The 52,877-nt window shown below is 39.6% G+C and overlaps 2 protein-coding genes and 1 long non-coding RNA gene across 5 annotated transcripts; all 3 read right to left on the bottom strand.

Moving 5' to 3' along the window:
• Positions 1-4,904: 4,904 nt before the first annotated feature.
• si:rp71-1g18.1 (uncharacterized protein LOC559922 homolog) lies at positions 4,905-15,665 on the bottom strand. Its single transcript, XM_036596863.1, has 4 exons — positions 14,958-15,665; positions 14,095-14,249; positions 11,944-12,034; positions 4,905-6,688 (listed from the first exon to the last, which is right to left on the bottom strand). Exons 1-4 carry the CDS (start codon positions 15,229-15,231, stop codon positions 5,877-5,879), a joined length of 1,332 nt encoding a protein of 443 aa, XP_036452756.1. The 5' UTR covers positions 15,232-15,665; the 3' UTR covers positions 4,905-5,876.
• A 4,979-nt stretch (positions 15,666-20,644) lies between these two features.
• LOC118826299 lies at positions 20,645-24,993 on the bottom strand. Its single transcript, XR_005008733.1, has 4 exons — positions 24,803-24,993; positions 24,298-24,692; positions 24,049-24,217; positions 20,645-23,457 (listed from the first exon to the last, which is right to left on the bottom strand). It is a non-coding gene; the product is annotated as an uncharacterized LOC118826299 (long non-coding RNA).
• Positions 24,994-25,086: 93 nt separating this feature from the next.
• LOC118826298 (laminin subunit gamma-1-like) lies at positions 25,087-52,052 on the bottom strand. Of its 3 annotated transcripts, XR_005008732.1 has the most exons (8): positions 51,565-52,052; positions 44,172-44,476; positions 37,368-37,498; positions 34,631-34,797; positions 31,934-32,122; positions 31,715-31,808; positions 30,012-30,126; positions 25,087-25,769 (listed from the first exon to the last, which is right to left on the bottom strand). XR_005008732.1 is itself a non-coding variant. In XM_036597228.1 (7 exons), the coding sequence occupies exons 1-6, from the start codon at positions 51,941-51,943 to the stop codon at positions 31,726-31,728; spliced, it is 1,254 nt and encodes a 417-aa protein (XP_036453121.1). In that variant the 5' UTR covers positions 51,944-52,052; the 3' UTR covers positions 28,972-30,126; positions 31,715-31,725. The 3 variants fall into 3 exon arrangements, 2 of the variants coding, with proteins under 2 accessions (XP_036453121.1, XP_036453120.1); XM_036597228.1 differs by lacking the exon at positions 25,087-25,769 and having other exon boundaries at positions 28,972-30,126; XM_036597227.1 differs by lacking the exon at positions 25,087-25,769 and having other exon boundaries at positions 28,972-31,808.
• Between the last annotated feature and the right edge of the window lie 825 nt (positions 52,053-52,877).

Below are 52,877 nucleotides of genomic sequence, written 5' to 3'. Positions count from 1 at the left end.
CCTTCGCCTGGAGAGGTACTTTCCTGCAGAGTTTAGTTTGAACCTGTATCTAACACGATGCCCCATCCCATTTACCTAATACTAAAGTATCTGATCCAGCCAATCAGGGATTTGTGAACATTTTAACCCCCTTAAAATCCCAGGTCTTTTGCATGCTAAGGCTTATTATTCACTGATTACAGGGACTTCAGTGTAAACTGTCTGAGCTATTCTTAAGTTATAAAAGTGTTATAAAGCCATTTAAGGGGTTAATGGGCAGGAGCAGGTGTGGCAGATTATAGTTGGACTTGCATTCTGAAGCGAGGTAGAACTCCAGGATCAGGGCTGGTAACCACTAGGCTAAAGGGCAGGGGCTCAACCCCTCCTGTCCAGATATGTATGTGCACATGGCTGCTACCAGAGAATTTCTAATGAGGAAAATTACCATGCAGTAATGGGCGCCCTCTAGAACTTAGCAGTCAGTTTGAAGGGTCCAGGCCCCCCTTTAGCTGGCTCTGCTCCTGAGCAAGCAGCATTGTTTGCAACTATCTGACTTTTGTGTTTCTAGAGGACTGAAAGGTTACGGAGAGGGGAGATCTACGCCATCTGCTGGTTGTGTTCAGAACATATTGAATCTCCATTCCTTTCTCCATAGGGTGGCGCCATAGTCATTTTGTGACCATATAAGCACAGCACCAATAAATACTATATATCGGCAGATCATATTGCAGAACAATATAACAGTAGAGATTTAAGTACAAAACCCATGGCTTAATGCCAGCGTTCTGCTGAATTGGCCTTGTCGAAGTCCTCCCACAGTGCATTTGTATAGGGAGCCTCCTACATAAAACTGCATGTAGGATAGTTTAATAGCCTAAGTGACCTTAGCAGAAAAGGCTCCCAGCCTGTAGCCCCTGTGATGGTCCTGGCCAGAGAATTTGTAGAGAGAATCGCTGCTCAGTAATGTCTTCTGTGCGTGTCAGATGCTAGAGGGCGCTGCTGAGTGAGTCCAAAATGAATGGGTTAAATATGGAGCGCTTGAGCAAAATCATGGTTTGTAAAGGCTTAAACATTTTTATATAGAAGCATGCATTAATTTCTGAACACAAACAGCATGAAATGCTATTATATTTTTAAGTGCTTTTGAACTCCAGTTATAGGAACCAATCAGCACTGAGTAGCAGTAATGCTAACCAGTCAGCACTCAGTAGCAGTAATGCTAACCAGTCAGCAATCAGCACTCAGTAGCACTAATGCTAACCAATCAGCACTGAGTAGCAGTAATGCTAACCAGTCAGCACTCAGTAGCAGTAATGCTAACCAGTCAGCAATCAGCACTCAGTAGCACTAATGCTAACCAATCAGCACTGAGTAGCAGTAATGCTAACCGGTCAGCACTCAGTAGCAGTAATGCTAACCAGTCAGCAATCAGTAGCAGTAATGCTAATCAATCAGCGCTCAGTAGCAGTAATGTGAGGCAATCAGCGCTCAGTAGCAGTAATGCTAACCAATCAGCAAGTTTTCTCTGATTTTTTTAGTGAAGCACATCCTTTTCTTTCTAGAATGAATGAAAGGTCCTGGATAAATTGTTAGAAACTATTTTAACTTCTCATTTTTGGCGGTTTAGCTACATCTGCCCCTGTTCATTGGGGACTCGCTCAGGCGCCCTCTGACATTAGGTTTTTTATATAACTAGAGAAATAGGAAGCGGTCAGTCTCCCTTTTAAACTGACTCTGGTCCTGGCTATTGGTGAACAAGCTAACATGGAGAAACAGATGGACTGCAGTCTAACTGTAGAACTGCAAAGTGCTCCTATAGGGTAAGTAAACTGGATAAAATGGACAATGAGTGTAGATACAAGGTAGCCGTACCTAAAAAGGGAATTTTAAAATGCTAATTTACAGATATACCCAAAAAACGTGACAGGACAGCAGGACAGGCGAAGAACAGTCTTAAACCATTTTCGGTTCCCCTCCATCAGCTAACACAGTCACAATACCCAACACTTGCGCTTGATCTAATGTGTGTTGGGTAATTTACTACAGCTGTAACCAGGACAACAGCATAGAAACTTATGAAAAACATCCAGTCATGATTTATGTGAGATACCCCAAAAAGACCACGAGAGACGGAAATGAAAGATTTGATAGAATACGTGCCAGAGATAACATATTTAACAGAAAATAACGTAATTTTTGTTTAATCAGATACATTTAATTAAAATTAAATGAAATAAACCAATTTCTGCTGCCGAAAAAATGAAGTGGAAAGAAACTCCCGGAACTTTTAAAACTGGAGTTCAAAACAAGACCTGATAGACCCCAAAACTGACAGTGTCAGATAAACAGCACTGAAAGCTTTCATCTTTCAGAGAGGAGAAAATGAAGCTGCTTCAGATCTGAAAACATCCACAGGTGTTTCTGTCCATCCTTCCACTGTGAGAAGACAGACAAGAGTCTGAAAGGACGTGTAGCTGTCAATAAACTCTTACTGAGAAAAGGAAACAGACCAAAAAGAAGGTTTGCTCTAGAACAGTTGAGAAGTAGGGTAAGGTCTAAATTTATAACTGGGATTACTCAGCTCAGAGGGCGGCAACCCAAATGTTAAGAAGAGCCATTTTGTCTTTTCAACAAATATTTAACCGCCTTAAGAGTCACATTTTATGTCCATTTCACCATCTTGGCTGTAAATATGTCTCAGTATGTGCTGATGTGCCAATATATGCTAAAAATATAACATAAACGAAAATCCAGACTTTGCTCTGCCTTAACTCAGCTATAGCTGCTTTTCTTGCATCTCTGGCAGGAAACTTTTCCTCAAAAGTAGAACAGTTTTCTTGTAAAATGTCTCCGAACGTTCGACTTCTTACGAGCTTGAGAAGTCAGCTTCTCATTCGGCAGCTTGTATGAATTTTCCCGCTCCCCCTTAAATAAATGTAACTGCTGCACCTTTTAAGGTGGAACGGAAAATTCGAACAAGAAGCTGCCAAATGAGAAACTGACTTCAGCCTCGTGACTTTTTAGTGTTTGACGGTTTCTCGTTGCAGATTAAACGTATCAGGAAACCAGCTGGAGTAGTTATAAATGCAAATAAGTCCATTGGTCTCCAAATTATCAATGTTTGTCTTAAATCTGTCTCTTTGCCTTTTCGTTATCTACTAGCTAGGCAAGACTGTAATCTTCATTACTATGGTGACCAGCAGTCTGCGCACCAACCTTCAGGGTTAAATGGTGAATTAGCAGTTAAACACTCCAGTGTTTAAGACCATTTATTGTTAAAACTGTGCTGAACGATCAGCAGAGCTTTATTTTACTGCAGAGGAGGGATTATTTTATTTTTATCTACAAATCTAATTCTAAATCTGCTGTGGAGCCACAACAGGGCAGTAAAAGAGCCACAAACAGCTCCGGTTGGTAAGAAGCAGAAAATAACCCTAACTTCCAAGACTGAACTTTGGAGGAGTGGAAAAATATCCCAGCGGATTTCTTTGAACAACTTCAAGCAAGTCTCCCAAAACGAATAGTAGCTGTAATAAAGCCAAAGTTTGGACACTAAACACACACAAAAAAAGATAATTACTAATTAAGACGTCTGTGTAATTTTCTGTTTTTTGTTTTTATGGCTTTGATTCAACAACGTAAAAAATGAAAAGGGGGTCTCTGACTTTTGCCCTCTAATGTAGGTGTTACTCAGTGAAACATACACAAGCGTGGTTCACCAGACTTTCATCTTGGACTGTGTAAAGCACTGTTACAGGTAGGCATTCGCCAGAAGACTTAATTCCACAATCACTCATAGCAACAAACCTTTTTAATGCTCAAAACCTTCTGAAAGTGTACAGTGTATTTAAAAAAGTCATTTGTAAAAGTGTGCAAAAGTGTACAGTGTTCAAGTCCACCTAACGGCTAAAACCCAAATGACATAAAGGGAAAAAGTTCAGTGTCAAACAAAAGACAAAGGACAACATGTAAATACAGTAATCAAGAGGTACAAAGTGTATTAATGAAGCCAAAAAACAGTAAACATTTTTTACAGTAGCAGATTCTTATAAAAAGCAGTAATATACAGTTTTAAAAATGTCTCTATAAACTATATGTGAACAAAAAAAAAAAAAGTTTGGCAAAGTAAAGTACAAGATCTTCCATAGGTGGAAAAAAACAGAATGGGCCTGTTTAAAACTACTGCTAAGTGTAATTTTTCAATGAGAGAACCGAATACATCAGATAAAAGACTAAGTAAAACTACAAATTATTTTGCAGTGAACAGTGCCAACAGTACTTTTACTAATTAGTAACACAAAACATTCTCTATATTTAATGCATATTCAGTCTCTTATATGTAGATTTCTCTTTTAGTCACATCTTCAAAACAGCCCAACTCTCCATTTGTTTCTTTGGTTTCTGGCTCATATTGACTTTGGGGAAGCTGTACAGTTAAGACATGTTTGGCATCCAAATTTCACTTCTTCTACCTACTTAATTTAGCACTGGAGCTACGAGGCCAGTGTTGCTAACACTAGAAGTCAACAGTCACCCAAAATCGTTTTCTGCAAACACATTTGCTAAATTTTTTTTGGGCACCATATAACAATAAAAATGCAAAAACCCTCTCTGTCTAGCTGAGAGCGCTGTGAGCAGCCACTTTAAACCACAGGCTCTGACCCCGCTAAAAAATGAATAGCTTGTACTCATTGGCTGTTTTCTTTAAAAAATGAAATAAATAAAAAGTTGGCCTGGGATTTTTATGCATTTAGGGGTGTAGTTCATTTACCAGACTTGCATCTCAGACTGTATGAAGCACTGCTGCTATTTTCCACAATCATTCACAGCAAAAAAAAACCACTGTTTTTAAATCTTTTTTAATGCTCAAAACCTGAAATCATACAGTGAATTTGAAAAAAAGGCACTTCGGTTTACTTAAAAGATTGTACAAAGTATTCAAGTCATTCTAATTACCAAAAAAATATAAATAAAAAAATATAAGTGTCCAACAAAGGACAACATACACAGCATAACGGCTTCAAAGCTAACGTCGCTAACAAAACACTCAATGTCAACAGGCACCCAAATCTTCGGTAAACGCACCCTTTAAACTTCTCATCCTGCTTAAACCACATTAAGGTCTGTCACTGTCACAGAGTTAAGAACAGAACGAAAAGTCAAGGAGAAGCTGAACGTCGTGAGCAACACAACTTTATCGAAGACCTGGATGTGGTTTGGATGGGTTGAGAGAAGTTTTCGTGATGTTTTTGCAGAAAACATTTGGGTGACTATTGACTTCTAGTGACTGTGAGCCTTGTAGCTCCAGTTATGAACAAAAGAAGATCTGGACGCCCAACATGTCTTGGTTGATTGACATCAAAACTGGTTAATTATAATTTTTGTGCCAAACCATTCCTTCAGCTACAGAACTGAAAAGTCTTTAATGGGCATGTAGACCCTGTGTGTTTACTGCAGTTTGAAGAAAAAAAGCTTCCATACATCAGTGGAATTTCCCAACGTTGGAATGAGCTTATCATTCTGTTATGTGCCGAGTTTTGCACAAACCATTTCTTTCGAACATTCAAGGAAGGATGTACTCTGCAAAAGAGACCTTGAAATACTTTGTAGTTCTTTTGATTTTAAACCACACCATACATGGACTGCAGGCTGGCACTTTTTAACCAGCCAAACATGGCGAATGACATCCTGCAACACTTCAGAACGAAGCGTACAATCCATCTTTACACTCGGTTAAATGGTATGTTATGGAATGTGACGTCTCAAGTTACTGACCGCTCCATCCATCTGTAGACAAGCTGAGAACCAGTGATTTAACACACTCCTTACCAGTTTACTGGCTATTTGTTTATCAGACAGAGTGAAGTAAAGAATGTTTGTGCAGATTCTTATGAATCCTAAACCGTTTGGAGCACAGGCTGCAGGCGAACGGCTTTTCCCCCTGTGTGGAATCGCATATGCGCCTTCAGGCTATCCTTGAGACGGAAACCTTTGCCGCACTGAGGGCAGCTATGAGGCCGCTCTCCTGTGTGGAACCTCTCGTGCCTCCTTAGGCTTTTGCGCAGAGCAAACGTCTTGCTGCATGCGGAGCACGAGTATGGCTTTTCTCCCGTATGGAAACGTTCGTGCCTCCTGAGGATTTTCCTGCGTTTGAATTTTTTCCCGCAAATCTTGCAGCCATGCGAGCGCTTGTGAGAAACGGCTCCCTGAAGACGCCACACGCCATCAGCACACTTAGTGAAGCAGCACAGACGGTGTCCGGTGTGGGCATGCTGGTGGTGTCGAAGGTCTTTGGGCGTGCAGAACTCTTTTCCACCGGGGACTTCGGTCTTTCTCCTTTTGCCGTCCGAAATCACAAGCAGGTTCACGAGCTTCACGGAGCACGGCTTCAACAGCTTGCAGTCAAAAGGTGTCTGGTTGAGCTGAAACCTCACAATGTTGATGTCAGGCGAGGAATCTGAGGCGCAGGTTTTTACATCTGCGAGTGACTCGTTTTGTAAAGCTGCACTGTTTTCGTCTGAGCTCACAGCTGCCTCAAGAAGCTCCACCTTGGCTAGCTCTTTCACAGACTGGACGGAATCGCCTTCCTTCAAGCTGAGGCCTGACTGGCCCAAAGTGTTCAGGGAAAGATCTGTGCTTGAAATGTCTACGGTTACTGAACTGAACAGGCTTGGAAAAGACTCGTGAAGAGGACTTGGTGCCTGAAGGCCTGCAAAAGAAATCACATACACTCATCAAATTTACAAGAAAAGGTAAACTAATCAGCAGAAAACACACCATAAAAGAATTTAAATTAAAAAAAATCTAAATCTTAAAATATAACTGTACATTGTCGCAGAAAATATTAAAGCATTTTCCCATTTTCCTATTTTCTGCAAATTAATTTAAACTGAGAATTGCTAGCATGATGCATGTTTTCATTAATATGCATGAATGTAATTCTTACCATCATCAACATTGGGGTAACAAAATAAAAGTAGTACAATGTATTCCAGTTTACCATTTATTACTGACAAAATTTCTTTGTAAATCAACCTTTAAGATGTAAACTAAGTCATTCAGAGTGTTTGATGTAAAGTGGCTCATTGCACAGAACGTTCTTTAAAGTGGTGGTGATAGGAACCAGGGGTCGCAATCTCAATGGAAATACAGTCATTTTATTCATTACCCAAATGACCAGTAGACCTACTTGTGGTTTTACATGTAATGTTGATGGTAAAACAGTCATAAATCCAAAAAGGTTTTCTTTGGGGACCATTTTGCCCTACAAGACCCTGCACGTACTCCTTCACCATGAATGTCTTTGAAAAAATGTGTCAGGCCAAAATCTTGTCGTAAAACTATTGTAAAAATGTCTCAGGCAGTAAGTAGCACATTCACACACGTTTCATGCAGTAACTTTTCACAAGCTTTTAGACGCTTTCAGACATCTGGTTTCCATCACCACCACTGTGAACAATTCTGACTCACTGAACAATTAATTTCTCTAGAAAAGAGCATTTCACATCAAACCACTCTGAATGACTTTATTTACATCTTAAGCATTAAACTAAAAAAAAAAAGCATTAAAAAAAAACTTGTAATTTCCCTTTAATACGAATTATGCTGCTTGCTTTACTCTTTAGAGAATGATACAAATGTTTAAAACACATTTCTTCTTTATATGTGACCTGTGACTGTCCTTACCAGTAATTTGTGCTCGCATGTGCGACCTGCAATATATTTGATACAGAATATGAGAATATTTTGTTCTTAAAGATCATTTTAAGGCTGGTGTTTTGGATTGTTTCTACTGGCAAGTTTCTCTCTTTTATCAACAGCATCAACCATTCATAATTTTAATCAAGATAACTGGCTCTGTTTTTCAGTCAAAGGCAAGGACAGTGATCAGCCTTAAAAATGATGGGCCTCATTCACCAACCGTTCTTAAAAAGAAACTTTTTCTTGAAACCCACTTATACAGTTTTCTGACATTCACCAGTGTTTTCTTGTTTGGGATTTGTTCTTAGGAAAGAACAGAATCTACACACACAAGAGCACAAAGGTACGAAGAGTTCTGCGGTTTGAGAACACGTCACGAATCTGACGGAGACTTTTTCTTAGGATCTTTCTCAAGAACACATTTAAGAAAAAACTTGGGAAGAAATTGGTGAATTGGGCCCAGTTTTCTGTGAGTACTGAAAGGATTACTTGGTTTTCCCATGTATTTTCCAACAGTTCAATATGCTGAGGTTTTAGAGAGCAACACAGAGGTATAGTAATGAGATTGTCAAGAAAGTAGCTAATAAGAAAAGTAATGCCATTACAGCTTGAGAGAAATAATTTGTCATCTGTAACGGATTTTGTAATTGTAAAGGTAATTGTAATTACCTTTTTTTGAGACACTACCCCAAATCTGAATGTCATGCAGGCCTGGGTGAACAGACGTAACTGAATATCAGCTTTTTTTGTTTGACCAAAAAAAGGCCAAAAGATTAAAGAGGACTTAGTGCTTCGAGTTTCACGATTAAATAGTTTTTACACGAACTTCAAAAAGTGATAATTAAGCTTCTTATTGTTTGTATTCCATATACCCCAATATAATATACATAAATGCTAAATATACATAAAAGCGGTACAAAGGAAAAAACATCTTGGCGCGATAAATGCCGCCTCAGCCAGACCTATACGCTGCCCCTAGTCACTGTTTTACTAGTCTTAAACACACTCTTCATGTTGTCTGTCCACCTGCACGGCCTACCTTCCATTGTGTGTGCATCTTATTCCCCACAGTTGACAGTGTTGCTGCATTTATTGTTGACTGCAAGCACACGTTACCACATACCCTACGGCTAATCATAATTCTATAACAGCTCACTAACGCGGTAACAATTTAACAAACTTATGTAGAACTAATGTAAATCTATTAACTTGATATTTTGCTACTTTAATTAGTAGAACAGAATGTTGGGGTACAACATTAAAATGCTCAGTCTAGTTAATCAGAACACGAACGTGATTAACTTGACTTCACTGAGTAAACATCACTCAACTGAACACCTTAAAAGCTACTTAACATGGCTGCAGGGAACCACTTCATCATATTTTAAAATAAATCCACTATTTCATTCTTTTTTAGTGTTACCCCACCTCCCCGCCTCAGGCAAAGGGCCCCATGAAAATACAAGTTAGATACGCTACATGTGTACAGTATTTTTTGGCAAGCAGTGTTCAGCACATGCAAATGAGAGAAAGGGTGGTAGAGCCACACATCACACTCAAACAGTACAACAGGCCGGTCATACTCGTTTACGGATGACAAAATACCTGTTGTGTAAACAGTGTGCGAAGAAGTGGCCAAGACAAACAGTAACATCCAACTTCCTCGCACACTCTGTAGATAACATGAACAACTGGCCTCGATGAACACAGTTATATCCAGCGTCCACGCATACTCTGTAGATAACACTGGACAGTATGTTCCCATTAGAAATGTAGGCTATTGTCCATTCATTTTGAACTGAAAGTTCAGTTTGTTGCTGGAACTGTATTATTTCACCTGATGAAACAAATTCGGATATTATTTTGATTGAGGTAGCGAAGTTACAATTATGGTCATATCTCTTCTTTAAAAGGTTGAAATCTACATTCGTTCTTTACTTCGGATTAAAAATGTTACACCCTAGTCAGTTCCAATATTCATCAAAAATGATCCTCAAAATTGCTGTCAACTGCGAAAAAAAGTATAATTCCAAAAAAAAATTAAAATTACTGCCTCGAATGACCAGCTGTTCTCTTATTGAGGATGTTTCATGTTTAAAAAAAAAAAAACAAACACAAAATATTACAGTGCTTGATAAAACTGCATGGTTGTGCAGTTGAACCTTTATCCATTTTTATGAAACAGATAATTTCTAAAAATTTCTACGCTGAAAGTTGTAACAAACAACATACATTCATATGACCATACAAATCAGCCGTATTCTGCAATCGTGTGGACGGTTCTTCAAATATAATCCTCAGAATGTTGTCAATTGCAACTGCCACCTACTTGAACTCAGGAAGGGCTTGTTAATTAGCTGAGTAGTTGGATAAGGTGTGTTGAGCAGTGAAAACACTAAAATGTGCAGGGCAGGGGGTCCTCCAGGACTGGGGGTCCTCCAGGACTGGGGTTGGGAGCCTCTGCACTGGGCAAAGGTAGGCACAGCTGCCTACATTAAAAAAAATTAAAATCACCCAACAGTAAAATAGAGCACAACTGGCACGCTCTCTCTGTGGGTGGGTAGGATGTTTCATGTTTGAAAAACCCACTAAAACAAGTTTAAAATATTACAGTGGTTGATAAAACAACCTGATGTAGACACTTAAAAGGCAATAATTGCCATGTTGGAAAACTAAGAGAGAAAGAGAGAAGCCTGATTAAAATGGCTTGCTAAACATGCTGTGAAACCGGGGTCACATACTTTAGGAAGTGTGCAGAGAGAGACAGAGAGAGAGGTTTGTTAAGAAGGTTTGTTTGTTCTTATTATTAATGCTTGAGCATTTCTGGCCGATAAATGCAGACATGCTTCAAACTTGCTTCAGTGTGACTTGCTGCAGTAAAGCAGCCGAGCTAAAGTGACTAAGCAGAGCAGCTCTGTTAGTTTCAGCCGTACTTGTCTATGGCCGAGAATCAGGATCAGAAAAAGGTAAGAGAAAAAGAAAGGTAAAGAGAAAAAACTGCAGTATTTTCAATACAGCTTAAGTGTCCTGGTGGTTTAGAGGAATTAAATTATGAAAACTGTGAAATTATAACATTACATGGTTTTCAAAAGAGATATAATCAATAATTATTGTGTTAATTATTCTTGGATACTGTTCAGACCTGCATTTAGATATACAAAAGAGATGGGGTCTACTTAAGTATGCATTAATTAGTATTTTTTTTTTTAAAAAATAATAGATTTGGTGATGTTGAAATGAAAATGTTTATTTCACTGAAGGCACACACTGCACACTGTTTAATCAAGAAAACACTATGCGCTATTATAAAATGCTGGGAATTTTTAAGATCATTTATTAGTACATAATCTAGCATAAATGCAGCTATGAAGAAAAAAAAAATAGAAAATCCTTCAGTAATATCCTTCTGAACATAGTTAGGGATGATGAAGTAAAATTTTACGAATGCTGGTTTTCCATAAACTGATCAGCCTCTGAACTGCAGTGAGATCTTGAAAAACGCACCATTTGTGTAAAAGCTGTCGTAGGTACAAAGGAAATGGACACATTTGGATATTGTAATTAGATTCTACAGGACAAAAGGTCTTCAGTGACACATGCCATCAATTACTCAAAACTTCTGCACAATTCAGTTGTTGATGTGCAAACCAGGGTCACTGCAAAGGTAGGCCTATTACTGTGTGCATCGTCAGATCATAACCAGTTGGTAACTGCCCTGACAGCAGATTTACAAAGTAAAACTGTTCACACGAAGTAGCAGACCTTTTCTGTGCTGAGTGCATCACTGATGATAGCTGTCTCACTTTTTTTTTAACTGAGGCGGCCCGAGTGAAAGGATGAAAGGATGGCACCAGCCACTCCTGGCCACTCCTTTGCTGCAGCCCTGGTGCAATCCAAGTCATTCAGAACAGTTTGATGTGAAATGGTTCATTTTAGAGAAACTTACCAAACTGGATTTCTTGGTATTGATAATGGTGTTAATAGGAACCAGGAGTTGCAATGTTATTTTGAAAATTGGTGGAATTCCCTTTAAAATTTGCTACCTTCTGGAAAATATAGTTAAATGTGAATAAATGTAAATACATTTAAAAAACAACTGACAGGACCAAAATAGTCATTTCTGCCTGTAGTGTTTGTGTTGAAGTGACACAGGTTGAGACTGCAAACCCAATAAAACAGAATGTTAAACATTACTTTAAATATGAAAATGCAGTTTTTAATAAAACATGAGATGACTTAGGTACAGAATCATGCTGTACATACCGTTCTCCTGAGTGGCCAGTTCTGCTTGTGGGTGGCCAACCCCTGCAGTTTGAAGCACCAAGATGTTCTGTCTTTCCTCCTTAACGGCCTGCTAGAACATTAATCACAGCATTTAATTCTTATGATGGCATCAATAGGACTGTAGGATCAATCATGCAATAAAGTGTAGGATCAATAAAGGACAGGATATAACATATGCATTCCGACCAATGTTGATATTGAAGTGTCTGTCATCATTGATGAACAGGTGCATGTCTTATTTTTTAAAAATAGATATAGAAATATCCCTTCCCTTGCAGATGAGTTAATTATCTAACACTGCTACTAGAGCTAACCGGTGCAGTGGTAGATGGTGATGACTCATCTTCTATATTCAAATAAGAGTTTTTCTCTTATGTGAATGATTTTTGAACATGTTTGTCTAAGTAACACTAAGAATAGACATATTCTTTTACTGCTTTTGTTCCTATTTACTGTAACCTAAAGTAGTTAGCTTGTTATAGCTACACCTCCGCCTCCTCAACCAGCATATATTGTAGCCTGCATTTTGATAATAAACAATACAATCCAGATCTCAAAATGTTATTCTAAACCTCACACACTATACAAAGCAGACATAAACTAACTTAAAATAAAGAAAACTTTGGCCATAAAATAAAAAGAAAATGACAGAGGCGGATATAATCTGGTTAAAAAGCAATTCAGGTTTTTGTAAACTTTTTTGGTACTGATTATACACACATTCATATTATATATATATATATATATATATATATATATATATATATATATATATATATATATATATATATATATATATATATATATACACATATATACATACACATATACATACATACACACACACACACACACACACACTTTTTATCTTGGGTTTACTCGCCAATTTAGTTAGCCCTCTGGGGTCAACGAACACGCTGGCGTGTCAAGTTAGATGCTTCCAAGTGTTTCTGTTAATATCTTTGCGATAATACAGCACAGAAATACAGTTCAAACAGTTTTGATTCCAGACTCACATCCTAAGTAGAGATACACACCATCTGCCTCTCACCGTGTGTAACTGCTGGATTTGTGTGTCCGTCAAAATTTTGTGTGCAAACCAGACCAAAGGACACTCAGGAAATCACTAAGGACTGACCCATCACATCAGAAACCTTTCATTTTTCATTCAGTCACCTCGGACACAGACGTGAAATGGAGTGTATAAAGTTTATAGCTGCTGAAGTTGCTGCAGCGGTTTTGGAAAGCAGTGATGAGGAGAACATTTATCCATTATTTTACTGACTTTGGTAAACCCGTTTCAAACACCAAAGCAATTTGACCACAAGAGTACAACTGTGTTTCCACAATAGATATCAAGAACTTCTAAATCCGGACATTATTTTTTTTCGCTTTAGGGCCGAATTATCTCTTTGCACGGTGCTCTAGATCAGTACAGAGAGAGCTGAACATTTTGATATGTAACATGGGTATCATGTCTTTTAAAGGTGAAATTAAGAATATATGCAAAACAAAAAAAAAACATTTTGACCCCAGAGGATTAAATTCTATGGTGTTTGTTCTGAATGATCACTATTGCTATTTGCCCTATTTGCTCTATAGACTGCAAGCAGGAGATGATATTGTGTCATGGAGCTGCAAAGAACCTGCAAGGGAAAGGGCAAATGTATTAATACTTTTAAATGCCTAAAAAGTAGAAATACTTTCATATTTTTACTTTTTTATTGTAATTTTATTTTCAGTGCGATTTCGGAGATCATCCAGTGTTGTGGAACCGAGGACGAAACGCTCTGAGCTGTTGGAGGTTCACTACCCGACGAAAATCACGTTGCACAGTTATGACAAGATTCACTCTTATTGAAGTGGAGAACGCAAAACGCTTTCTGCTCAGGGGTCTCATCTCCTCCCAGACTGAAGGGAGCCATCTTCTGGTGACAGTCAGAAACTCTATGACCCCCTCTTTCAATTAGTATGTGATTGGTTCCTAGGCGCCTCACAGTTGTAAAAATATGGCGCTGCACATAAAAGACCCTGGCGTTGTTTACATCTTTACTCTGTGCAATTTGGTATAAAATAACACACAAAAAAACTATAGTGAAGTGAAACTATGCACTAGATTATGCCACCGACCTTTTCTTTAAAGATGTTGCATGGAAGGTCAACAGTGCACTGCAAATCAACAGTCTCAACCAGGCCCAAGTAGGGATTTTCTGTGGGGAGCAGCCCATCCCCCATCTGGGAGTCTTGCAGACAGAGCTTGTTTCCCTCCCTGTGTGAGCCTTTATCTGTGAAGTGGAGGCCGTTAAAGAGTAGACAGATCACCAAGCAGCATGCAAGGGCTTTTACACTGAGTTAGAGAGATATATAAACCAGACTTATTCTCTTAAATGGCTGCATTAACATTTTAGTTGCATATAAATGATCATAAATGAGAAGTAAAAACTTCTACATTCTGTTAGTTAAACGCTTTAAGGCACTTGTGACTCAAACTGGCTCTTTATTAGCCAGCTTCTTGTTGGAATTATCCGTTCCACCTTAAATGCTTAAGCGCTGCAGCAGCCACGCCAGGGGCCCGAAAGTAACTTCTGCACGATATAAGGTGGACTGGAACATTTTGATGAAAAAGTGGCGAAAAATAAGCCAAAATCAGCTTCGAAATGAACAGAACCTTAAAATAATGCTAACAAACCGTAACTGCTAAAACGTCTGTACCTCATTTTAGCACATAAATGCTAAAGCCTTGCAAACAAACACGAGCTTGAGGTTCCGTCCCACCTTAAAAGACACCAGAATGAATGTAATGTTAACTACAGCACCGTTTAAGGTGGAATGGGCAAATTCAAGCAAGAAGCTGTTGAATTTGGAGCTGACTAAAGCTTCGTCAAGTAGACTATGACCGCAGAAAGGCGTGGGAATGTTTACGGCTTGTTTACTTTTTACTCCCCAAGCACAAACGTTCAACAGACGAAAGAAAAACAAACAGCCTAACTCACCACGAGGGTCCAGCTCCACGGAGGGCGACTCTTCTCCCACTTGCACACCGACACTGCAGACAGCTTTCTCGCTATGTCTCAGTGCGCCTTCCAGACAAGCCCCGAGGTCAGGTAAAGACTCCAGGTCCTCACAGAGCTTAGTTCCTCCATTGGCGGTGCAGGAAACAAACGAGCGTCTTTCGAAAACCTTGGTTATTTCCATGACGGCCACCTTCAGCAACAGCTGCATAACAGCCGCCACCTCGGCCTGAAACTTGGACACAGAATCAGACATCCTGCACAGTCTTCGCGCTCACAGAATCCGTAGGCCAACTTATAAACAACGAGGCCGCGACGACTCCGCAAGTACGATCACAGGAGTAGCCACATGGTCAACACGGTCAACAAGGAAGTGGGTGGGCGTTTCTGCTGACGTCCCTTAAAAAAGTCTTTCCAGAGCCGGTTTAAAGGGAACAGGCCCGCTTCCTATTCATCCCTCAATACCCAAACAAAGCGCTAGAGGGCGCGAAGGAGTCGGGGAGAGAAGTCACTACTAAACTATCGATGAAATGTGTCACTGGGTCGTTTTCAGCACGCTGTGCTTTTGGGATCTCATAACTTTTAGAAAATGACTGATTTTTTAATTCATTTGAATATTCATCATAGATATAAAACTGCAGGGTGGTTTGATGTGAAATGGTTCATTGTGGAGAAACTTAGTGACTGATTTCTTTTCAGTGGTGGTGATGGGAACCAGGGGTCCGATATCTACAACACAAATATACGTTTTATTTACTATGTAAATCCACCAGTGAACCCACATGTGCCTTCTGAGTGTTTATATGTAATGTTTATGATGGCAAAATAGATGAATAGATTAATATAAATCGATTAAAATATGTTTTCAGGCCAAAACTTTAGCACAAAAGTATCGTTAAACAAGTTTTCATTCTGACAGACACAGAGAGACTAATGCTGGAGACATAATAATGTAGGAATTAAGAAGGTGTACTATGTTTGCCATACCATTGTGAATATAAAGATTATGACTATAAGGTAATAATTTATGTAATTCTGCAGATGTATGATGTTCCTTCAGTTCACTTCCGCCATATAATTTCATTGCAGGTAGTTTAAAGTATGAGACAGGCTAAAGGCGAAGCTGAAATTCCAGGTGGATCTTGAAGGCTTCACGTTGGGCCAGAATAATTACATATCCTAAAAAGAGATTCAGTCTCCCACTGTAAGGAAAACCTGGTTTTAGCCTGGCCCAAGCTGATTTAATGCATTAAAATACTGTCAATATGGCACATTATGCAGTAATGCACACAGGTAAATGCATAGGAAGCTGAAATTCCAGGTGGATAATGAAGGCCTTATTCACATCGGGCCAGAGAAACTATATATCACAGATAGATATCCAGTCTCCCACTGTAAGGAAAACCTGGCCCAAGCTGATTTATTACTAAAAAAATAATTGGCAACATGGCAAATAGAGCAGTGGTACCCACAGGAAAATGAATAGGAAGCTGAAATTCCAGGTGGATATTGAAGGCCTTATTCACATCGGGCCAGAATAATTCCATAGTCAAGACAGATGTCCACACTCCCACTATAAGGAAAACCTAGTTTTAGCCTGGCCCAAGCTGATTTAATACATTAAAATAACTGGCAATATAACACATTGAGCAGTAATGCACACAGGTAAATGCGTAAGAAAATGACATTCCAGGGGGATATTGAAGACCTTATTCACGTTGGGCCAGAATAATTACATATTTTATATAGAGATTCAGTCTCCTACTGTAAGGAAAACCCCCACAGTGGGAGACTGGATCTCTTTCTTTAATTTGTAATTATTCTGGCCCGATGTGAATAAGGCCTTCAATATCAATATGCATTTACCTGTGTGCAGTACTGCATAATGTGCCATATTGTCTGTTATTTTCACGTAATAAATCAGCTTGGGCCAAGCTAAATCTAGGTTTTCCTTACAGTGGTCATTCCAATGGCGATTACTGCCGTATATGAGCCAGCATCCTCCAGATCATTTGCCACAGCAAGCAGGGATACACAGGTCAGCTTCATCAGTCATTATTAAATATTGCTATTCATTATTGGTCATCATTAAATATTGATATTTTGAAGTCAGAACTTTGTGTCAACTATATAAAGTGCATTTCTATATATTTGAGTATATAGAAATTGTTACTGACATGGCACTGCTTCTATCAGTGTGCTCCTGGTTACTACGGTAACCCCTGAGTGGGCCGGTGGGGAGTGCTGAGTGTAATGGGAATATAGCGGCCGAGGAGCCGGGCACACATGGGCAAAGTGCCAGAAGTGTCTGTACAACACAGAGTGCAAGCCTGGTTACTAAGGCAATGCACTGATCGGGACGTAAGTACAGCCATAAACCTCTCTGATGCTCTTTGCTATATACTTATCATATCCACTTCCTTAAAGATGGAAACTGTAAATCTGATCACTTCACTGGACTATTGTTCATTTATTAACTCTTACAGCACAAAATTATTCGCAAGTATTTACATAATTAAATCGTTATTATGTGGCAACTTATACAGTAAACTATACTTTCTTTCAATTTACATTGTGTATCTACAAGTTTATGTCTGCATTCCAGCTTATTTTCTGTTTTGATGAGACACAATATCACAAGTATATATCGTTATAATTTTGATGAAGCTGCTGAGGAATTGGAAAAGAATAAACCTGCTTTTTACTATGTGCTTCAATGATTGCCCTGTTATGCTACACAGTTTCCTGACCTTCTCACGTTTGGTCTGTATTCCCCTGCCCTGTAGGCTGTACATGTATGACGTTAGGGTCGCAGCAGGCCTACTGCAGTGACGGGTTGTGTTACTGTGACAGGTAAACTGGTTCGTGTCCCTGCACGACCAGTGTTGATGGCCACAACTGTGACTAGTGTGCCCCAACCACTGGAATCTGGGAATGGACTGGGGCTGTGAGACCCACAGAACTCCCTCAGCCCTCAGTGCAACCTGGTATGACTAACTTACTATAACTGACTTAACATACTAGCTGACTTCATCATAACTGACACAATGTATTAGAGAGAAGTGTTCCAGCCCTGTATTGCAGACAATCTGAGGAAAGGTTTGATTTACAAAACGTTCCCTCACCATCACTCCTGTTCTCCCTGTATGTGTGTAGATCAGTGGTCAGTGTCACTGCAGGCCTTAAGTTTAAGGGGTTAAAGTTGCCACACCTGATAATTTAACCACGTTCGGCAGATGGCAGGTCTTAGAGACTCTTCAGTAACTCTCATTAAATGTCAAATCTGCTTTCACTTGTTTTATTGATCTTCACTGTGTTGTATCTGTGTTGTGTTTCACAGAGTGTAGGTGTGACCTGCTGGGTGCAGAGGCTCTTCAGTGTGACCGCACCACAGGGGCATGTGTGTGCAGAGAGGGCGCTTGTGGGTGCCGCTGTGACGAATGGGCTCGTGGTTTTACTGGAAGCTTCCCCAAGAGTGTGTCCTGCCACTCCTACTTCCACCTGTGGGATGATATTGTCTGCCAGGTCCAGGGAGATCTGGACAACATCTGCCTTAAAAATGAATAAAATCAGTGCAGCTTAATGAGTGGAAGATCCTTTTCTTATGTAGCTTCTAAACTGTGGAACTGCATTTCAGAGAATTTGAGAAATGCAAACCTTCAAATCCAGATCAAAAACATATTTGTTTAGGCGAGCATAATGTCCAGCATCTTAAAGTCACTTTTTCCCTCTATTGCTGTTTTTCATATATATAGGAGTCTTGCTGGAACTCTTATTGGTACAGCGAGGGTCCTCCCTCTTTACTTTTTCTGACCCTCGATTTCACTGCAGCCGAGCCTTTACAACACAAAGGAACTGAAAAGAAAATAAAATGAAATTTAATCAGTTGAAACTAAAATGTGCAGTACTACAGAATTAAGATCAAATAAAGAAATGATTTTTTATCAGACTAACAAAATAAAAAATAAAACAAAATTACTGGAAAAAATAAAATGAAATAAAAAGAATAAAATAAATATAACTAAAACAGTTCCAGGCTGTCTCAAGGTGGCTAAAAAGAGATTAAAGGTTTAAAATGAGTTTGAGAGACTCCTGTAGTGACACCACCTCACTGTTGTTCTGTAGTTAAAGCAGATTTTACCAGTTCAGTAAAAATGGAACCTGACAGGTGATCCAGTCATTAGAGCAAGTCTGATAATCACTGTTCTTTACAGAGATTATAGATGATATATGAGCTGGAGAGTTGACTTATAAATTAAAATAAGTCAGTGTGTTTCCCAGCTTAACATCATGAACAAATACATAGATATTTTAATAGCCACCGGTTTCTACAATTAATAATAAAGGAAGCAGATTTGCAACAAAACTAAACTCAACCTATACCTAACTAACTAACTAACTAACTGACTAACTAATGAACTGAATGAATAAATAAATACATACATAAATAATATAATCATGGATGCAGTTATTATAAAGAGCACTTATAGCTCCGTCAAGCTCGTCCTGTTTATTGAACTCTACAGTGTAAATGTCGCTGTCATGTAAACATGTTGTGAAATAAATGAGGTTCTCAAGGTGAAAGAGGGTTTATTTTTTATTTACTGAAATATTTAATAAATAAATATTTGATATTTATTTTTAATATTTATTAACATATTTTTGAGATTTTTTTTGTTGAGATTTTGCTGTGTTTTGCACCTTCTCTATCTAGTACTGTTAGCTGATTTTAAAGCTAAACTAAAGCTTGGTTTGTTATGACAACAGGTCACCATAGCAACAAACCATCAACGCTGTCTTTCCTTCATGAGAACTACAGTTAGTCTTTATGCTGCACAAACCTTTCTGAAATATTTCAGTGATGATTTTAACGTTTTCTTCAGGAATGGAGGATCACCGTGCCCTCTTTCTTTAGTTTAAATGGAGCAATGTTTTTTTTTCTTAAGCCTCCTGTAAACATCTTCTTTTTCTGTCATCCATTCCTGTAGCAGTGCAGCAGAGAGGTGGACCGAACAGACAAGCAGTTTGCATCCATGTATAAAAAGTGGTCTTCTGATGGCAGAAAGGTTCCCTTCGGTTTTTGTTTATAAGACACTTTCAGACACAGACAAACCTTATTAGTTGACTGTTGTAGACTTTGTCTAAGGCGACAGTAAAGTTGAGATGTTTTCCCACATGGTTTCTGCAGCTGGTGGAGGTGACACTGCAGCACAAGGGGACCTACAACGGGCTGGAGAGTGAGCACTGGTGGGTGCTCACCAATGAATTCTATCATGTGCGCTCACTACAGGCACGTCTAAGGGTGGTTTTCAATTATATGTTTCTTTCTGGCACATGACTAAATGCAGTGTCTTGTTCACACCGTCAGTTGGGCTTGTTTGGTGTGTCAGGTGGAGATTCACAAACATTCTGACAATCGTGCTTTAAAAGTAGCTAAAGAGTAGTGCACTACTTTTTCTGGAAAAGTAGCTAAATTGTAGCTGCTGCAAATTTTGGGAAAGTAGCTACAAAGTAGCTAGCTACTCATTTTTCAGTAGCTATTCCAACCCTGGTTTGGTCTGAACAAAAATAGCAGGTGGGAAAGGTTCCTCGGACCACGGATCAAACTGAAGAGAGAGAATTATCTCCATTCAAACAGAAAAGGCTACCCACTGAATCGAGGGCACGCTGATGTTGGGCGCCCGCTCCTCTACAAACCAGTCAGTGTCAAGTATAGGGAGACGCAGCCCACATGGGTGATGACGACAGCAGAGAACTTGCTATTTCTAATCACTTGCCCAGAACTTTCCTTTAATTTTACAAAATAAACGGATGTGTTTCACTAAAAAAGCAGCTCATTGGCTATTTGTGTTCACTGACGTCATGAATGTATATGAGGCGCCTTTTCATTTTTAGCCGTTTATCTCCACTCACCCCCATTCGTTGTGGACATTGTGGATGGGCACCCTCTGGTGTTTTGCATGTTTTTGATGTAATGGGGGAAATAGGGAGAGGGCAGGCTCCCCCTAAACTGGCTCTAATGACAGGACATAGGCATGTCATGCAAACTTCTTTAGTGCACTCGCTAAATTGCAAAGTGACACCAAAACTAACCAGATCAAATGTATACAGTGTAAGAAATACATGAAGCTTGGTTCGGTCTTTCAGGTGTAAAAACCCCCTAATTCACTGGAATAGGTTCATAATTTCAGTGTGAAAAAAATGGTTCTACAGTCTCTTTCTTTCAACTTCATATGTGTCTTTGTATTTATAGCTTCCACCTCAGTATTTTGCCCGTGCCAGAGCTGTGGCCTGCATCAAGGTAAGGCTATAGAATCACTGGGTGTAAAAAGTTATTGGTACCAGTTTGCCTGTTTCTGATATTATTTTCATTGTTATGTCTCAGAGTCATCAGTACAGGATGTTCTCTTGGTTAGTACTTGCTTTTATCTTTTAGTCATTAGTTACATGTTATTAGAGTTTATTTGTGTTTAAATATTTTCATCGCTTCTCTTTGGGTATTTGCAGAACACACAGGTGTCCGTTACATTCGAAGGGGTTTCCCTCGATAAGGAGGGCCGCTTCAGGTGTTATGACTCCAGTGACGCCCAAACTCTTGAGACACCTTTTGTGTTTCCAGCACACCATGAGGACCACCACCAGGGATTTAATCAGCTGCAGGATACTTTAGGCTTTGTAGCAGCTTTTTGACTTTATTTCTGCAGTGATGGTTTCTGCACATCCATATGTTAACATTCTGTATGTGTTTCTGTCTGTGTGTGTGTGTCTGTGTGTGTCTGTGTTTTTCAGGTGCAGTTGGTGTTCTAATAATGGCAGGACTTGAATTTTGACCTGAGGGAGCATAGAAGAGGAGCATCACATCTGTGGAAAGTCTTAAGACCCCCCAACAACTCCCCCGCCCCAGCCAAGGCTCCTCCCTCTTTACTTTTTGCTGTTTTTAGAATTGTGAAACAAAACACATCAACCAGTTTTCATCTAAGCATGTTGAGATTATCATTTTCTTTTTTTTGTCTCTCTTTCTGTCTGTCCTCCATGTAGGGACCCAGTGCAGCATTCTTCCTGGATTAGAGACTCCAGACAACAGAGGGACCTGAATATCTGAACTCCACCAGGACACCAGACATTATTACCTACATGCTGAGACACGAAGAGGCCCAAAAGAGAGGAATGATGGTCTTTACTGTTCTGGTCACCATCAACCTTGTCATCAGCACCAGCACCGTCACCATTGACCATCGTTTTGGACATTATCATCTTTGGTTCGATCAGGACCAGAATCACCATCATTCTACTAATCATCATTTCTATGTTCTCTTTGAACAGTGGACATGGACTAAGTCAGTGGACATTACTTCCAAAAGATCCCATCAGCTCAGCAGTGTTAAAGCTGTGTATCTGAATCTAAAACATGACTTCTGTTGAGAAGCAGTCAGACGGCCTCCTAGCCTGAGTACTAGACTGTTGGTCGTAGTTCAGTTTCTTTCTATTTGGCTGTAGCTGATAGTTTGGCACTTATGCTGGGACTGATGTCGTCATCATTCTACATATTTTTATTGAAGGAAGAAAACAGAATTCTCTTAATTGCATTTTCATGCAATGCTCTATAAAATGTGTATTTATTGCAGCCTTATAAATATTTGTAATTTTTCAATTAGGCTTTTTTTTGTTTTCTCTTATGATACAACTGATATGATCATCATTCAGATGGGACTTTGACATTTATTAAAAACAATATCCAGTTCTGTATTTTATAACGAATGCATTTCATCATGTGGGTCGAACAGCTGATTACTCAGTCATGATGAGCAACATCAGGATGTGGAAGTATCTGAAATGATTTCATCTCACTGCAAGTTCCTGAAGGCAGTTCCGTTTTTCATTCTGCTCCAACACAACTAATTCAACAGATTATTATCAGCCTTTACATGTGCTGAATCTGGACAGCAGAAAGATGAAGAAACTGTGCAGACCAACACAGGATGTCCAGTGTAAAACACACACAAACAACCCTCCTATTCCTAATTTAGTCTGAACCTTAATCAGCCAAATCTGAACCAGTTTCTGCAGAAGACACCTGTAGATGGTCCGTGTGAAATCTGAGTTGTAGCTCTAAGAGAATTACATTCCCCTCAGTGATACCTGCTCTGTGTCCTTCAGGCCAAATGACGTCACAATCAACTTTCAAATCTATAATTATATATGTATGTGTATATATATATATATATACACAAGTGTTTTATTTGAACACAAGTAATCACACTGATGACAGTAGTGCCAGTTTAGTATCCTCCATGTGCTCTTGGAGCCTTGTGGGCAGTACTGAACTGTCAGTGACCTCTGGCACTTTACTGGCAGGTATTGTAGATCTGGATCTGCTTGTTGAGAGCCTCCAGAACCGGCCTCATTTTATCTTCCAGACCATCTAACTGTCTGGCTTTGCCCTCCAGTGTTTTCTGATTCTCCTTATAGTCTTTCTCGAGTTCTAAGAACAAAGAAAACCAGAATGAGGATGTCAGATGTCCACAAGAGGGCGACATCACATTATTTAATGTCACGTTAATTCTACAACATCACAGAAATAAACACATTATAAAGTACATATACATCAAATAAAGTACATATACATCAAAAAGTAGAGATAAAACATACCAGAACACAGAGAATAAAACTGGGGCAACCTGTGCTGGAGTTGATTCGTGAATATATTAACTATCGCTTTTATCTTCAGGCATTTGTGTCTTAGTATTTATTCCATTCCAATGTTTACCTAAATAACTTTCCTCTGTGGTATTTCATTGCTACAGTTTTAGATCTGATTTGTACGTTACTCTTCCTAGGACGGCAGAACGAGCATTTACCCATAACACGTCTTGGATGGGAATGTTTATGAAGAATCCACATTAGGATTATGTGGAAATGACTGGAAGGGCTAATTTTGGAAAAGAGTAGATAGTTTGAAGTTCAGCTTCATGTCTGTCTGGGTGAAACTGACCTGTCCAACCAAATTTTGTGTTGAATGTATTAAAATGGATCAGACACTAATCTTCCACCTTCCCCAGTATTTTCTCTTTACCTCACACTCTCCTGCTTGTCTCTGCAGTTTGTCCTGCATCCTTAAGCAGCTGCTTTGCATCATCTCTCAACTGCTCTGCTTTTTTCTTGGCATCCTGAACGGCATTTGCCTTCCTGCCCACCAGATCCTGAACAGGGCGGTACTTATCTGAAAGTTCACCAACCAGAATCTGAACAGAAACAGTTGAGGAGGTTAGTACAAGAGAAATAAAATACCAACAAAGATAATGAACAGAACAATCTCACATACCTGCTTTGCTTCATCATCCTTGTCTTGAGCCATATTAGCGAGTCTCCTCAGCTCATGCTGCAATCATGCTGTTGTTGGCCTGTTTAGCCTTCAAGGCTACTATCTGCCGCCCCAGATCACCCAACTTGTCCATGGCCTTGTTCAAGTCCTTCTCACTAGCTGATGTTTCTGACTGAATCTTTGGAGACAGAATGTTTGTCAGACTGAAAACTTCAACAGTTCAAGTTTTAACAGAAGGTTTAAGAAGCTGTTCCTCAGCAAGTCGGTTCTCAGTCATGCCACTGTCATCTCTTGCCCTCTGGATGGCCTTTTTAGCAGCTGTCTGGTCCTTACGAGCACCATCCAGTGCCTGTTTCACACTCTCTGCTGTGTTCTTTGCTCTGTCTGCTTTATTCCTACAGGAAAAAACATCCAACTGAAAATGACACTGCCATGCTATGTAACAAAAGACACACAAAAGGTAAATATCACTCACACAGACATACACAGCTACATATATGTATACCTGGCCTTTGAGGTCTCCATCTGCAGCTTTTCCACTTTGCAGACATCATCTTGTGTCTGCTCCAGAATGACGTCCACGTTGGACAAACTGACACGAGTAATGATGAATTTTCAAGTTTTATAAGATGCAGAGACTAAAGCATAATAAAGCCACAAATCTGTTTGATGATTTCACGCAAGTCGTTGTCGGAAACACTGGCTTTCTTCAAAGCAGCCTGAGCTTTATCTTTTGCCTCCTGAGCCTTCGTCTTTGCATCTGCTATCTGAAAAAGTCAAATAAAGATAACCTGAAAATAGTGGTACAGTGATGCTCCCCACCCAGTCTTCTGCAGAGAGGAATGGGAGAAGATCCCCAAATCCAGGTGTGCCAAGCATCAAAACCAAGAAGACTTAAGGCTGTTATCACTAACAAGGGTGCTTAAACAATGTGCTGAGTAAAGGCTCTGAATACATGTGTAAAGTATGTAAAGTATTTTTGCAGATTGATGAAAACAGAATCCATTTTAGAGTAGAGCTGTAATGTAACAACATGAGGAAAAGTGTAGGGGTATGAATACTTTCTGAATGCACTGTGAATATATTTTCATATTTAGTAGGGACTCCTACCTAGAGTCACTTACAATGGCAGACAATTGTAGTGTTAGGTGTCTGGCTCACACTCTTATTGGTACAGCGAGGGTCCTCCCTCTTCACCGTTTTTAAATTTGTGAATCAAAACACATCCACCCAGATTTCATCTCACCTTGTTCAGATTATCACTGTCTCTTTTTTCATACAGAAGAGGGACCTGAACTTCTGACCTTCACTAGGAGACCCTGGAGTTGAGGACTGTTTGTTTATGGACGACATCAGAGACATAATGACCGACAAGAAGAGGCCCAAAAGAGGAGACCGATGGACGCAAATCTTCATTGTTCACGTCACCAACTTTGTCACATCAGCACCATCAGCATCAGCACCACCGTGTTCTTGAGGAAGAGGAAAACCGGAGAAAATCACCATACCTGGTTTTCTCAACATCGTCACCATCAACCATTGGTTTGGACGTCATCATCATCAAATGTTGTTCTCATCAGGAGCAGCATCAAAATCATTCTACTAATCAATAAATCAATCAATGAATCAATCAATGAATCAATCAATGTGGAGGTGAAACTCGATTTCCTGACCATTTTCTGATGAACTCATACCTTATACATTATTTGACTATTAATTATGTTAGAACAGGCATGTCAAACTGGGGACTTTCAGGCCAAAGTGCTGCAGAGATTAGTGTTCATCCTCATCTAACACTCTGAATTCAGTTCATGAAGGCCTTGCTAATTAGCTGATGAGCTAAATCAGGTGTGTTTAATGAATGTGCTGTGTTTTGGCACATGACACCTGTGGGTTAGGAAGTGACCAGACAAATACAGATAGGGTCAGATCATCGTTCATATGTTAGAATTCCAGTTAAAGAATGACATTCACATGGTAGAGGAAAGGGGAACGCTAATTAGTGAGGAGTTATTTCAGCTTTTATAATATGCAGTCATAGGATAGAAATGGAAACTTTTTAAGGGAAAACAAAAAAAGATTTAAAAAATTGTTCTCCTAAACTGATGATATTGTAGTTTATGAATTATACCATTGGCTACTGATTAGACTGCACAAGGCTGAAGTTAGTTATTTGCAGCTTCCGATTCTTTTGGCTCCTTATTCGCGGCTTCTTATTCAGCGAACAACAGTAAAAAACAGGAATTGTTCACAATCGCTATTGGCTGCGCAGTTTTCATTCTGACAGACACAGAGACACTAATAATGGAGACATAATAATGTAGGAATTAAGAAGGTGTACTATGTTTGCCATACCATTGTGGATATAAAAATTATGACTGTAAGGTAATAAAGTATGTAATTCTGCAGATGTATGATGGTCCTTCAGTTCATTTCCGCTGTATAATTTCATCGCAGGTAGTTTAAAGTATGAGACTGTTAAAAAAAATCAGTCTATGTTTTATAAGTTAGATGTAAAGCTAATCTAAATTCAAACTTAATGTGATTAGCTATATTAGCTTTTTCCATTTTCAGACGTACCTGGCAAAATGGTACAAGGAGCAACTGTGCATGAAAGTAAATGCATAAGAAGCTGAAATTTCAGAAGGATTCATTTGCATGGAGTGAAACCAACAGATTAACTACTAAAAAAAATGTAGGCAACATGGCTCACAGAGCAGTAATGCACACAGGTAAATGAATACGAAGCTGAAATTCCAGGTGGATCTCGAAGGCTAGAATAATTACATATTACAGACAGAGATTCAGTCTCTCACTGTAAGGAAAACCTGGTTTTAGCCTGGCCCAAGCTGATTTAACACATTAAAACTGGCAACATAGCACATAGAGCAGTAATGCACACAGGTAAATGCATAGGAAGCTGAAATTCCAGGGGGATATTGAAGGCCTTATTCACATCGGGCCAGAATAATTACATATCCTAGAAAGAGATTCGAGACTTGCATTTGTGGATGCAGCGAAGAACTGTTTTCACAGACACTGTTTTTCAGAAGTGTTCCTGAGCCCATGCAGTGATTTCCACTACAGAATCGGGTCAGTTTTTGATGCAGTGCCACCTGAGGGCCTGAAAATCACGGCCAGCAAATACTGTTTTTTGGCCTTGTTCCTTCCACACAGAGATTTCTCCAGATTCTAATAATCGTTTAATGTTATTATGTACCGTAGATGATGAAAAGCAGAAGTTCTCTGCCATTTTATGTTGAGAAACGTTATTCTTGAATTGTTGCACTATTTGCTCGCACAGTCTTTCTCAGAGTGCTGAACCCCTCCTCGTCTTTACTCCTGAAAGACTCAGCTCTTCTATACCAAGACATGTTACTGTCCTGTTGCCAATTAACCACCATATCTTTTATGGAAATGGGGTTGTATATATTTAATTTTTCTGTGCCAGGTTTTGGTCTGTAATTTGCCTTTGGTTTTAAAAATTTTAAATATCAATATTTATCAGTAAATGTGTCCTGATTTATTGATATGTATGATTTGTTTAATGTCCCAGCCCAACAACAGAGCTGTGCTCTACAACAGCTTTCAGTTTTCAAGAAGAAAAAACGCTAATAAACACTGTGCATGTGTGTGCGATCACCAAACCATGGAAAGAACCAATGTTACGAGCCCAGGAACCACTAAAGCCAAAAGAAAATGGCAAATTGTCTAACTTATGTATTCTAGTCCTGACTGTAACCGAGCCACACTATCCCTGTGTTGTGATTTAGCGTGAAACATAAGCCTAAGTAAAAGTGTATGCCTAAATCTAGTTGGAAACCCCACCAAAGGCCAAATCACCTGCTGCCGAGTCTCTTGAGTCCCCTGGAAAGGGGTTGGGGTCAGCCCAAACCTCGAGCCCGTGGTCAACCAGCTCAAGCTGTGTCCATGATAGCATTCGGGTTTTATTAATCAATGGAATGGTTGCTCTGACAAAAATCCAAAATAAAGGCAAAAGGTGTCCACAAAAGGGGAACGAGAGTGTAAGAGAGAGAGAGAGAGAGAGAGAGAAAGAAAGAGAGAAAGACGCCCGCGGGTCCACCGCTCGCTGTTCGAACGAAACACAGTTTTCCCGCCGTTGGTTTCCTTCCTTCTGGCTGAGCCCCATCACCATTAATAAAGGCATACATGAGGTGGTTGGCGCCCCCGTGTGGTTCCAACATGAAAGTCAGTATTTGCCCCTTGCTCATAACTTTCCTAACAACGAACAAGTAAGATACACACTGAGGCCTAATGTTTTAAACATTCTTTTTATTAAGGATATATGTACACACACACACACACACACACACACACTTACACTCAGATGTTTCTGACTGGTCAGCAGATGGCACGTGTGGTTGCAGAAGAATTCTTTGCACACAGAGAAACGTGAATTCAACATTCCGCCTGTCATAAGTGTGAACTGGTTATGATCTGAAACTAAACATGACTAACTTCAGTGACGTTCAACCAATTGTAAGCACAAAATGTTCATGATATTAGATTTAACAGGTTTACAGTGCTGCTTGAAAGTTTGTGAACAATATCCTTTTGTGAATATCTACATAAATGTGACCTAAAATATGGTTAGATCTTCATTTAATTCATAACAATGGAAAAAGAACCCCCATTAAACAAATAACACAATTATAGAATTTTTCATCCATTTATTGAACAAAGTAATCCAGCGTTAAATGGTCTTTGTTGGCAAAAGTTTATTGATCTCTAGAATTATCAGTTTGGTATAGGTGATATTTAGGGTCAGGAGGTTATATCCATTGGTTTGAATGTGGCTGCCCCTACCCTATTTAAAAACTTGAGTCTTCACCATCAGGCTGTTAGTGCATACCATGTTTCAATCAAATGAGATTTCTGAGTGCTCATTAGTGTGGAATATGCTCCAAAACAATTTCTGACGAGTTTGGAGTTCACTGATTTACTGTCAGGCAGATAGAATGCAAATATAGGAAATTCAGCACCATTGTTACCCTTCCCAGGAGTGGTCATCCAAAAAAAAAAAACTTAGGTGTAGAATATTGCTGCTGTCTGAACAAAACCTCATATCTCCAAAATGACAACTTTACAGGAGAAAGAAAAAACATACTTTACTTTTAATGTAAGTCAATGGAACCAGAGTTTTGTTTCTTTTACAATGTAAAGGACAACAGGCATTTTCAATATATGTCAAAAAAACTGAAAAACAACCAAAATGGATATATGAGGTTTTGTTCTGACAGCAGTGATGTACTAGGAGATCACAAAGAAGCCCAGGATAACATCTAAAGACGTTTCTTACATTGGCTGATGTCAGTGTTCATGAGTCCACAATCAGACAAACACTGAACAAGGACAGTACGTATGGAACGATAGCGTGGGCAAAGTCACTACTCTCCGGGATGAACATTTCTTCCTGTTTAGAGTTTCCTAAAGACCACCTTCATGATTCAGAAGACTATGAAATAATGGTATGTGGACGGATAAGGCAATAATGGATCTTTATGGCTTAAATGAGAAATGTTAAGTGTGGCAAAAACAAACTGCATTCCAGCATAAGAACCTCATCCCAACTTTGAAACACAGTGGTGGCAGTATCATGCACTGCTGTATGGGGTGAAACTCTCATTAAAAGCTTTTTATTCTTTTATTATCGCCATCTTTTAGTAATCACTTTGTCTTTTATCTTATATTACCTCCATATTGCTCTTCCACTTCATTCTCTCTCTCTCTCAGGCATTGTCCAGTCTGTTTAAATCTTGTTCTCCTTTAATGGACGGTTATATGAAGAAAACACAGAAGTGACAGATGCTGGTGGAGAAAAAAGAGGAAAAGAGGGATGCAGTGAAAGTGAAGTAATGAGCTGATAAAGAACAGCTACAGTTCAGTCCATAAAAACGTTATCATTTCAGCATCTCGCTCTAGTTTTGAAACTGGAATATTTTCTCAAGTTCATTTTGTATTTATTTATTCGTCCATTTCTTTTATTTATTAACTATTAACTGTCTGAGAAACGTAATATGTTTTGTTTAATAATGTGCAAGCTGTGATGTAATATCACACATTCAAAATGTGGCAGAATGTGGAGTAAAATGAATGCATGAATGAATGAATGAATAAATGAATGAATAGAAATACCGTTTAAAAAAATTACCACAACACGTGGTGTAGCAGCAATGCATCGTGGGAAATTGTACACGCATATATATATATGGGTGCTGAAAAAGGATGCTTCACTCATTGCTGTTGGACCCCTGCTGCTGCTCTCTGGGACTAACTGACCGTCACTCTGTCTGTGCGGGTTCTCTGAACAGTATCAGTGCAGAACCGAGCTGTGTTCTCCTGAGAGTTTCTCAGCTCTGTGAAGGAGAGATTTACAGTTAACAACAGTTAAACTGCTGTAAAGTATCTTTATTCCCGGCTCTTCCTCAGCGCTTCTACCAACGGAGACTCCTCTCTGACTTCTGTGGGAGATGAAACAATCACTAAACCACACTCAGCCGCGCGCGCCGTCACCGTAGTTTTCCCGTGAAAATGCTTCACTCTTCTTGTTTGAATTTTCTGTTCCACCTTAAATGGTGCCGCAGTAAGATTTTTTGCACCTCAAGCTTGAAATTTTTCACTCCACCTTAAATTTTGTTCACGTTAAATGGTGCCTGAGATGTTTACTTACTGTAGGATGTTCCACCCTTCAAGGCAACCCTAAAGAACCCACATTCCCTGAAAAATGGCCCTGCTCTTTATTATTTCTGTAATATTCTATTGTTTCCAGTTTTATATCTGTATTTCTTTTTTAAAAGAGTTTATTTTAGATAAAATAAATTTTTAAAAATTTTTTTAGATTTTAAGTTAATAAACACACTGAATGGTCAGTTTAGAAATAAGAATCACTGTAAAACAGGATTCATAGGATTGTGCATAATTTTACTTATTTGACAAAAAATATGAATATTAAATAAATCTCACCATTTGACATCATCCTTTAAAACTTACTGAAACAAAATGATTCAAATTCCTGATTCTACAGGCTTTGTTTTTCAAAATTTAAACATATTCCACTAATTGTAAGTGTATTTTTGGTCATTTTATTTGGCAAAAAATCTATAAAACTCATTGATGGGGTCCTTATGAAGTTAAATCAGTGCTGACGACCAGATTAAATGTGTAAATTTAATTTATGAAAGTGTTTTGTTTGGGTAATATTAAACTTATAAATGCACAGACTAATAGCCCTACATACTTCAAAACTTAAATAGATTCATATTTGAGATTATTTTTATATACTTTTTTTTTTTTAAGGTTACATTTATGTTAATAGGCAAGTAATAGATCTTTAATGGAGATCAATAAAACTGTTTCAATGGTAATAAACGTTCATAAACAGATAAATTTCTTTTACATTCTATGAAATCAGCAGCAGTCACATTTGTCTCCCATCACGCCTGGTTTGCAGCTGCAGCGACCAGAGTTGTCACACTGTGTGCTGAGAGAGCCTAGAGAAAGAGGAAACCACATACAACATTGTTAGAACCACAACTACTCAGACTGACCACAGCTATCAGGCTAAAGGGTCCGAATCTAGCCTATGGTGTTGAGGCGGTGGCTCAAGCTCACTCACCCTCGGGGTTGCAGCTGCAGGGCAGACAGCGCTGACCCGATGCGTCTCTATAGTAATTGTCCAGACAGCGCTCGCAGTTGGGCCCGTCCGTGTTGTCGGCGCAGTTCCGGCAGTGGCCTCCATGACCAGTGTTGCGGTACAGCTCTTGGTCGAAGTAGCACTCTGCGCTCTTCCCGTTGCAGTTGCATGCTGAAACACAGGTGCGCACATGCACAAATCACGTAAAAACGCAAAATAAATTATGTATGTAAGCCTGAAATCTCAGAGGTAACTAATGTCTGCCTCCTGCATCCCATTTTCCATCAGCATCCGTTTTCAAGAGCTAAAGGGACATATTAATGCCTGTAAAATGTGATGCAAGAATGGAAGTCTAAGGGAACAGATGGGCTTTAGTCATCATCAGGCATTAGAGTGGGAACAGTCTTGAGATGCAGCTGAGAACATGGATCATATGTAGCTCGTAGCAGCAGTACTGACCAAGGATCGGTCATGGCTTTGCAGAGCCAAAAGAAAGCTGTGATGTGGATGCTCCCCGACCAGCAGCCTTACTCTGAGGGTGGAAAATTAAATGGGAGAGGAAGGGGGGGCAGGAGCCACGGGGGTGTGGGAGCGAAGAGCTCTGGACGGCTCCAAAGTCAGATGTGAGCATTAGAGTGTGTGTATGACTTTGGCCTTCTCCTCCTTACTCTGAGACTTCAGAGCGGGGTGGGGGTGGCTGTGGACCAGTTTTAGAGATGATAGGTACATACTTCTGAATATGATCAGGATGAGCTGCAACGCTGTTTGCAGATACACTGCCCATTACAAGTTTGGGTACACACTAGGCCTGGGTGACAGGGCGATGTTTTCAGATATTGTCGATGACTGATAAGCAATCCAATGGCTATTGTCGTTTTGAGAGAAGTACTAGAGAGGACTAATTTACCATTAAACAGCTTGTAAATATGCTGGGAAATTGGGGTTCACGTTTAAGACGTGCAGGCATGCGACCCAATAGTCATTTTTTTGCCTGTTTATGAGAGAGCGAGAGAGAGTTTGTTAAGAAGCTGCTTGTTAATTTTCTCTGCTACGCACTGTAATGTTAGCTTTACCGCACGGCTCTTTATCTTCTACTAATTTTACTTTACATTAAGTTTAGCTTGAGCACATGGAACCGAGCTTAAATTACTGGGTTTTACCGCACAGCAGCTAGCTCTAACCTTGGCAGAAAGTTTCCTTTGATTCAGGAAACGGGATCAGAAAAAGGTAATAATTGGGCAAGGCTACGGTAGCATAAATTCTTGCTGCATGACATTTACACAGTAAAATTTGCAGTATTTACTGCACAGCTTGTCTTGGTGGTTAGTTGAATTATAGAAATGCTGCCATAATGACAGAAAACATCTTGTTTTTTAAAAATGTTTAGCACAACATGGCTTTGGAAATCACTTGCAGTCTGAAGTTTCTCTAGCAGGGAGCTTTATGAGCAAGCAAGTCGCCATAAATTTGCACCAAACGAAGCTCATAAACGTTTACGGAAGATGTTGGGTAATATGTGGTTTTATTAAAACTTTTCATTAAAACAATTAAGAATCTAATAAACATTTTAAAAAACATGGTGTTTTCAACTTTTGATCTGCTATGATCAGAATTGGTAGATTTTGTTTGCTCCAAACATGCAATCGACCGATTTATTATTTAGATTTTTTGGCTGATCTGTGTTGCAACATAATGTCATAAAAACCACAGGCAGTTAAGTGAACTTGTGCTGTATTTGAATGCTGCTGCTACACTATGCTAGCAAAATGTCCTAGCATAATTATGCACGACTCATTGTGCTAAATAGCTGGTGGCATCTTACTTTATTTAAATACTTCATTATAAATAACTTTACTGTTATTTAAATAGGCAAATTTGGCTAATAGGAAGTACTGGAAATGTGCTAGTGTGTTTGTGTTCATTTAGCCTATTACCTGGATTAGCGCAGTGCAGTATGTAAATCACTGAACAAAAAAAATCACTGTACTCATAGTATTTTTGCCATGTTGCCTACCCCAAATCCAACACTATGAAGCCAAGCTCAAAGTAGGGGTCGGGGTGCGCTCATAAACATTGTCTGATGGACAGCGAGCCCATCATTAGCTCATGGATGTAATGTAAGTTAGGATGGAAGATAGGTCCCCTCCAAAAGTGACCTCCAAATAAGCATGTAGATCTGTTTCTTGTACAGTTTATATGCAGTAAAAATAAAAATGATCTTAAAGCAAAAATAAACATTACTAAACAAGCCCATTAGCTAATGCTAACACTTTGCTAACTACCTTTTTCAACTGTGGTACTGCTTATACTTTGAATGTCAAAAGATTTGGGGTCAGGTTTAGAAGGGGCATGCCCTAGTTTGCAGCCCAGTCCAGCACCAAAAGTTTTCCCCAGAAATGTATTCTCGTTACAAGATCATGTCTGGCTCAGTGATACTAATTTCACTGAAAAGGAATCAGAATCTGCCATACAACTCGATAGGTGCATCCTTACTTTTGATAGGAAGTGCATGTATCTTGTACTTGCTACATGTGGGGCTTAAAGCAGTGTAGAATAACTCCTGCTAACTACTAGCCTAAATGGGAAATTTCAAACAGTGTCAGACAAAGGTGTGATGGCTAGACAGAGGACCTGACCCAGAAGGATGTGTTTTTAGGTGTGTACGCGTTTCACACTCACGCAGGCACTCGTTGGCGTTGTCGGCCGTGGCTCTTCTCCAGGGACGGTCGTTATAGAAGGGCTTGCACACGCTGCAGTCATCACCTTCCGTGTTGTGTTTGCAGTTACACACCAACTTATTGTACTCGTTCTTCACGCACTCGCTGGCATTGCCGTTACACTTGCACCTATGAAGGCAAGAGCAATATGAGGTCATGCATCTACACAAATGGCCTGCTGCATTCTACAGCACAATAGTGAAGCTCTTCTACAGTGCGTTCGCACACATCCTTCTTGTGTTTTGGGTTAAACAGAGGCAGCGCTGCAAGACGAGAGCAGACACATGCGTGTCCAAAAGCTGTTCAAACAGTGAGCACGCCGTCTGTTTACAGAGCCCATCTCCATGTCTCCAACGTCACAGTGAGTGGCTGATGACTTTGTCCGGTTTTGACCTTTGATACAATTAGCAAGGTCGATCACTGCACATTCCCTTCAACAACACCGCCTCAGTGGACAAATAAGACTTTTGAAGTAATATATACCCTTTGAACTCTTGCAAAATCTCAGAAAATGCAGTAGGGCTCTGTAAATAAGTAAATGCGAAATCTACTTGCATGCATATGGTGAGTGTCATTTAAACCTTGTAACTCCATTTCTGGGGCTTTTATTTATTTATTTTTAGTTGGTAGCAACCTTTTACTAAAATTATAATTATAATTAAACTCAAGTTTTGGCTTCTGCATAGTACACAGCTGTGATTTAATATATGGAAAACATCATAGCTATTTTTGACCTCTGCAATTATAACAAGGTCCAGTACTACAGCTGTTATTGACAAAAGACTTTATTAGTCAATCAAAAGATCTGATTTTTAACCAAAGTTTAACTAAATCACCATCACCCAGAAAAAAGTTCAAAAATCAATAACACAGTATCAAAACACTGTTCTGTGGAACTTGTAACCATTTGCACTTGAAATCAAAGTTGCTATTACAAACGCTAGAATGTTACTGGGACCATTAATACACTTTTCAAGCATGACTGGCTGTAATTTAGCAATGGCTGACACATTTGCCTCTAGTAGTATACAATCAGACATCACACACAGTGGTTACATCATATTCAAAGTTATATCGTAAGTAAAGCTCTGTTTTCAGAATTGAGTTTTTCACCCCCATCTTGGCTCTTTTACACTTATTTTACAGAAACATCAATGCAATGAGTCAACTGACAGAATATTAGTTCACCAAGAATGCTACAACCATTGTTCTACTACTAGCCAGCTACTATTTAGTTGTCATTAACTATTTAGCAGCCCTATCCAACACGTCTTTTTTTGTATTTTTATCCCTTTTATTTACCTTTTAACACCAGCAAAAAAAAAAATACCGATTCCACCACACAACTATGCACACACAAACCAAAATATTGGTCGAAAAAAGTCCAGACTGCACAGTCCCTACGTGGCCTTTTTTGTGCGTTTGATTGATTCTGCTGTCCTCTATCCCTTCAACAATAGTGAGTTCCTGGCCATAGTATCACTGCCAGCTGGACATTTTTGGGAGGCGAGTTCTTCTGCATTGATTTGATGTACAACATGACTCTTCAATCCAGTCTTCAGACATCATCTAAATATTTCATTTGGGATGTCCCTTGTTGGAAAGTCACTTGCAGCAAATGGCAGAAAACAGACTAAACCACAATATAATTTCTATGAAATAATAAACTTATTCTGTAATTTATTGTTACCTTTAATATAATCATGCTTGTTGTATTTAAATTCTGCAAGTATTGTAGAAATACTCTTAATTTATTGTTAGGTTTTGTTTGAAAGCAAAACGACTACATCAGAAGTCACAAATAAGTGGACTGCGGTCTGAGCCCAGACCCAGACACTGTACTATCCGGATATAGACCTATAACCAAAAACTACTGAGAATTTTTTAATTTCGATGGAGTGTTTCTATTTTATTCAGTGTAAACTTTCTAGCCTTTACAATACCGGTTCAGCAGTTCTCACAGACTCACAGACCAGTTGCATGAGTTGTAAATATCACACATGACACTTCTCAGCCAATCGGATCTGTACATTACAAAGAGCACTGGTACTCAAAAGGAGCGACACACACACACACATAGGAGAGACATGGAAGAAACAGCAGTCAGAGAAGAAAGTGAGTCAGAGAAACATTAATTCAAATGGTGTGAGAGAAAACTGACAAATATTGTTGAAATATGACTCAGTTGTACTTGATTTGATTTGACATTCAGTTGTTGACTATGTAAGATGCTGATATAACTACTAGGCTACTTCAGTAGACAGTATATGGCACTGAATCATAAGTTAGTTACATTATGATGTTTCAGACCTTCGCTTGAGAGAATTTGCTCTAAATGGACCTTAACCTTCTGGGTCGCAGGGGGAGCTGGAGCCTATCCTAGCAGTCATTGGGCGGAAGACAGGATACACCCTGGACAGGTCACCAGTCCATCGCAGGGCAGACAGACAGACATTCACATTCACACACACATAAATAGGCCTTACTGAAATTTAATTAAAGACCCCTGGACTTCTATCTTGAAATATTAATAATATAATATCCCATTGGTTAGGATTTCATCAGGGCTAAAAGTCTAAGACTAGTTTTTGCTATATGTCCATTTCATATGACTCAAACATGTTTGAAATGTGAATACTTCTTAATAAGAGAAGCAACATACATCGTAACATTTATAATAAACTAATTAAAAGTCTCACCTTCCTCCCACAGCAAAGTCGGAGATGGCATAATAGTAGGACTTGAGGACTTTGGGATCATTGAAGACTTCATCTCCAAATGTGTTCAGCCTGTTGAGGGTCACTTGGATGTCTGTGGCAGTCACCCAGTCCTGAGGACATAAGAATGAGAGCAAGAATGTTATAGATACGAACTGTGTTGCACAGACAAAGCAAAGTAAGAAAGAAATGTATGTAGGGAACTAAGTCAACTAAGAGAGATACCAAAAGTTAACAGCTAGATAAGTTTATTGCAGCATTTTAATTCTTGTGGAATGCTTATCGGTGTAAGAGAGTGGTTGCATTTTGCAATGGTGGACTAGAAACCATCTGCTCCCTCAGTGCAGCTCTTTAAGGAAAATAAATACAGGGCTCTAATCTAAATCAACCCTGAAAGTCTCAAGGAGACAGTGAAGCAAAGCATGTCTGCAGGCTGGCCGTGGAAAGATTCAATGGGAAACGGATGACCAAATGAAAACCATTCTGTACTTCCTATACATCTAAAATATGGGTTTAGGACAGTCAATTCCCATGTGGTAATTTGTTGAAAGGACTTTAATGAATGGCCTAAACAATAGAACACAGCTGGGTAGACAAGATTTAGTCATTTGACCTCAACTTAAATTCACCCAAATAGCTTTACTCAGAGGACAGTTTCCATTATACAGTGGATAGAAAGTCTACTGGGTTTCAGGTATATGTAGCCATTTGCAGTTTCACCCCATATCACCAATGGAAAAACAACATACTCAAAAAATCTAGCCCAAAAAAAAAAAGTCTTCAATTCATTCTGACATTTTATCCATGACACACAGTCATAAATTAGTGCATGTTTCTGTACAAACATGGTGCCAAAGCCACTACAATTCTCTTCTCCTCCTTCTTTCACACACACTTTTACTTGAGTCACAAGCTTTTCAGTGTCAGTACTCTGTGTTATGCACGGGCATTTCAGTCTAATTTAAGTATGTGTGCTTGATGACTGTCAGAGTTAAAGCAGCAGCAGCCCTCAGTAACAGTAAAAACTCCTTTACTACAGGTTTAAGCAATAGTTTGGCAATGTATTGATTTGCTTCAAGCAACCCACAGCACGACACTAAGACTCCCACACATGAACGTAATTTAACTTGAAACATATATGGCGCTATGATATAATTTATTGTACCTAGATTAAATGAAATTGTTGGAGAAATGCGACTGTTGAGCTGCGCTGGTGAACTCAACACCAGCGCACCAACAATCATGACTGTGGCATGATTGTTGGTGCCAGACGGGCTGGTTTGAGTATTTCTGTAACTGCTGATCATCTGGAATTCACACACAACAGCCCCTAGAGTTTATTCAGAATGGTGCAACAATAAAAAACATTCAATAAGCGCCAGTTCGGCGGATGGAAATGCCCTGTTGGTGAAAGAGCTCAATGGAGGATCGCCAGACTAGGTTGAGCTGACAGAAAGGCTACAGTAACTCAGATGACCACTCTATACAACTGTGTTGAGCAGAAAGGCATCTCAGAATGCACAACACATTGAGCCTTGAGGCAGACGGGCTACAACGGCAGAAGACCATGTCTGGTTCCATTTCGGTCAGCCAAGAACAGAAAGCTAAGGTTGCAGTGAGCACAGGCTCACCAAAACTGGACAGCTAAAAGCTGGAAAAACATAGCCTGGTCTGAAGAATCTTGGTTTCTACTGATGCACACAGACGTTAGGATCAGAAATTGTCACGGTTTCATGAACACGACAATGACTTCTTGAGTGGCCTTCCTAATTACCAGATCTAAATCCAATACAACACCTTTGGGATGTGGTAGAACGGGAGATTCGCAGCATGAAAGCGCACCTGAAAAATCAGAAACTGCATGATGCAATCATGTCAACATGGACCAGAATCTCAAAAGCATCCTTTGTGCATCTTGTGGAAGCCACACCACGAAGAATTGAGGCCGTTTTAAGAGCCAAGGGAATCCCTACCCAGTATCACTATAATGTTCCTAACCAAGTGCTAGGTGAGTGTATATGGTTCTTATAAGAGAAAATGAACTGTTAAGAGTAAAGTTAATTTGCATATAGAAAAACCTTAATTTACTGTTCAATTTTAACTGTTTGAATAAGTGAAAAATTCTGACTCCCTACTCAGAAATCTCAGTATTCTCAGTACAACAGCTAATAAAACCTATAAAAGTGTAATGCAGACAAAGTTTCTGATCTGAAGAGCAGTGAAGCAGGAGTACAGTAGTACAGGAGTACAGTACTGCAGTCACATAGAGTCCTAAAACAAAAAATAGCTCAGAGGAAGGAAAGACACCTTAGAGGAACCCCCCCTTTCCCACTCCACAGTCCCCCTGCACTCCCCCCTGCACTAGGATACTGTCCAGCTGAGATTATGATATGCATGCTGCTCCAGAAAACTCTCAGCCTGCGTTAAACACACATATCACTGCATAAATTATCACATGGGCCAACCACATGCTTGAGCACATAGCAATAATTCAGTATCCCACAAATTAGCAGTCAACATCAAATCCTGAGAGAGATGGAATAAACGGCTCAAGTGAAAGTTTGAAGATCATCTTAAATTTATTTTATGTAAATTTATATTACACTTGTCAGAAAAATTCTCATTATATTCAGAATAATCTGCACCATGGGAGTGCTTTTAACCAGCACAACTCAAAGATTTACCTTCCAAACTAGAATAATGTGACTAGGCTATGCTTCTCGTATTGTCACCTTATATCTGTATGAGCAGTTGTTTGTGTAACAGCAGTATTTCATTCTGTTACTAATGACAGTTTGCTTTAGAATTTAAGAAATAAATTAAGCAAATGATGAAGGTTATTTAAGCCTACATGGCCGCTTGTTGCAGAGCAAACCTTTAGTGCTGTCTTCACTCATCACTTCTATTATGGAGCAGACAGGATGGCTATATGACGCCACAGAAAGGTATCCATTCCTAAATAAAGAGGTCTTGGCTTTGGTATTAATAGCTTAATGCCACATGAGAAAGTCTAATATGGAAGTATCTGGCGACAGGGCTAAATGTGTGCTTTTTGTGGAGGTAGACTGTCACATGTTAGAGGTTAAACCAACAATACACCTAGCCCAATGGCAAAAAAACAGAATGTGATCTTTCCAAAAGGTCAGCAAGATATACTGTCTATTCATCACACATAATAAGATACTGTCCAGTCTTTCCTACAGACTTGAAATATATTTTGGTACTGAGGTGAGGAGTGGAGGGAGGAGTGGAGGGAGGAATGGAGGGAGGGGTGGGGGGGGGCTCTGACTCTAAAGCATAAACAAACAACAAAATTCATCATAACAACAACAACACCACCTTTTTTTTAACTAAACAATGTCTGCACTTGGATATTACAAATGCACAAAATTTTTAATCTTCAGGATTATTTAGGTATATTAATAAGACAATTACAGGCTTATTTTATGTCTTTAAGCCTTCCTTGACATATTTTTCTCTAGTGAAACTATAAACCATATATATAAAAACGGATGGTTTGATCTGCTGCCTGGCTCAGTTCTTATCCGGCATCTTTGTTAGTACTGTAAAAGATGACAACTTAGATGTGTTATAGGGCCTTTTTTAGCAGTCGATTTTTTAACACAGTCTGTCAGGAGAATAACAGCAAACTGAAATGTTATCTGACTGACAGAAGAAACCAGAATCACTGGCGAAAGAGGTTAAACACATGTCGAAAACGAAGACATGGTGTAGACCCGAACAATGTCTTTTATTTCAATATAACCCACTGAAAAGACCACAATCCACTTGTCTAAGGTAATTAATTTCTTCTTCTCTTAGTAAGACCTAGGTTTTTTTTTTCTTGGCATTAGCCACCATTTTATTTTCTTTAAAACTGTTTTTAATACAAGCTAATGTTTCTAATGTTGTGTTTTGGCTGAAATGTGGTTCTGTGGTATGTGAACAGGTATTCCAGGACAACTACGAGTGTTCAGCGTCCACATCTCAGAAAAAAGCCTGTAACTGATGGCTGCTGGGAAAATGTAACTCTTAATTGAATGGTCCACTGACTGCTGCAATATGTAAAAAATATTATTCCATTAAAAATTCCACTGACAAGCTCTAAATATCCAGTTAGCCATTCATTTAATGTCAATGTAAATGCAAGATACTGTATAGGCACTGTATAAGAAGACTGGATTGCAAGAAGATTTCACGAAGTCACACGTTTTTTCTCCACAATAAATGTCAATAAGCTCCACGTTTCATAGATCCACACAGTGCACACACAAACAGAACACACACACACACACACACACACACACAGAACACACACACACACACGCACAAACAGAACACACACACACACACACACAGAACACACACACAGAACACACACACACTTCCAGCTGTGCCTGTATGCTGCCAAGTGCAATCAGAGCAGGGTTGGGAAACCTGGGGGGGTCACCTAGCAACATGTTGCAACTCTTGGCAGCGGTCAGTGAGCGAGAGGTTCCACCTGGCCAGAGGAGGAATGCCTTCTTTCAGCTGCTACCAGCTGGCAGCACGAACTTCACTAATCTCCTGTCTCGTCTTCCTTCGTGACTGTGTCGCACACATGGCAGCTGGGCGAACTCCGTGGACGAAGACACTACGCGACAGAGCCGCGATTGGTCGATAAAAAAGAGGCGAGCCATTAAACAAAGATGGATGACTTTGAGGAGCTTCGGCAGACACACTAATATTTCACTGAGAAACACGCATTTGGTAAATAAACTATGAATATCTCCTAAATGTAAGATAGTAAGTGTGTTATTCAGTAGTACTAACTAGTACTAAGCACCAAAACATACAGGTTCTCTTATATTTAGGTTCACACGAGGTCGAGGCTAAAGTTGGCTTTCTATTCACCAGCCTCTTGTTTGAATTCTCCCGTTCCACCTTAAATGGTGGCAGTATTCTGAACTCCAATGTCGCCATAGTAAGAACTGTGAAAGAATCATTTTCCAGCAGTCATGAAACTTATCATAAAATGTCATAGCGTCACGGTGGAGCATCCGCGACAAGCAACACGAAACCGCTGACTGTATGCGAACTTATAAGCTCGTGAAGGCGCTTCCAGCTTCCCACAACCCTCTAGAATTTCGTTTCGCAAGAAGTATGCTGAGGCCTTAAGGATGATCTGTCCGCAGGGCTCCAGTCTTTTCAGAAAAAACCCGAAAAATATCAGCCATCCTAGAGTGAAAACTGGATGTCCAAATCATTAAACTGCCTTTTTTGACATTTTCTTTCATTTTTTTTTTTAATTATGATGTTATGGATTCCCAAAAATGACAGACGTTAAGCAGCAGAACACATGCTGAGCACACGTGCACGACGCACACATATAGACCATGTTCACACCTGGTTACTTCATGTGACTAGTGTCTGGATTGTTTCCTGGTAAGATTTTTGCCACATGCATTTACAATTGGTAGTCAAACGCATCTCCGGTTAGTCTGAAATCTGATTGCTGTGTGGGACATAATATGCAAATCTGCTCATTACGCGTGGGTGCGTTTACACTTGTATTTCTCAGCTATATCCAGCTATAATCCTGATACTCAAGATGCATGAAATGACCAGGTGTAAAAGGGGTTATAGACTCACAATGCATACAAAACACATCTATGACTACACGTGTATCAAAAGCTCTGCAACTAAATCTGTAATGTTTTAAAACATCACCTTATGCCTTGTAATGAACTGCATTACTGAAATGTAAAACATTTCTCTAAATTCGGAGTGCGCATTTTAAAGTACCCCTTAAAAATATGTGTGCATTGTAATGTGCATGAGAAATGCCTAGCAAAGAGTAATTATAAACAATAATTAACATTTGATTTATCATTATTTACAGTTGCCTTTAGAATAAAATAGAGATGCGCACACAACAAGGGGGCAGAAAGCAACAGAAAGCGGCATTCTTTATGGCAAAAAGCAGCACTCTTTACGGCACAAGGTAACAATGACAGAGTTGTTGTGTTGTAAACTCCACCAAACGCAGAGAAGATGGTTGGAGAATGTTTAATTTCCCAATGGGAGCTTAACTCTGTGCAGTGCAAACTTTGTGTATTTTTTTTGATAGGGTAACTGGAAAAATCAACATATCCAAAGAGCAGTTTTAATACTAGTAGCACTTTCTGATGATTTAGACAAGGCTGAAGTCAGCTTTCTGCTCGCCAGCTTCTTGTTAGAATTTTCCCATTTCACTTTAAATGGTGCCTGAGTAGGCAGAGGCCTGAAGCGCCAGAATGTAACTGCCGCACAATTTAAGGAGGAACTACAAGCTGGTAAATAAGAGTGTGACTTCAGCTTTGTGTGATTTAGGCCATCAACATACTACCTAAAATTTTGAGTAGAGCTCTACCTATAAATATGTCTATAATGTCTCTGTCTATAGAGCAAGATCATCACTGTGCACTGGGGCATAGCTTGGCGCTGAAAGGGTTTAATGCTTAGGCACTATGAGACATTGTTGGCAAATCACTGAACGCAATGAACACTTGACTCCAGAGAAACTGCAAAACAAAGTAAGAATATCTTTTTCAAATGTCTGTTTTAGGTTTTGTATAACCACCACGCAAGCTGTAACTTTGCCTCGCATAATAAGGTATTTGTGATCAGCTAGTTTTTAGCGTTTCAATCCACTTTTGTCGTCCGATTTCAATTAGTAACCGATCGAACAGAGAGTCACGAAAGGAAAGGCTACCTGCTAAATCCAGCTGGACAATGGGAGGGACAAGACAAATGCTAAGGCCTTACCTGCAGCACAGGGCTGTTGTCGAAGTTGTATGCGCTTGGCCGACCCTCGAGTGTGGAGAAGGCCACGTTTCCTCCGGTAATTGGTGAGATGTCGCTGAACTCGTCTGTGCAAAGCGCCTGCTGCTCATCTTTTCCAGTGCGGATGAAGCCACGGTTCACCTTGCTGTAGGTTTTCTCACATGAGCCGCTGTAGTACTGGTATGGGATCCAGGGCCCATCCTCGCTCGTGCGCTTGTAGATGGCAAAGCTCTCTGGGCGGCTGGTGTGGAACTTAAGACGCACGTAGGTGATGTCAAAGGCCTTGCCTGTAGAAGAGATCAGATGATGAACAATATGGCAAAAATATCACAATAACTGGAGAGATTTTGTGAAACACAGAACATAGAAAAGTGTCAAATTTTTTAAAAATAAAAAAAACTACAAGTACAATAATATTTTTCCCCAGTTAAGCAAGACTATTGATTCTATCTTGGACATTCAGCATTGCTGGGATTCAAATTCATGTCCTAACAACAGGGTGAAACCTTAGACAGCTATGCCATTGGGAGCTAAATCTCTTTATAATGCACCATGTCATTGATCTCTGTTGTGAAAGTGCTAATGACACCCACGATATGCTTGAAAAGCTTATCACCACATAATTTATTGTGATAACAATATCGTCATACCACCCACACCTAGAGTGTTCAAACAGACACCGCAAAGTGCAGTTAGATTGTATCAGCCAGTGGGACTGACTGTCAATGGAAACACAGTGGATGTGTTCTATTAACAAGTTTTAGCAGCATATGATTGAATAAAAAAGAAAATAAAAAATAAATAAATAAGAAAAAAAACCTACACAGAACATGTAAGAAAGTGATTAGAGCCTTGTAATATATAAGCAAAGTAAGCAGTCCTGCATGGGAAATGCACAGATAACCAGAAGATGAACTAGAGATCATAAAACATGAAGACTTTACAGTACAGATGCAGACAGGGAAGACATTGTTCTGACATGAAGGGCGCAGAATGCAGGCATAAACATTAGTCAGACAGAATTGGCACCATCTGTTAGCTGGAGGGATGAAGATCAGACGCAGACAAAGCAAAACCAAGAACTATATGCACTTATTTATAACCAGTGTACAGTTTAGCGTTGCCTGTAGGTGACTGCAGGTAATTAACTCAACCAGATGGAGAAATGATCACATAGATATAGACCTTCTAGAACCCCCATGCAGAGATTAACGTTAAAACTTTGATTATTTCATTAATCACAAAGACTAGACAGATCAACATTTTCACCTGAAAACACTTAACACACTTACTACAATGACCAGTATTTCTCTTATTTTTTTGTTAGTTATTTTAGTTTTTTAAGGCTGAACATTAGATCCTCCAAAACTTCAAGAGTTTTTGTTTATATATGATGCAGGGCTGGAATAATATCAATGTGTAGAATTGTTTTTAAAACACAATGAGTACACTATACATGCGACTACTAGTTTAACGTTCTCTATACATTTATTTTCAAAAAGTGCAATTGTGTGAACAGAGTTTCATTAATCATTAGTTAACTCAGAAGAACACTACTGGAAGTTGCTTGCGCACGTCTGTAAATAGCCTGAAGGGGGCAGTGCCACAGTGGAGCTGCACGTCTATTATTAGCTCCATTCCCAACACATTTTTGCAGTGTTCAAGACACACAGGAGCAAAGCTCACACCAGTGAGTGCGAGGCATTTTTCAACAATGCAGCAGGCAAATCTGGTAAACGCTCACGTTTCTAATGAGCCGTTCAAATTCTACTCTATATAAATTGTTGGCACCAGAACAGCTGTGTATTTCACCACAACTTTTATCCTAGAGTTTTCAGGCCATGCCCTTACCTTAATTTGCCTCTGAGTCATAACACACTGCTGGGATGTGTGGATTTAAAAGCACTAGTTTTCCTGTGGACCAGGACAATTATAGCATGACTAGAAAAAGGTAAACAATGAACTTGTGATGTCTGTAAGTAAACTGGAGTTGATGCAGCACTTTTTACTTAAATTTATGAGGCGAGTGACGTGACAAAAACAGATCTTCACAATATACAATATGCATCACAATAGTTTTAATAAGGTTGGATAAGTTTAATTAGGAATTGAGAAAAAAACCCCAGTGTTGCAACACTTAAATATAAGAAAATTGTTGGCAAAAATGGTCATTTAGATTTTTCATCCGAAAGAGAAAAACCCCAAAGAAAAAGCCACTTTAAAAGGAGCTGAAGAGATCTTTATTTTGGTGCATAACTACTGTGTATGGCCAGGAACCACTTTAGCCGAACTGAAAAAAACATGCCGAAACAAGCCAATCTTGCTTATTTTATGTATTTTTGTATTTATGTATTTTAGTTTAAAAAGTTACAGTAAAAAATGCACAACTGTTGACAGTGAAACTACAAGGACTCCTATTAAACCGCTCTGCAATGAAACAAATAAGTGTTAAAGGGCCAAAAGACATGCATGAGTGACTGAAGGGACTTCACTGCCAACAGCCGTAGACACTGGGCTCTCATTGAAGTCCTGTTAAACTAGATGGGACATCTCCAGCATGAATGAAAAACAGCGGCATCATTTCTGAATTAAATGCAAGTGGCCTGATGTATGCAAGTGGCCTGAATCACGGTTTGAACCTGTCGACCCAGAGTCATTGCAACAAAGAGTTTGTTTTGGCAACTTGACGGCTACTCTGAAGCAGTGTGCAAGGCTGGCATCAGCTCAACACCACCTGCACCACGATAAGCACGTAGAGATTTACCCCTTACTCTTGGATAAGTTTCCAAAATTCACATACAACCAAACATATCAATAAAAATGCTGGTTTCCAACATCCACGTATACCATGAATATCTCAGCCAAGATGTCGTACGCAGTTGAAACGACTAACCTAAAAAGAAGATTCCCCACAGATTAACACATCTAAGCACAGATAGATAAAGATCTGAAGTGATTTCAAATGAAAAAGGTTTAGTAACTGGTTGTTAGAATGAGAAAACGCACCCACTAAGCTTGAAGTGAGCATTAAGTGACTTGTGCACTTCCTGGAGTTCCACCATGTGTGCAAATAGGTGGGAACAAAGTACTAAAGGGTCATCTGAGGGAAATCTGAGTTTCCATTTGTCCTCTAAACTGAGCCAAAGCAGCACCACTGGGGCTAAAAAAACTTTGTTTTGGGACTCACTAACTCATTAATATGTTAAGAGATTCTTTTTGCATTCAGCTTAATCATGTTTTATTACCAAAGAATTCTTTAGATAATGTAAAAGAGGTCAGAAAGGTAAAAAAGTTAGTGAAATGCTGAGACATCAAAATTGTCTGTGTCACCAAGCATGCCGTTATCTACTGTCAGTCACATCTTCATCTGCAGTCAGCCCAGATGCAGCTGATTAGACTGAGGACTGGCTGCTTGCCAGTTTACACAATTCACTGCAATCCAGACAAAATGTTTACGTTTTCAAGAATCCGAGCCATTTTTCTCAGAATATTTACTTACAAAAGACTTAAGCAACCTTAGCTGAGAATTTCTCAGAGGTGTTAACAACACCATAGAGGAATGCAAAGCTCAGTTCATTAGGCAAACTCGCCAATTTAACCCAAACTAGCGTAAAATCTCAAAAACTTTTTTTTAACAGCCGTTATTAAAGATTGTAACAGAACCCCATGAGGTTGCACAGTGAAATGGGCAAACGACACTAAATTGACAATAGGAGCAGCACGATGTATGTAAGCAAGCAAGAGAACAGGAAGAAAGTACTCTTCCCAAATACTTGCCCCTTGTCAAGGGCAACTTTTTTGTCCAGCCAGTCCAACATACTGTAGTCATCCAAAAGCAAGTGTCCCTTTCTATACAAATGAATGCATAATCATTGTAAAAAGGAGGGAAGCATGGTTAATGCTGTAACGAGTATGAAAGAATGTCAGAAATGTTCCCAGATTTAAACCATTAAAAGGCAGATGTACAGTGGGTCTCTTCACAGTTTCAGTTAACTAGACAGATGTGCAGCATATGAACTGCAGCTGCATCATCATCGCTCAAGTACACTGGGAACACCGAAGGGCTTGGAGAGATTTGTGTCCCTCGTGTGCAACTGGCTCATTTAGGCCTAATTTGACATTTAACAACAAACAATACAGGCAAAAGATTGGGTCCAGGGTAGTAGATGTCTATCTGTAAACACTTTTTTTTGCTTCATAACAGGAAAGACAAAAGATAAGCACAGAATGCCACTACACTGTTCACAGTCATTCACATGCAGTTAATAAATCCAATAAGTCTGAGTTAATAAATTATGTGCCATTGTGATTTATCTGAGGAGTATGAGCTTGCATTGTCCATTGGTATTCCCATTGGTGGACAAAAATAATGGAACAACCGAGTTATCTGAAACATATTTTTGCCACTGGAAAAAATCCACAGATAGGTATAGAGGCATAGAGTAAGGCATACAGCATGAACAGAAGAGTTTTAGATAACAAAAGACCAAACAGTCTTGCCCCCAATCTGCATGAACATCCAAGCCTGTGGGTTGGGTTTGCAGACCTAGATTAAGCATATATAAAATGGGAATTCATTAGAAGTCTTTATTAGGCAAAAGCTAGGCTGAATCAATTTTCATAAATCATGAAAAAAAGAGTGCTTCACAGGTATAAGACTCAATAGGTGGTCTTTGAGGAAAAATGACAAATCCTCTGTACCATAAAACTGAATTTGAGGTATTCATGTAAGGCACAGACAAAAAACCTACTAGCAACCGACAGATGAGGCAAAAAGCCTTCATCAAGGCAAGTAAGTAAATGCATGATAATGCAGAACATATGTTCGTTCATAATACACACTGAAATCAGTCATATACGTTCTTCCTGTGTAAGAACCCACTCAGGGGTGCAAATACCCCCACGTCTGATCCCTAACATATTTAAAAATACTACTACCTGCCTAAATCTATCTGATTCATCTCTCCTCATCTGTCTGCCTACTAGATCAGGCTCCAGTTTCCAGTCAGGACTTCTTCCGTCTGCTTCCTGCCCAAACCAGGTAGAATGGAGAAAAAAGCCATCAAAGGCAGAGTATATAAAAATAAGAGCTTATGGCTGAGAGACCCAGACTTCTTGTGGCTTCCCGCCTACTGAGGTACATTGAGAACATCCTACCGCAAAAAATATCATTATGCACAGACATTCTGACTTCGCTTCCCACAAAGTACAAAAGATGCCAGTCTTTGTGTGTTGTGCATGAATGTGTGTAACTGCATGAGAGGCCACTTCCAACCGTCATTAGATACAATCAAAGCCAGCAGGAATTACAGATGTGCACCCTTTAGTGCTCCTGGCCATGACGGCCTCAAAGCAGACAGTCACCCATCAGACAGCTGATCAGCTTTATAGACCATGTTACCAAATCTTCAGCCAGTATAAACCCTTAAGGGTACAGCAATTAGACAAATAAGAAATCAAGTAGACTAAGATCACCTGAAACAATAGCTAAAGGAAGTAGGGAAAGAACGTCAAGCTACATTCTCAAACTTAGAATGACACAAAAATCACATTATTTCAAAAAAAAAAAAACTAGTTTGAAGTTTGCAAGAACATGGAAACAGTTCATGCAAACAAACTATTCATTGTTCACCTGAATTCAACACAGAGGAAAATAATTACAAAGATCTCTTGAGGAACCTCCTAAAAATTATAATTATCTTATAATAAATAATAGAATAAATAACTACCTTTTCAAGGACCACAATAGCCTATACTGGCAATTTCACTGACTCATGGAGTAGAACATGGAGTAATGCTGTCCAGGTTGATTCAAGAGAGGCTACAGGTGCTCACGCATTCATTAAACACATGCAAATATGAAGCAAGTCAAATCACTAGCTTCATAGTTTATTGCAGATCTACTCCTTTTTCCATTTGACTTGCAGCTCACTCTTCCCAGTCTCAGAATCCTCTTCACCACATAATTTAGCTTAGGGTGGCAGTGATTCAATGATTCATGTAATGTGAACAATTTCATCAGTGAACTCACGCCTGCAGAGTGTGAAAGTGAAAATGTAGTGGTCACGCCAAGCCAAACAGAACTGTTGGTGCAGGCCCCTCTTCTCTTGGATTATTACATTATTTACAAGATTATCAGGACATATTTATAAAAATAGACAAATGTTGGAAATGTTTGACCAGGGGGCATTTCTGAATCATGGTGCCATGAGGTAAGTCAAAAATGTTTCAGTCACGGATCGCTAGACATCTATATCAGCATAAACTCTAAAGACAAACAAACTTCACTTCATCTGTTTCTTTAACAAGGACATTACTTTGTGTGCCAGATTTAGCCAAATGGTTAAGATTTTTCTGCATAATTTCAAAATGATAACCTATAACCTGTAAAATTAAAACTAGATGCTGTCTAAGAACAGAACCAATGCAAATAAAAGTCTATTACAGCTTCTAATATTGAATTATAAATGTACACCTGAAATGCACTCTGCAGACTAATAATATTTAATGCGATAAATGTGTTTTTTCCCCAAAGCAATGCCTGTAAGTTATTATTTCCCACAATATACTGTAACCAGTTTCGAGCGTTCCCCAGATCCCATCCAAATTTCAAGAGCTCAAGGGGTAGAGCCAACAAATCCCTCATAGCAGGTTCCTCTTACAAGGCCATAGTATAGATTATAGAAGGTATCATGAACATTCATGCACATAGCAAAGCTATTGAGTATGGTACAGTAAGCAACAACCAGACTTGATGAAGTCTAGCAGCACTTAGTAAACAGCTTCAGGTTCGACTTTATTACCATACTGATAAATAGTTAAAGAGTTTGCGAGTTTATTGAAAACTAGTCAAACCTGAAGAGAGCAAATGCAAGTTTAACATCTCACATTAGCAAGACACGCTAAAGCAGCGCTTTATCCATGTTGGCAGTTTTTTGGCCAGCACCATCCATCGTAATGCTTTCATTCAAGAAGCTACTTGTAATCTGTGTGATGCATCTTAACTAGCCTATATCGAAGGGTGGGCAACTGCTGACTTGGACTACAAGATCGCTGATCACTCGATCCAAAGCAGGCCAACTGCAAAAATCAGTGCTTGTCCTTTTACAACAGGGGCTGAACTGATAATACTGTCTTCGATAAAGCAACACGAACACGAGTCAACGGATCAAACATTGCCTAACCAACAGAAATCAAAGTTCAACACTGTCTAGCTTTCTAACTTTATTTAAAGGGGCTGGGTGGGCTGAGTAGACTACACTTTGCGTTGATGACAAATGTGCGCCAATCTAAGGAAAAAAAATCCCAATTTTCCTAACAGAAACAACAAAGCCGGACAGATTTTTAAAGAGTGCCCAAAGCCGGAGGTGCTTACCCAGATGAAGGGTGAGGTTGATGGAGTTGGGGTACTGGATGCCCGCTAGCATGGTCTGACTTTGCCACCAGGTGGTGTCCGCCTGGGTGTTGTAGTCGGTGAGGTAGACCGCGCTGTGATGATGCTTCGGGTCCTGGGCGTCGCAGATGTGGCAGGACTTGGTGACTCCGGTCACGCCGGTCTGCACGCAGTACTCTTCGGGCGGAGAGCCGCAGGTGTTCGTGGCCACCACGGTCATGTTAAAGGCGGCATTCACGAACTCGGGCATGCAGCGCTGAGGCCGCCCGGACTCGTCCGCGCACTCGTCCATGGCTCCGCGGCTGCACGTCGCCCACAAAGTCAGAGTCAGCGCGCCCAGAACGAGAGCCAAACGGGGCATGGTGGGGGTCGCTCGTGTCCGTCGTCCTCACCGCGCGCAGAAGCAAAACTCTGAAACCCCACTAACCGAGGCGTTTCCGTCCAAAAAAAAATAAAAGTTGTTGTGACCGAGGGCTAAACGAGGTGGGCGTTGCCTGTGCGAAATGGGAGGTGTCGGACAATGGACCGTCCACTGGAGCTTGAACGCTAAACGTCCCCCTTTCCCATCATTTCAGTACTGACTCCACTGGCATCTTCTAATGATTCGCTAGGCTGCTTTTTAAGATATTTCCAGCCTTTATTTCCTTTGCCATACAACAAAAGTGTTGTTTTTGGTATATAAACACATCCAACATACTACAGTACTTAAATGTAACATCTTCAGGCTGACATGTGGGCATGTTCACATGCCGTGTTTAAAGGCCAGTCTAGTCTGGATGAATCTCCAGTGCTATGAATAACTAGGAGCAGATAGCTGTTGCACACAGTGGGCAGAGGGGCCAAAGAGCAAGGTTAAATATACACTTCCCAACAAGCAGGTCTCAGGAACCCAAGAATAGCAGAGTGGATGTTAACAGTTTATAGCTGTAGTCTTACATTACGATGTCTGATCCTGGTTTTCTTGCAGTAACCCATAGTGAACCTGAACGAACATGCCGGGGGCACTATTATTGAACAGGTCAAAGCTGAGATGGGGAAAAAAGAGAAAAAGACAGAGGGCCATCTATTTTGTTTTTGGGAATGAGTACCTGCAGATGGAGCAGACTGTCTTTTCCTTATGGCCTTCATCAGAGCAAAAGAGAATCAGAAATATGTGACAGACGTAAAATACAAAAATGCTGGACTGTTTATTGCTCTTATAGAAAATAATGCAATGGTTGAAAAGGGTTGAGTGGTTTGATGTGAAATAGTTAACTGTGTACAAACTTACTGACTCTCATTTCTTCATAGTGGCG

Source organism: Colossoma macropomum, unplaced genomic scaffold (assembly GCF_904425465.1).
Source record: "Colossoma macropomum unplaced genomic scaffold, Colossoma_macropomum, whole genome shotgun sequence".
NCBI classification, from domain to species: domain Eukaryota; kingdom Metazoa; phylum Chordata; class Actinopteri; order Characiformes; family Serrasalmidae; genus Colossoma; species Colossoma macropomum.
This window is presented reverse-complemented; position numbering and strand designations above follow the sequence as displayed.

Coding starts and splice junctions, on each gene's coding strand:
- LOC118826298 (XM_036597227.1), bottom strand. CDS start 51,943: ATGCCCCGTTTGGCTCTCGTTCTGGGCGCGCTGACTCTGACTTTGTGG. Junction 44,477..51,564: donor CAACCTCACCCTTCATCTGG/GTAAGCACCTCC, acceptor TCTCTTCTACAG/GCAAGGCCTTTGACATCACC. Junction 31,809..31,933: donor CTGCAGCTGCAACCCCGAGG/GTGAGTGAGCTT, acceptor CTCTTTCTCTAG/GCTCTCTCAGCACACAGTGT.
- si:rp71-1g18.1 (XM_036596863.1), bottom strand. CDS start 15,231: ATGTCTGATTCTGTGTCCAAGTTTCAGGCCGAGGTGGCGGCTGTTATG. Junction 14,250..14,957: donor CGTGGAGCTGGACCCTCGTG/GTGAGTTAGGCT, acceptor TCCACTTCACAG/ATAAAGGCTCACACAGGGAG. Junction 6,689..11,943: donor ACTGGCCACTCAGGAGAACG/GTATGTACAGCA, acceptor TTTCTTTTGCAG/GCCTTCAGGCACCAAGTCCT.